Raw genomic sequence first — 60,948 nt, forward strand, 5'->3', positions numbered from 1 at the left:
TCCACACACGCTGGGGCCTCGACCTCGACATTCGTACAGTCCTTTACCAAGAGCGGGAGGCAGCAAGTCGTGGTGGGTCTCTTGTGCTGGGCCCCAGCCGAGAGCTCAGAGCGTGGAGGTGTTGAGCTCAGGACAGCAAGGCCACTTGAGACGGTTGGAAAGAGTGGCAGGGGCCCTTTGACAGCTGTCTCTGACGGCTGTCTGGAAGCTGTCAGTGAAAGACAGAGCTGCTGTGTGTGGCTTTCCAACACTCTCTCTGCTTCCTTTCCCTGGCACCCACTCAGGCCTTCCATTTCAAACCCACTGCCCCCAACCCTTCCCACCCACCTGGCTGGCCGGGGGCTGTGCCTGTCACTCATCCTCCCACCTGAATCCCGGAACAGTAGATGGACACTTCACGTTTCTTTTCTGTTGCCCCCTGTCCTTTTACAAGAGCTGCAGGACTTCAGAACTGGAGAGGCCCTAGCAGTGTAACCGACATCTTGTTTTCCAGGAGCCTGATCCTGGGGAGGAAAGAGTTCTAGAACCTGAGGGCTGAGAAGTCACTGGTCCAACGTCCCACTGCCTTTGTGACCCTGTTGCCTTGCCTGCTAGTGGTGACCCGGTCGTTGGGAGCACTTTGGTGGCAAAGCTGCCCAGTGGTTAAGTCTGGCCGGCCTGGTTTCGCGGGTCTGAGGGCAGAGCCCAAGTTTGTTCCGTAACTTCTTTGAGCTCTTGCCTCCTCATCTGGAAAACGGAGTCATAGCATCTAACTCATAGGATTGTTGTGTCTGGAAACTCTTAGTTTCTTTTACTTTTAGTTGAAATTTAGTTCCTAGAGTTCCCATCTCGTAGGATTTGTCCAGAGTCAACCTGAGAGTTGGTATTAGTGGGGGCCAGAACCCCAACGGCTCCATAGGCCGGGATCTCTCTAAAGTGTTTCTTACGTGAATAAAATGAGAGCAGTGTGCAATAATGAAGTGCCATCACCAGTTTCCCATTTCAGAAGCTGAGACAACAAGGGATCTTCCCAAGGCCTCGGAGCTAGTTAGTGGAAAACCAGGTACAATCTCATATGGCCTCCCCAGCCTGACGCTGTGTCCCTCTGCAGGTCTGAAGTTAATGAGATCCTTTCTGCTGTCTCTGTCTTCGCCACCCAGAGAGGGAACATCTGTCATGAAGGCAGCAGCCTGCTCTGAGACCCCCGATGTCCCCCTATCATCTATTCGTGCTGCAGGGGCAGGGTTCCAGAACAGGGAGCGTGCTGACCCTCAAGGACACTGGAGACAGGAGATTTGTCCTGTGGTTCTTTAAAAGGTTTTACGTTAAAACCACAAGCACATTCCGTTACCAGGAGCCCAAAGCACACAGTATCCCAGTGGGAGCGTCGTGGGGAACTGGGGATGAGACGCGCACCCTGAGCGCCTGCGGGGACTCGGGAAGATGTCTGAAGAGGCGTTCACTAATTCTAGGCAAAAGGGTGAGTCAGTGCCAGCCAAACCTCCCACTGTCAGTCCCCGTCAGATAGGAGAAATAGAACTTAAAAAAAAAAAAAAACTATCCAGGGGCCGGGCTGGGGCTCAGTGGTAGAGCACTTGCCTCGCATGTGTGAGGCCCTGGGTTCCATCCTCAGCACCACGTAAAGGAAAATAGAGATACTGTGTGTTCATCTACAACTAAGGAAAAAACCTATCCATACCTAAAACACCAGAAAGAGAAGTTCTTCACTGACTAGAAATGAACTGTCTCTCTAAATAACTGAGAAAATAAAACCTACTGAGAGAAATCGTCATCACAGGCAAGGATGGCAGCCCTGATCACGGGGGGAAGAATCGCACGGACATCATCAAGGCCACTTTTACCCCTCAGCCAGCAGCAGAGACCAGTGTTCTCCTGGGAGCCCCAGTATTGTCAAGGACCGAACCAGAGTCCCCGAGTCAGCTGATACCTAAAGGGAGAAGTCGGAATCGCTCCCCTCTCCCTCCTGGAATTGCACGCAGAAAGGTGCCAGGGGAAGAAAAGTGATGCTTTTCTCAGTATCACTCTATTTTCTCCGAGCCTGGGTCTCAAACATGAGACCTGTTTTGGTTTTGTGCCGTGAGACTGCAGAACAGCTGTGCAGAGAGGGCGCCGTGGTCCAGGGGTGCACCCAGAGTACAGTGTCAAGGAAGGGGTCATAGAAATCGTGGTGATGACTCGTAAGTGTGTGAGAATTCTAAAAAGTCATTGACTTACACAGTATAAGTGGGTGAATTGAGTGGGATCTGAACTGTATCTCCATAAGACCATAAAAAGTTTGAGAGAAGTCAGTGTCATGAGTCTCCATATCCCACAAATTATAAGAATTACACCTATAAGAAGATAGAAGCCACAGGGTAATCTGAAAAAAGTCTTTAAATATGTATCTAAAAATGCTTAAAGGAATAAAGGATGGAGTAACATCCACAAAAGAAAAAACAGGATTTATGAAGCAAGAACATGTATGTATGAAAAACTACAAATATATCTTCAAATAAAAAAAGTAGTATTAAAAATAAAAATGGTTAAAATTATAGACTGGGCAGGGCTGAAGAGAGAATTGGTGATTCGGGAGATAGAACTGGTTAACTTTTTTAGAATTTCAGCATGATAAATTAAAAGATAGAAAATTCAAAAGGGTTAAGGAATTCCAATCTCGTCCGTGAATTTCAGGAGAGAATAAAGGTAATGGGAAAGACAATGATTGAAGAGAGAACAGGGGAAATATTTCTAGAACTGAATAGGATATTCAGCTTTATAAAGCTCATCAAGTACTAAATATGTTAAATCCCCAAACTTCACATTATAAGTAAATTGTAAAACATAAAAAAAGTTCCTAAAAGATATGTAAGAGACACATTAACTACAAAAGAACCACAACAGATTTCTCATCAGCAACAGAAATTCTTTAGTATAATAAAGATGGCAGAATACAAAAATTTAGGGAGATAGAAATGTTGAAATGTATTGATCATGTGGAACGCCACTCATCCATTTCCTAAGTTTGTTCCCCCCCAAGGGATGGAAGAAACTGTCTCTACCACAATATTGAGAGATGTGTGCCTCTGCATGAAAAGGTGGCCTGGCTCAGAGAACTGATGTAATCTACTGCAGATGCAGAAGGTTGTCTTCTCAGGGGAAACCTATTTAATTAGGATGTTCTCACCTTATGGTTATGGATATAAAATCCTTTTCCAGACAACACTGGCATAGATGCGAAGGTAGGTGTTGATTTACGTGTTCAGAACAAAAGCTTCAAATGTAGCCTCCACTGCTTTGGGTTATGACTAATCTACTGCCCTGATCCAAGACCTATCTTCCACCTAAGTAAATGGGGCCCTAGTAGGGAGCACCCTCCGTTCCTCTCCAAAGCCCTGATGGTGGTTCTAATCCCATGATTCCATCATAACCGAGGGATCTTTTAGGTCTGCCATTTGGGGACATAGTCATAGGTTTCTACTTTCTTCCTTCTACGATACTGTGACTTTACAGGTCAAGGAAAAACATAAAGATTGCTATTTTTTTTAGTATCTTTCTTCTCAATATACACCCAGAAACCATGGAATGTGTTTGTGGACCAACAGGGACTACTGTGATATGGGCTTAGAAAAAATTCTACATATTTTTTCCTTATAGTCTTGGTCAGGCAGGAAGCCTGAGATAAAGCCACCTACGCTGACAACCTTGGAACAACTAAAAAGGTCTCGATACGTGACATCCCTCCCCCACACTCCCACCCTGGGGTGTTAAAGCAGTGTCCTAGATCCTGCATGTAGCTCAGAGACAGTGTTCAATCATCTCTGAAAGGGTCTATGTTTTCTACCCGCCACTGCCTAGTTATTTGGGAAGTGGCTGTGGAAGACCCTCACAAGAAAGGATGGAAAGAAGATTCATCGTACATATTAGTGGCGATATCTCATCATTTTTCTGCACAGTTTTCAGCCTTTCCATCACCCAAGGAGCTCTGGGTCTTTGGGTTAATTCTGGTCTGAATTTTCTGCTACAGGGATCCAAGTCAGGCTGGTACAGGCATGTACAGCCGTACATGTATCCCACAGGTCAAGGAGTTTACTGACCTGCCTCTCCAGGCTGCTCCTAAGGGTGGCCGTCGACCCACCCTTGCAGAGCCCCTGCGGGCCAGCTCGCCGATGCTCCTCTGGCTGTGACCTTTGTAGTGTCAGGGCTACTCTGGCCGCGGTGGCCAAGTTCGCTCCTTGGCCTCCTCCATTCCAGGACCCAGCACCTCCTAGGAAACTGGGGAGCCCATCTCAAGGACAGCCTGCCCCGCCTTCATTCTTGGCCGAAGGGAACCTGGCCGACGGTGGATCTGCCCGGTAAGTAGACTGCTGTTTCAGCTCTGCTGAGGGCGGCCTGCAGACTGGGAGAGGGGAAATCCTCCCATTGTGCAGAGCTTGGAGTGCCACTTTTCATGGTGGACTTTATCTGGAAGAGAAATGACCCGAGATCTGGGTCCAAGCCAACTCACGGACAATGGCCAGTGGTTTCTGACAAATAGGGACTTGGTAGGAATAAAACTGAAGGATCTGTGACCAGAAGTTTTGGGGAAAACATATAGGAGTGGATTCAGATCATGGATCCAGGATATGAAAATACATTTGTTCCACGATAGTGTTCTCCCAAAGGTCTCTGCAGGGCAAGAGGATCCCAAAGAGTGACGCGAGTATCTTGTTCTACGAATGTCAACCAGATTCTTCCCACCAATCCTGATCTTTTCTCCATTAAGGTATGAATATCACCATGGTGGCAGAATTAAAATCAGACGTGGACTTTCCCTCCTGAGCTTGACCTGGCCACACCGCTGCTGAGAATTCAATCCTCGACTAACCTTGAGCCCTTCATGGGGTACCATAGTGCAGGGGGCCCAGTGGAACACTGGCCTGGAAGCCTGATTGTGTCAGACTCTTTATCAGGAAGGGGCAACATTTTTTTTTTTATTATTGGAGTAGGTATTTGTTTGCATATGAATTTTCCATTTCTGCCCACCAAACTTCTGTCGGGATTATCACTTAGGGGCTTAACGAATGCTGGATTTGCTGTGAGGGAATCTCACGTGATTGTTTCTAGCATTGTGGTGCTATTACTTTATGTAACTACAACACAACCCTCAGTGTGGGCTGGGGACACAGCTCCATAGGGAGAGTGCTTGCCTTGCATGCACAAGGCCCTGGGTTCAAATCCCCAGCACCAAAAACATGGATAAGTAAGTAATTGAGTAAGTAAATAAGTAAATAAAAAGCATTCAGTGTTTTAACCCAGTAGAGGTGTATTTCTTGTTCATGTAGCTGCCCAACGTGCACGTACCTGACTGACAGGCTGCGGTATTCTTTTGTGTAGTGTTTGGGGCCAGCCTGTGGTTCTATTACTCCCTAGAAACTCAGAGTTTGAGTCAGATGGTGGACAGGAGAAGATAAGGTAGATAATCCCTGCCAGCTTCTTAAATGTCCCAGCCTGAAAGTGTCAGATGTCGTTTCCATTCACATTCCGTTGGTGACAGCTAGTTATGTGGATACTGAGATGTTGGGAAACATCTGTCCCAAAGGCAGTTCCATAACACCCGGATATTTGGTGGACAGTTAGCCATCTAGTTTCAATGTCATCAGTGGTGAGCGAACATCAGTGCAGACCTCTCCTCCTATACTTACACACTTAGAACACAGAGACACATAGGATTTTTAAAACATCGACCCAGTTATCATATCCATCCCAAAGTTCAGAACCTTGAGAGACGAGCAGTTTTCTCCAGCAAGTTCAGGTGCATCTCCTTATCTCTCCAGGGGCTTCTGAACCCAGAGACAAGTATCTGCGCTGCACTAACCCTCATTTGGAAAGCTTTCTGGTTGGCCCATGTCCAGTCCTCATTGAGTGAATGGCCACTTCTTGCCTAGAAGTAGAACTAGGGGAGTGGGGTCCCAGGAGGGGGTGGGAGGAGGCACAGGCAGCTTGCCTGCTAGGTGGACTTGGCTGGAGCGGCTCCACGGTGGCCAACCTCTAAGGTATTTCCTCTCTAAGGCAAGTCCTGGGCTTCATCTTGCCGCCATCCACAGCTTCTTTAGGGAGTTTCCAAAGGTGAAGGAGAGTCGTGTTGGGTGGGAGCTGAAACTGGCTCAAGATGAGCCCTGAGGCAGACTGTCGGGGGTAGGAGCTTTAGAGAAGCAGAGTTTGACTTCATGGGACCTTTGTGAGGGGAGACTGGCACTGGGTGGCAGACGTGAAGGTTGCTTCCTGTCCCATGTCCCAGCGGGAGGGCTGTCAAACCTTCCAGCCACCTGCACCCCGACACCTCGCAGAGCGGCCCCACCAGGCTCTATCGGGCCGCACCACCTCCTGCTCAGTGTAGATCCACAAGCACCACCTCTGACCCGAGGATCAGAGTCTCTCAGGATAAGCTGCTCTGCACCACCCGTGTGCCCAGGGACAGGCTGGACGGGAGCTCCAAGGCCTTGGACACGCCTCTGGTCCTGGGCCCTACAGGTGCCTGACCTGGAAGCACATGGAGAGAACCAGCCTCTCCTGCTCTGCTCCCTGCTGGGGCTAAAGGAAACTGGTCTAGGTCAGTGCGTCCACAGCCCTCTGTAGCCATGAAATCCTCCAACACAGTCTCCCAACCGAGAAGTCGTGATGGGATTGTCAGGCAGGGGCTGAGCCCCACCCACTGTGTCCGTCGCAGTCTCCCCTTCCTGTAGGTCTGCGTGGCCCTTAAGAACCCCGCACAGCCAGGGCAGAGCCACGTGAGGCCCAGGGAGACCTGGGAAGAGGTGAGAACAGAAGCAGGACTTGGAGGTAGATCCCATGTAGGGCAGGTCTCTCTGCTTCACGCACCACGCCAGGGCCACAGTAAGCCTCGTGTGCGTGCGTGCGTGTGTGCGTGTGTGTGCGTGTGTGTGCTCATGTGTATGAGTACATGTGTGCTTGTGTGTGTATCTGTACATGTGCACGTGTGTTTACGTGTGCTCATGTTTGTACGTGTACATGTGTGTTCGTGTGTGTGCTCATGTGTGTACGTGTGTGTGTGCAGGCGTGTGAGGGGGACAGCAGACGTGCCAGGTTTCCTCAACTGGGGAAGCGGAGAGGCCTTCAGCGCCAGGACCTCAGGCAGGGCCAGGGACAGGAGCAGTCTGGCTTGGCCAAGACAGAAGCACACGCTCACATGGTCACATTTGCAGATGACAGAGGAGAGGAAGCGGAAAGAGTCAGTGAGGGGTCCCTGGGAGTGGTGGGAGGCTTGGATTGGATCCGACAGGCAACAGGGACCACTGAGCTTCCTCAGCGGGGCGCTGTCCCCTGCAGGAGTGCCCAGAGCAGGCCTGTGCTCACAGAGCCACTCTGAAGAGGGGCCTCTGCACCACGAACCCCCAGTGGGCAACCCACGTGCCTCCTGAGCCCCCCTTCCCTCCCTCTCAGCACTGACCCTGCGGCGGCGTCTGCCCAAGCCTTTGCCCGGCTTCTCTCCTGGCACCTCCCTTCTGTCACCCACACGATACCCTCCCCACTCTGGTGCCAGTGAGCCTCCCCAGCCCAGCCTGGCCCACCATGGTACCCTCCTCCAAGTCCTCCGGCGGGTCCTCGTGGAGTCACGTCCAGACTCCCAGGCCTGCCTTTCCCGTCCTCGACGCTGCACCCTGCCCTGCGTCGTCCGCCACATCTGGGCTCCTGTACCTCCTCTGCCCTCTCCTGGCTGACCACGCTCCCCCCTTCAGCTCCCTCACCGGCTCAGAGCCTTCCGTGGAAGACCCTCACTCCTGAAGGCCTGGCTCTGAGCTCGCGCCCTGGAGGGCCCTGGAGGGCACTGGACAGCCCGTCTGTACGCCGTGAGTCCGCCCCAGCCCTTGTCTGTCTGCCCACACCACAGTTATCATCAACGCGTCTCTTCCATTATGCTCATGTTTGCAGAGAGCAAACAGTTAGGATGAATGCTCGGTGAATTTCTTGTATGGCTAGCAGAGCTGAGAAAGCTGTTTTGGAATAGTTCTGTAGATATTCAAAACCTGAGAGCTGCCACCCCCAGCCCAGGCCTTGCTGTCTTTCAGGACCCACACAGTCCCTTCTCCTTGTTGGGCCAGTGAGGTCAGCACCAGATAAGAAATGTCACCCTGCCAGGGCCAAGAGTCCCGCACCCCTCCCATCCCAGGGTGGTCAACAGTGGAGCCAGCTGGCCATCTGAGGAGGGCATGGCGTCCATGTCAAACTCCCATGTTGTCCACCACAACTCTGCCCTTTCACTCCCCTCTGGGTCTGTGCTGGAGGCTCACCTGCTGCGTAGCTGGGAGGCTCTGGAGGAATACAGGCGCTTAGCGACCGAGGCCGCGGGGGACAGGAAAGGCAGCCTCGGCAGAGGAGATGCGCTGAGCGCATGCGCCCACGCAGGCTCTGGGCCAGAGACGGTGGTGACACAAGCCCCCGATGTCGGAGAACGGTCACCTACGAGCAGGACAGTCTGCAGTCTACGGAAGCTTGTGTTCTTGAACCACACTTAATAAAGTTTAAATGTCTCTGAGAAGCTAGGGAAAGGACAGTGAGGCTGTCCCACAAAGTTGACTTACCTCATAAAGTGACCGCTTCACAACTGAGCAGCCCTCCAATTCCCATCCCCACCGTCGAAGGACAGAGTACCATCTCCCCAAAGCACAGTGCCAGGCACAGGCTGGGGCCTCTCTCCTGCATGTGGTGGCCGACGCTCTAAGGTCTTTGTGCTACCATCTGGACCCTGAGGGGCGGGTTACCACTTGGACCATGAGGGGTGGGTTATCACCTGGGCCCTGTGGGGCTGGTTACCATCTGGACCATGAGGGGCGGGTTACCACCTGGGCCCTGTGAGGCGGGTTACCACCTGGGCCCTGAGGGGCGGGTTACCATCTGGACCCTGTGGGGCGGGTTACCACCTGGGCCCTGTGGGGCGGGTTACCACCTGGGCCCTGTGGGGCTGGTTACCATCTGGGCCCTGTGAGGCGGGTTACCACCTGGACCCTGTGGGGTGGGTTACCACCTGGACCCTGTGAGGCGGGTTACCACCTGGACCCTGAGGGGCGGGTTACCACCTGGACCCTGAGGGGCGGGTTACCATTTGGGCCCTGTGGGGTGGGTTACCACCTGGACCCTGTGGGGTGGGTTACCACCTGGACCATGAGGGGCGGGTTACCACCTGGACCCTGTGGGGCAGGTTACCACCTGGACCCTGAGCGGGGGGTTACCACCTGGACCCTGTGGGGCGGGTTACCACCTGGACCCTGAGCGGGGGGTTACCACCTGGACCCTGTGGGGCGGGTTACCACCTGGACCCTGAGGGGCGGGTTACCACCTGGACCCTGAGGGGCGGGTTACCATTTGGGCCCTGTGGGGTGGGTTACCACCTGGACCCTGTGGGGCGGGTTACCACCTGGACCATGAGGGGCGGGTTACCACCTGGACCCTGTGGGGCGGGTTACCACCTGGACCCTGAGCGGGGGGTTACCACCTGGACCCTGTGGGGCGGGTTACCACCTGGACCCTGAGCGGGGGGGTTACCACCTGGACCCTGAGCGGGGGGTTACCACCTGGACCCTGTGGGGCGGGTTACCATCTGCATTTTACAATCGAGGAAACTGAGATTTAGGTCCATTCAGTGACGTGCCCAAGGTCCCACAGCTACTAAGTACAGGAAGTGGGATCTGGTGACGTTCATTTGAGCTGATGATCTTGGGATGTGACAACTGCAATATGATTTTTAAATAAGTGCACATTTATTTGCATAGTTTATGAAAAGTTCTCTCGGATGAATCAAATGTAAAAACATTCTTAACGCTTGTTTCAGGTGAGTGGGAGTTTACTGGGATCTGACATGAGTTCTGGTCCAGAGAGGACTTTGCATGCAGGAGGCCACAGATGACCACTAAATCCTGATGATTGTAGGCTAGTCGAAGGTCCCTCCAGAAGGCACAGCGGACCCCTATTCAGGATGCATCACCCTGAATAGCCACAAGGAATTATGGGAGGGTTCTGAGGGCCGCCGTCCTGCCCTGGTCACCTGGCCTTTTCCCCATGGTGCTTACCCGTGTCCGGGCAGGGGCTGTGCTGCTGTGGGTGTGGCCTGGGGATAAGACTGATGCAACCCCCTCTCCCTTCCTCGCCCTCCCCGTCTCCACCAGCCCCTCCTGAGCCACAGTGGGGGATCAACAAACAGGGAACAGTCGGGAGAGGGGACAGTGGGGGCCGTGGCCGTCTCCTTGTCCCTACAAGGACAGAGAGACTGTGCCCTATCCAGTCACACCGACAGCGGCTGCCGCAGTAACCACACCCTCCACAGTTTCCCAGAGCCAAGTGGCTGTCCCCAGTGGCCCCTGGTGTGTCGACGGGGCTGAAAACCGACTGGGGAATGACTCACTAGAACTGGAGTCCAGCCCGCTCAGCCCCACCACCTGCTTCTGCTGCAGATCAGCCAGCTGCCCTGCCTGCAGGGGAGGGCGCCAGACACGTGGACATTGTCACTGTCCTTTGGACTTTTGGAAGGATCTCCTTCGACCTGTGTCACAAACCCCAGGGGAGCCCAGAAGTCCCAGGTTCAGGTCACACAGATTGCGGGGCCCCAGGGCTTCTGCCAAGCTCTGAGTCTTGTTAAATATTAAGCCACACATGCTCTCGTTTTCTTTTCCTTAACTGAGGACAATATGGTGGACATCTGGAAAGAAGAGTACTGCTATAGACGGATGGAAGCCTTAGGTGTAAAGGGAGAACCGCAGGCTCCCTCCCCGGCAGCCACCCTCCCCGGCAGCCACCCCGGCTGTCTGATGGGGGGGGGAATGCGATTTGTAGAAGGGCTAAGGGCGTCTAAAGCGACTCTCTCTCTAACCTTTGCTCCTCCGCTGAAGACCCTGGTCTCTGACCTTTGATCCTCTAGCAGAAATGACAAGAGGCAGTGGGCCCCAGTTCTGGCCTCCCCGAGGCCTTCCAGCCTGGCCCACTCTGAGGACAAAGGTCTGGAAAGGGACTTCAAAAGACAAACACCACAACGAGGAGCAGGGACACGGGCCAGAGGGGACGGAGACGGGGTGTGGGGAGAAGAGGACTCAACTTCAGAAGGCTGCTGAGTGACCCAGCAGTCCTGGGGCCAGGGGTCACGAGGAGGGTGAGCGCCTCTGTTCACCATCACTGAGGTCCCACGCATCATGGAGAGAGTTTGTCTTCCCCAGTTAGGTTCCGAGGGTGCTCTGGACCGAGGCAGAAGGACAGCTCCTGGTGCCGCGGGAGACCCACCCTTACTTACCCCTGCTCCTGACGCGGTATATCTAAAACTGCACCCCCATGCTCTCACACGTGACACAGAGGAGCAGAGCTCCCGTCCTTATAGAAACGCCGTCATCTTTCTTCTGTCCAAGGCAGAAATGCAATGGCAATGCCAAGAGAGGAAGAAAGAGCCAGCCGTGTGCGCTTGGCGAGTATTCACTGCGTCAGTGCACACCAGGCGATGCACACGTTGTGAGTTACGTGAGCTCGTGCACACGCTCTTCTGCAGGCTTAATACAGAGGTTCGTTGCATTACACTTCATAAGTGCTCGAGGGTCCCTTCGTCTCTTCACTTACGTGACCCACAAAATCGCCTTTCTCTCGTTCTCACCTAAGCTTCTCAGTTGGCATGTGTTTTCACAAAATAATGTCCTAGAGACCCTCATTTCCTGAGCATCTCTGCTCAGTGTATGTCTGTGTTGTTCAACTTCCTCCCTTTTACCCCCCACACCACACACACACACACACCAGACACTGCAACGTGGTCCTATTTATTTAACTTCTCATACACAGCTCATTTGTACCTTTGTATCAGAATTTACAGTTATCCCTAAAACATGTTTTATTTATTCACTGACATTTTTTTAAATACAATCTTATTTAACCATCTACTGACAAGCTCAAAAACAAAAGAACAAAGAAACACCCTTGAGAAACAGTTATTAATATATTAATGAATATGCTTTTAAAGTGTAAGTTATTTCTATAAAATGAAAATATCTGTCATTCATCTATTTGGCATATTGGTTTGTCAAATCAAATCTATTCTTATAACAGATTTAAAACGTTCTGTTTTTTTAAAAATATCTTTATACCCTGCATAAGTAAAAATGGGTGATTTATAGGGATTTTAAGATTATTTTTAGAAAGACAAAGTGAAAGTGTTGTAAACAGGGCCTATCTGGTACCAGGTGTATCTCGGGGAGCAAGCCTGGTTTCCTAGTGGCCGGATGTCCATTCATTGCTCCGGGGAATGAGCACCTCGTTGAGCTGTGGGAAAAGAGCACTTTAAGCCAAGCCGTGCCTTGTCACAGGGTCAGAGTCTTTCCAGCCTGGCCCAAGACTCGCCTCGTCTTCAGATTTTCACCTCTCCCTGCTTCAGGTCCAGCCTGCTTGGACTCCGCTCACACCCCTGTGCACCAGGCCCCCTCTGCCGGACGTCCTCGGTGGTTGGCCAGAGCTTCCTTCGAGGCTCCCTCCTTGGAGAGGTGCCGACGACCCACAGAGTCCCCCACCTCTGCCCCGTGTGCTGTGACCCCGGGCACTGATGCGGGCTGTGAACTGCTCTTCTCTGGCTCCAGACCCCGGGAAGACAAGAACTGCACTCATTTGCCGACATGGTCCCACAGAGGGCCTGGCATGTGACAGGTTGTAACAGTCACTTTTTGAACAGGCTTAATGAATCAATCCTGGCCAGCATTTGGGATTTTTTTAGACCTCTGCCAACTACTGATGTCCAGTAGGTGCAACTGAAGCAGAAGAGGGTCCTCACACCGCCGTTGCGTCTGCTTCCCTTCACCTCCCCCAGGGCTCCTCAGATTTCTGTCTTTTCGGCTCCACCTCCTTCCTGTGTTTCCCAGAAGCGAGGGTGGGACAGAGACCTCCATAATGCACTCTGCAGATGGCCCCTGACTCATGATGGTCCTCTTTACAGTGTGGAGAAAACAGTGCACAGTTCATAGCAACTGGACTTTGAGTTTTGAATTTTGACCCTTTCTCGGGTGAGCGATATTCACTAGGATGCTGTCTCGTGATCCAGGCAGTGACAATGACCGACCGTTAGGCATGGTGCTCAGCTGTGGTGTTTGATGGTCTAAATGTATGACGTGCATTGTCAACATAATGATACTTTTACCTTAGTATGGGTTAATCGGGATTAACAAATCAAGGAGCATTTGTATTTGAAAAGGTCTGTCTACTAAAATGTTTTTATGTAAATGCGATTAGGTTGGTCTTACATAGTCCAGTAGTCCCTCTCCACACCCAGCAATGACCAACAGCTCCTCCCTCAAAAAAGAGTATGATCAATTAATACACGATTTTATCAATGTCACACAAATTCCAGGGGATTTAAGATGCTTAAGATGGTGATAATGATTCATTATTAGCATATCATTTTTTGTGGGGTACATAAGTGGAGTTGGAGGGATTAAGTGCTTGAAAACACCACACGTCCCCCATCTGCACAGCTCCTGGGAGTCCTGGCATGGGCTACAGTGATGAGCAAACTTTACTCATTAACTCAGCCAAGAGACTTCAACGCAAGACAAAGGACCCCAGCTCTGAATAACAGTGTCAAAGCGGAAGAAGTTGGTGCTATGCAGAACTGAGCCAGGCCCGAGTGCCATCTGATCGGACCCCCTACTCCCCCACTTCAACTCACCAACAGCATGAGGAAGGCCCAGACCTAGAACTCTGGTTTTTTTCCGTAGAAGGGACTATAAAGATCATCCAGCCAAACTGTTCAGCCCGGGTGCCTTGGGAGCTCAGGGTTACCCTCAAGGAGTAATGGGAGAGACAGAGCTGTTTTCAATATTTTAAAAAGTCTGGAGGATTAAAAACAAAGTCATAATAACATTATAAGACATAAAAATTCATAATTGTTTGTCATAAGACTTCTACTGTCTCATTTGACTTGCAATATTTTAAGATGATATTTGTTTGAGTGTTGATTTTTCCAGTACAGGGAGTGAACCCAGCGATGCTCTACCTCTGGGCTTCATCTCCAGCCCTTTTAATTTCATTTTTAAGACAGGTTCTTGCTAAGTTGCCCAGGCTGACCTCAAACTTGAGATCCTCCTGTCTCAGCCTCCTGAGTAGCTGGGATTACAGCCACGAATCACCACACCCGGCACAGTGTGTATATTTAAATCAGGAAAAAATAGATATGTATTTATGATTGCTGTACGTGTTCTTCGTTGCTTTACTATACACTTTTCTCTTTGTTTATGTGGAAGAAACCTGATCAATCAGACTTCTGAGTGTTCCAGTGTGGAATTCCCCACCTGGCTGTTAACTTCCATGGCTTCATGAAGCTGTGCCTCTCCAACAGAGGGGACTTGATGGCCAAGCTGGAACTGGTGCACAGGTGGCCTTTCCAACAGAGGGGACTTGATGGCCAAGCTGGAACTGGTGCACAGGTGGCCTTTCCAACAGAGGGGACTTGATGGCCAAGCTGGAACTGGTGCACAGGTGGCCTTTCCAACAGAGGGGACTTGATGGCCAACTGGAACTGGTGCAGAGGTGGCCTTTCCAACAGAGGGGACTTGATGGCCTGGTGTCCGTCTTTCCCCCTGAAGAGAAAGAAGCAGACGTGTGTGTGTGTGTGTGTGTGTGTGTGTGTGTGTGTGTAGGCTTAGAGCCTCCTGGGGACCCTTCAGTGAGAGGACCCTAACGGGTTTGGGAGGCTCACTTCTGAGTTCCGGGAGAGCCAGGCTGCTGGAAGACCTCAGGCAGGTCCTTCATGGCCTTTGAAGCCTCCCTAGCAGAGCTCCAAGTAGAGGCCAGCTGCCCCACCGCCGGGAGTCGTGGTGACCACTGAGTGTGGGCACCATCCCTGTTGGTCATCCCCGTTCATCAGGACCGGAAAGATCTACAAGGCATCCGGCCCCCACCTCCGCCCCCACCCCCTCCATCACTGCCTTGACGGGAATCTCAGAAACCACGCTCAATCACGCCACGTGGTGGCTATTGTCATGCAGATGCCCTCCACAGGGACCAAGAGGGACCCTTCTGTGAGAAGCACTGTGGGGTCCTGGAGTTGTTCTGTCCCTTGGGCTGGGTCTCCTCGGACCGCTGGGATCCCTGACCAAGCTGTGAGCATCAGAGGAGAGTGCTCAAAACTGCTCTGGACTCCTGAGGGGGCTGGAGATGCTCAAATGGTGTGAAGAGCCCTTTTAGATCCATTAAAGTGGGTGGAAGATGGGAACTTGGAGGAGGGAATCACACTCTGATTTGAAGAACTCAGACACTTCTTAGGACAGGAACAAGCTCCACACTAAAATACCCCAAAATGAAATAAGAGCAAAGTGTTTGCAGCCTGGATTTGCTGAGAGGATCAGAAGCATTAACAGCAGGTACGAAGACATAAGACACCCAACAGTTATTTCTTAGGAATTAAAGCAAGAGAGTTGCCATCTCCCTCCACATTATTTTGGTCTACAAAAAGCCATCGGTATATTCCAGGTAGATCTGACATTAAATCCTCAAACCACCCACTCTAATCATGTCACCTCAAGAGATGAAAAAGTGTGAGATTGAGAATGATGATATCAAACTGTTTAATCCCCCAGCCATCTGTTTTTTATGCTATGAGAGATTTGAAGGTAGCAACAGTTTTGGCAAATAGGAGCCACAGGCACAGGTGATAGTCCTTGGGCATGTGTAATGAACCGCTCTCCAGGAAGTTTCACACCACCCTCCAGCAACCCAGACGGCCGACGCAGTGGTCTGCCACAGTAGGGAAGACAGCCCAAACCGGGCGAGCGAGTTTGGTTTGTGGACCGGGAGTTGGCAGAGGCTAAATAGCTGGTCGTAATGGTGTTGTTTCACTAATAAGTTTACAGAAATGCTCATGCTTTCTCTCCATTGAATGTTTCTCAAAATCTCTTCAATAAATATCGCCAAAGACCGATGACGCGCTCCTGGAGGACCATTGCTGGGTGTTTCTGTCACCCATTATTCTAAGTGGCAGAAGTGAGATTCAGATCCAAGTAGTCTTGCTCAGAGTCTAAGCTCTTACCCACCATCAGGTGCAATTAACACCCTGTAGTGACTGTGGACTCCCAAAGGGACTGAGTTTCACTCATGGCTGTGTCCACTCTGCTTAGCTCAGTGCTTAGGACATAGTGTACTCCCCATAAATGTGTGCTAAAATGAACTAAGATGCCTCTTTTAACTCAGCTCCTCCAGTTTCTAGATTCTGCGAGTCCCCTCGGGTGCCACGGGCTCACCTCTCCATCCACTCTAGCTCCTCCTCACCAGCAGGCTTGTTCTTGCGAGCAGGGCCCCATCTCTCTTGAAATCCTGCAGGCCCCTGTATGACAGGGTTCAGCTCAGCATCAGAGACCTAATGTCAACAACTTTGGGGATGCCGCCCTCCTGGTGGGAATTACCAACCAAGGGAAAAAAGAAAACAAAGGAGTCGATTCAGACAAGGCAACAGTTCATCAGCGGGTGGGGAAGAGTAGTTAGAAACAAAGGCAGCTCTCTTCAGCCTGTTACTGAGGGACCAGGAGTGGTCCCCCCTTCAGGAGGTCTGTGACAGAAGACGGCTACCGTCGCCAGCAGGAGTGGTGTTGGAACAGAAAGGCCTTCCCAGACCATTCCGCGGAGGTGGTCACCAACTTGGTCTTCCAAAATGCTGGGTGCCCCCTGCTGGTTTCTGGTGATCTGGGCCAGAGATGGGATCCTCAAAGGTGACGTCTCTGAGGTGACAGCCAGAAGCCGGCTCTCACAGCGGCCTCACTTCCTGCGTACGCGTAGTTCCAGAAGCCAGGGACGTGGGACGTGGTTGAAATGGGCGCCTGCAGGAGAGGTCAGTGGGGGGCCCAAGGGCACAGGGGGCGCTCTCCCTCAGCCCTGCCACAGCGGGGGTTCCCACCACCTCAGCTGCTGCCCGACGCGGCAGCCAGGGGACAGGTGCTGCCTTTGTCCTCAGTAGCTCCCGCATCCTGGTGGCCCGGGAAGTCATCCGGCTGTTACAAACCCCCCTCCCACACCGCGGGACAGGGACAGGTCTCTCACCTGCTCCGGGCTCTTCCTCTGACCCCTTCTACTCAGTCTGCTCCTCCTCAGCAGAAGGCGTCGTGGGCGAGACCCCGTAACTTCTGTATTCACTGGGCGATAAAATGGACCCAGGAAACTTCTCACCCTGTGCCTGTGCCAGGGGAGGTGGTCCGTGAGGAGGAATGGGTTGAGGTCAGATCTCAACCAGGAAGTCCTTGCTCCAGCAAAGGCGCTGGGTCAGAGGACAGAGATGGGCCACTGGCTGCTGGGAGTGCAGAGCTGGCCAGAGCGCAGCTCCTCGCAGTGGATCGTCTCCACCGCCACAGGAAAGGCTCTTGATGAAATCCAGCATCTGAAGGAAGTGAGAAAGCAGGAGAGGCCGTGGGAAGTGAAGGGCGGAGACCAGGCAGAGCGCCAAGCTGACAGACAGAGGCCATCTCTCTACAGAGGGGAGACAGGCCCTGAGGGGTTCGGTCCAGCTCTGGGGGGTGGGGGCTTGGACTTGTAGCTGTGGGGCTGTGGGACAGGCTGGGGCGCCAGAGCTAGGCGGTGGGAGTAGCATGGAGTGGCTTAGGTCGTGGCACTTGGGGCTTTCCAGAGCAAAGGGGTCTGTCCTTCTGGGTTGGCTTAGGGTCAGGGTTCCATGGGGTGGGTCACTATCGGGGCCACGTGGGGGAGCTTGGGTAAGAGGAATATAGGAGAGTGAAGCGCATCTCCTGAGACGGCGGCTAACGTTGAGGATGGCTGCTCCGGTGGTAGATCCACACCCTAGAGCATCCCTTTAGGGTTAAAGTGCTGAGGAAACTCGGTGTAGAAGCCTAGAAAGCAGCCGCGAGCCACTGCGCTGACCCTCCCACGCGCTCTCTTTTCCAAGAAGCAATTCCCTGCAGCCCTGCCTGGTCCCAGTGGACAGGGTACGTCACATTCCCTAGCAAACTACCTGCTAAGTACAGGGGAGACGCAGGCCCAAGATAATGCCCACCCACGGGAGGAGCCCGGGGACTTCATGTGACAAGATCCTGAAACTCTGGGAGATAAGGACAGTTTTCCCTTGCCATAAAACCTCCAAGAATGTACGGTTAAGAATCCAGTTAGAACCAGTCAGCGGGGACCAAGGTGGCTTAGGGTGCATGACAGGGGGGACTTGAAAGTCTGATGTCACCTTGGTCCTGGGCAGGACTCTCTGGAAGCTTCTCTGGGATCCCCAATAAAACTGGAGTTCCGGAGAGGCACATTGTCTCTCTCTCTTCTCCGAGGGGACCCACTCTGTCCCTTGAGAGTGTCCCTTTCCCTTTCGTATCCCTTCGATGAGCTCCCTCCTGCACTCCAAGTGACATGGCTGAAACCTTCCTGACACGGTGGCAGGAGTTGCAGATCTCCATGCTGCCTCAGTGTCTTGGGAGACCCCAGCTCCGGGGCCAGGAGAAAGACAGCTTCAGTTAAAATCACAAAACACGGAAGAAAGAAATCCAAAAAGATCCTGGAAGATGGAAAGACTGCCCGCGTTCACGGTCGGGGAGAAACAGTGTTGTCACAACGGCCATACGACCAAAAGCAATCTGCAGGTTCAGTGCAGTCCCCGACAAGACACCCATGTCATTTCACTGAGCCAGGAGAAATCCTGAGAATTCATGGAATCAGACAGTTCTGGGCAAAAAGAGCAAAGCTAGACCCGACAGTACCCAGTGTGGAAATCTACCACAGCCTAGCCACAAAACAGCATGGTGTCCGCGTGAAACAGGCATGCGGACCCAGGGAACAGGGACAAATAAAGCCATGCATCGCAGCCACTCCCTGACGGAACTCCAGGGCTCAGGAAGTAGAAGCAAGAGTCGCCCAATGGGGGGTTATGGAGTTAAAAAGCTTGTGTCTGACACAGTGAGCAATCCAGAGTCAAGACAACCTCAGAGGGAGGGATCCTTGCTAGCCGTTCCTCTGGCAGGACTCATCAGAGGATTAATACCCAAAATATATAAAGGACTCAAAAACTCAACACCGAAGAACAAGCAATTCAATCAAAAAACTGACAAAGGGTTTGAACCCACGCTTCACAGACAAAGAAGTACAAATGGCTAATGAGTCTGTGAAAAAGACGCGACATCTTTAGCCACCAGAGAAATGCAAATCAGAACAACCTGAGGTCTACCTCACTGCCGTCGGAATGGCTGCTGTCAAAACACAAAGAAGCAAAGTAACAACAACGAACGTGGGTGAGGGTGTGGGATAGAGAAACCCTGATACCCTGTTAGTGGGGATGTGTACTAGGACAGCCACTAGAAAACAGATGGTGATTCTCAAAACTAAACAGAGAACTACCATGTGACCCACCCGATGTGCGTGCCTGAAGGAGATGAAGTCAGTCTACAAAGGAGATACTGGAACACCTATCTTTATTATGGCGCTGTTCACAATGGCCAAGTTAGGGACACAGCCTAGGTGACCTTCAACAGATGAGTGGATAAAGAAAACCTCACACACACACACACACACACACACACACAATGGAATATCACTAAGCCATAAAGAAGAGCGAAATCATGTCATTTGCAGGAGACGGATGGAACTGGAGGTGGCCGTGTTAGGTGAGATAAACCAGACACAGAAAGAGAAGCAGCACGTTTTATCTCATATGTGGAAAATAAAAAATAAATTTTAAATGTGACCTCAAAGTAGAAGAGGAACTATGAGGGAAGAGAAAGGGAACCGGGGCAGGCAGAGAGCGGGAAGAGGGACGTGGACACAGTGAAACAGGACGCAGGCAGGACAGAAGTGTCACGGTGAGACTCACCAACACTCATCACAAATTGTGGAATTAATATGAATCGATGTTGATGGTTTTAAAAGGCGGAAAGGAACGTCAAAAAAGGGGGATCTGGGAGAAAGGAGCTGGACGCAGCAGAGACCAGGGGAGGGCTGAGGTCAGACCTGGAGTAGGAAAACGGGGTGGGATGGGAGAGGCCAAGACCTGGGGGGAGACAGAAGGCCAGCACCGTGCTGTTAGAGGCGAAAGGGCCGTGGACGCGGAACTAGATATGCGGGGAGGCGCTGCAGTCCTGGCCTGATGACGGCTCCCTCACCGGAACCAGTCAAAGGGTCGCTTGCAACACTCATGAAAAAACTCCAGCCAGCACATGGGAAAATCAGAGAATAACGGCTCCAGCTACTCAAGAAGTCTGTGGTTTAGGGAAGAAACGTCGTAGACGAGAATCTACAGAAGTAGAAGGAGAGACTCAGGAGTAGTTCTTCAGCCCGGCCTCGTAGGTCTCACCTTTCCCCAGGTCTACCTTACAACCTGTGTAGCTTGTGTGTGGAGTCAGCCAGACGGAAAAATATAGGAAGTTCTCATCACAGAATCAGTGAATGCTACCGTCATCACCAAGTCCCAAGGGACATCTCTACATGGAATGGAACTCACCTGACTTCTGAAGACAGTTATGCAGTTGTCCAAAATGGGTCAGAACGAGGCAAAGACAGAGGCTCCTCTGAAGTCTTCTCAGGAGGCCCCCATGTCAAACCGAGCCCCTGGGTTGAGTTGGCATCCTTGTCGGTCCCTTCTCTCCAGGAAAACTGTTTCAGCTGGGGACATTACAAGGTCTCCCTCTTGCTAGCTGCAGTTATTAAAATGGGCGGTCACTAGCTCCACCTGCTCCTGGCCCCCTGAGGCTCATTAAGCCCGGATCCCTACAGAACCCTGCCCAGCCGCCCCGAGTACTCGAGTACTCGAGTACTCGATAGGCTAGGCTCCCCAGCAGGCAGCTGACTGAGCTCCTCACCCCGGCCCTCCCGACATCCCTTTGTTCATGAATGAAGGGGAGGGTAATTCCTTTACTAAGACCCACCTAGGAAAAGTGAAATGGCCTGTTGATCTTCCCTAAACACCGAGAGCTATCTTCAAGTCTCCCGAGTTGGCAGGAGGGGGCAGGAGGAGTATCTGACTCATATATAAGATTATTCTACAATAAAGGGATTTTAAAAAAATAGATTTTCTTCTGTAAGAGTTTTATTCATACGCAAAGCTTCTCTTTATTTAAGAAAAAAATCCTTATTGTACTAACAATGTGTGTCACCAAAGCCTTCAAGTTAAATCGCAAGGGAATCGAGGGGCAAGCCTGAAGTCACTTACTGGAGTTGAGTTCAGGAGGGAAAAATAAAGGGACCGCTTTCTCCACCTCCTACCCTCTGCCACACAGTGACAGGGAGAGCTCTAGGGAACCATGAGAGGAGTCACTGGGAACAGGAGCCCTCAGAGGGGCTGTGGGCTTCCTCTGCCATCCTGCCTAGTCCCTCAGAACCACTCAGTCCCTCGCACTGAGTTCCTACTATGTCCACCTGAGGAGAGAGGCTTCAAGAATTCAAAGACAGTTTCCTTAGAGAGAAATAAGTAGAGCACCAGACTTAACAAGTCTAAATCTACGACTCCTCCCCAGGTTGAAGAGGGGAAGGTGGAGAGAGGGAGAGAACTAAGCTTTCTCAGTCCCCTCCTGTTTGCCAGGCACTGTGCTGGGTTAGTAGGAGCTCTCCTGTGCTGGGTTAGTGTAGGAGCTCTCCTGTGCTAGGTTAACGTAGGAGCTCTCCTGTGCTGGGTTAATGTAGGAGCTCTGCTGTGCTGGGTTAGTGTAGGAGCTCTCCTGTGCTGGGTTAATGTAGGAGCTCTCCTGTGCTGGGTTAATGTAGGAGCTCTCCTGTGCTGGGTTAATGTAGGAGCTCTCCTGTGCTGGGTTAACGTAGGAGCTCCCCTGTGCTGGGTTAATGTAGGAGCTCTCCTGTGCTGGGTTAGTGTAGGAGCTCTCCTGTGCTGGGTTAGTGTAGGAGCTCTCCTGTGCTGGGTTAGTAGGAGCTCTCCTGTGCTGGGTTAGTGTAGGAGCTCTCCTGTGCTGGGTTAATGTAGGAGCTCTCCTGTGCTGGGTTAGTAGGAGCTCTCCTGTGCTGGGTTAGTGTAGGAGCTCTCCTGTGCTGGGTTAGTGTAGGAGCTCTCCTGTGCTGGGTTAATGTAGGAGCTCTCCTGTGCTGGGTTAGTAGGAGCTCTCCTGTGCTGGGTTAGTGTAGGAGCTCTCCTGTGCTGGGTTAATGTAGGAGCTCTCCTGTGCTGGGTTAGTAGGAGCTCTCCTGTGCTGGGTTAGTGTAGGAGCTCTCCTGTGCTAGGTTAATGTAGGAGCTCTCCTGTGCTGGGTTAATGTAGGAGCTCTCCTGTGCTGGGTTAGTAGGAGCTCTCCTGTGCTGGGTTAGTGTAGGAGCTCTCCTGTGCTAGGTTAGTGTAGGAGCTCTCCTGTGCTAGGTTAATGTAGGAGCTCTGCTGTGCTGGGTTAGTGTAGGAGCTCTCCTGTGCTGGGTTAGTGTAGGAGCTCTCCTGTGCTAGGTTAGTGTAGGAGCTCTCCTGTGCTGGGTTAATGTAGGAGCTCTCCTGTGCTGGGTTAGTGTAGGAGCTCTCCTGTGCTGGGTTAGTGTAGGAGCTCTCCTGTGCTGGGTTAGTGTAGGAGCTCTCCTGTGCTGGGTTAGTGTAGGAGCTCTCCTGTGCTGGGTTAGTGTAGGAGCTCTCCTGTGCTGGGTTAGTAGGAGCTCTCCTGTGCTGGGTTAGTGTAGGAGCTCTCCTGTGCTGGGTTAGTGTAGGAGCTCTCCTGTGCTGGGTTAATGTAGGAGCTCTCCTGTGCTGGGTTAGTAGGAGCTCTCCTGTGCTGGGTTAGTGTAGGAGCTCTCCTGTGCTGGGTTAGTGTAGGAGCTCTCCTGTGCTAGGTTAATGTAGGAGCTCTCCTGTGCTAGGTTAATGTAGGAGCTCCCCTGTGCTGGGTTAGTAGGAGCTCTCCTGTGCTGGGTTAATGTAGGAGCTCTCCTGTGCTGGGTTAATGTAGGAGCTCTCCTGTGCTGGGTTAACGTAGGAGCTCTCCTGTGCTGGGTTAACGTAGGAGCTCCCCTGTGCTGGGTTAATGTAGGAGCTCTCCTGTGCTGGGTTAGTGTAGGAGCTCTCCTGTGCTGGGTTAGTGTAGGAGCTCTCCTGTGCTGGGTTAGTAGGAGCTCTCCTGTGCTGGGTTAGTGTAGGAGCTCTCCTGTGCTGGGTTAATGTAGGAGCTCTCCTGTGCTGGGTTAGTAGGAGCTCTCCTGTGCTGGGTTAGTGTAGGAGCTCTCCTGTGCTGGGTTAATGTAGGAGCTCTCCTGTGCTGGGTTAGTAGGAGCTCTCCTGTGCTGGGTTAGTGTAGGAGCTCTCCTGTGCTAGGTTAATGTAGGAGCTCTCCTGTGCTGGGTTAATGTAGGAGCTCTCCTGTGCTGGGTTAGTAGGAGCTCTCCTGTGCTGGGTTAGTGTAGGAGCTCTCCTGTGCTAGGTTAGTGTAGGAGCTCTCCTGTGCTAGGTTAATGTAGGAGCTCTCCTGTGCTGGGTTAATGTAGGAGCTCTCCTGTGCTGGGTTAGTAGGAGCTCTCCTGTGCTGGGTTAGTGTAGGAGCTCTCCTGTGCTAGGTTAATGTAGGAGCTCTGCTGTGCTGGGTTAGTGTAGGAGCTCTCCTGTGCTGGGTTAGTGTAGGAGCTCTCCTGTGCTAGGTTAGTGTAGGAGCTCTCCTGTGCTGGGTTAGTGTAGGAGCTCTCCTGTGCTGGGTTAGTGTAGGAGCTCTCCTGTGCTGGGTTAATGTAGGAGCTCTCCTGTGCTGGGTTAGTGTAGGAGCTCTCCTGTGCTGGGTTAGTGTAGGAGCTCTCCTGTGCTGGGTTAGTGTAGGAGCTCTCCTGTGCTGGGTTAGTAGGAGCTCTCCTGTGCTGGGTTAGTGTAGGAGCTCTCCTGTGCTGGGTTAGTGTAGGAGCTCTCCTGTGCTGGGTTAGTAGGAGCTCTCCTGTGCTGGGTTAGTGTAGGAGCTCTCCTGTGCTGGGTTAATGTAGGAGCTCTCCTGTGCTGGGTTAGTAGGAGCTCTCCTGTGCTGGGTTAGTGTAGGAGCTCTCCTGTGCTGGGTTAATGTAGGAGCTCTCCTGTGCTGGGTTAGTAGGAGCTCTCCTGTGCTGGGTTAGTGTAGGAGCTCTCCTGTGCTAGGTTAATGTAGGAGCTCTCCTGTGCTGGGTTAATGTAGGAGCTCTCCTGTGCTGGGTTAGTAGGAGCTCTCCTGTGCTGGGTTAGTGTAGGAGCTCTCCTGTGCTAGGTTAGTGTAGGAGCTCTCCTGTGCTAGGTTAATGTAGGAGCTCTGCTGTGCTGGGTTAGTGTAGGAGCTCTCCTGTGCTGGGTTAGTGTAGGAGCTCTCCTGTGCTAGGTTAGTGTAGGAGCTCTCCTGTGCTGGGTTAGTGTAGGAGCTCTCCTGTGCTGGGTTAGTGTAGGAGCTCTCCTGTGCTGGGTTAATGTAGGAGCTCTCCTGTGCTGGGTTAGTGTAGGAGCTCTCCTGTGCTGGGTTAGTGTAGGAGCTCTCCTGTGCTGGGTTAGTGTAGGAGCTCTCCTGTGCTGGGTTAGTAGGAGCTCTCCTGTGCTGGGTTAGTGTAGGAGCTCTCCTGTGCTGGGTTAATGTAGGAGCTCTCCTGTGCTGGGTTAGTAGGAGCTCTCCTGTGCTGGGTTAGTGTAGGAGCTCTCCTGTGCTAGGTTAATGTAGGAGCTCTCCTGTGCTGGGTTAATGTAGGAGCTCTCCTGTGCTGGGTTAGTAGGAGCTCTCCTGTGCTGGGTTAGTGTAGGAGCTCTCCTGTGCTAGGTTAGTGTAGGAGCTCTCCTGTGCTAGGTTAATGTAGGAGCTCTGCTGTGCTGGGTTAGTGTAGGAGCTCTCCTGTGCTGGGTTAGTGTAGGAGCTCTCCTGTGCTAGGTTAGTGTAGGAGCTCTCCTGTGCTAGGTTAGTGTAGGAGCTCTCCTGTGCTGGGTTAACGTAGGAGCTCTCCTGTGCTGGGTTAACGTAGGAGCTCTCCTGTGCTGGGTTAACGTAGGAGCTCTCCTGTGCTGGGTTAACGTAGGAGCTCTCCTGTGCTGGGTTAACGTAGGAGCTCCCCTGTGCTGGGTTAACGTAGGAGCTCCCCTGTGCTGGGTTAACGTAGGAGCTCCCCTGTGCTGGGTTAACGTAGGAGCTCCCCTGTGCTGGGTTAACGTAGGAGCTCTCCTGTGCTGGGTTAACGTAGGAGCTCTCCTGTGCTGGGTTAATGTAGGAGCTCTCCTGTGCTGGGTTAGTGTAGGAGCTCTCCTGTGCTAGGTTAATGTAGGAGCTCTCCTGTGCTAGGTTAATGTAGGAGCTCTCCTGTGCTGGGTTAATGTAGGAGCTCTCCTGTGCTGGGTTAGTGTAGGAGCTCTCCTGTGCTGGGTTAGTGTAGGAGCTCTCCTGTGCTGGGTTAGTGTAGGAGCTCTCCTGTGCTGGGTTAGTGTAGGAGCTCTCCTGTGCTGGGTTAATGTAGGAGCTCTCCTGTGCTGGGTTAGTGTAGGAGCTCTCCTGTGCTGGGTTAGTGTAGGAGCTCTCCTGTGCTAGGTTAGTGTAGGAGCTCTCCTGTGCTAGGTTAATGTAGGAGCTCTCCTGTGCTGGGTTAATGTAGGAGCTCTCCTGTGCTGGGTTAATGTAGGAGCTCTCCTGTGCTGGGTTAATGTAGGAGCTCTCCTGTGCTAGGTTAATGTAGGAGCTCTCCTGTGCTGGGTTAATGTAGGAGCTCTCCTGTGCTGGGTTAATGTAGGAGCTCTCCTGTGCTGGGTTAGTGTAGGAGCTCTCCTGTGCTGGGTTAGTGTAGGAGCTCTCCTGTGCTGGGTTAGTGTAGGAGCTCTCCTGTGCTGGGTTAGTGTAGGAGCTCTCCTGTGCTAGGTTAGTGTAGGAGCTCTCCTGTGCTGGGTTAATGTACGAGCTCTCCTGTGCTGGGTTAGTGTAGGAGCTCTCCTGTGCTGGGTTAGTGTAGGAGCTCTCCTGTGCTAGGTTAATGTAGGAGCTCTGCTGTGCTGGGTTAGTAGGAGCTCTCCTGTGGTAGGTTAATGTAGGAGCTCTCCTGTGCTGGGTTAATGTAGGAGCTCTCCTGTGCTGGGTTAACGTAGGAGCTCTCCTGTGCTGGGTTAGTGTAGGAGCTCTCCTGTGCTGGGTTAGTGTACAGCTCTCCTGTGCTGGGTTAGTGTAGGAGCTCTCCTGCACTAGGTTGATGTGAGGAGTAAAGGAGAGCTCCTACATTAACCCAGCACAGGAGAGCTCCTATGTTAACCATGGATACAATGGCCTTTCACAGCTGGGGAAAGGAGGCTGGGAAAGGGTGAGGACCTCACCCCAAAGGAAGGAGAAGCCGCTTTCCTTGAGAACAGATAAAAAGTGAGATTTTAAGGACTGACGGGAAGGAGAGGGGGAACAACCCAGGCTGAGCCCAGATCCCTGGAGTCCAGCCCTCGGCCGAGGAAGACTGGGCTGGCAGGGCTCAGGGCACAAAGTCACAAGTCACCCTCCCACAGGCTCACTCTGGGTAGGGTCCTGCACTTACCTGGGACACAGAAAAACTGGGTTCAGACATAGTTAGGGAGGCGTGTTTCAAACTCACCACCGTCCTCTGCCTATTAAAATCTAGACCACAGGTCCTAGGGACCTGGCGCCTGCATTCCACTGAACAGACAGATTCCATCCCTGGGCCCAGCCTGGGGACCGCTGATGAGGGCCTCTTCATTGCAGTACACAGACTTTATTTACGGCATTCTTTGAGAAATTGTTTCTAGTTTTTTTTTTTCTAATTTTTTCCTAGTACGTTCTGCTTGTTTTCACCTCTGTGACACAGGCAGCTGGAGAGCCCCCTCCAGCCAGGTGCCCACTCATGACCCAAACCTGGGTTCTCAGGGGTCTGTTTTTGTATCCCCTTCCCTCACCCCTGTTTTTCCCTTCTTTTGTACACTTACTTTTAATTTAATCTTGGTCAACACATCCCTAGATCCTTTTCTGAAACAAAGAGGAGAAAGAAAAAGAAAGGGGGAAAGAAGTAAGAAAGAAGGTCAAAGACAAGTGCGAGTCGAGGCCTGAGTCAGAAAGACAGCCATTTCTTCATGATCCCAGGTCAGGGATAGAGCAACACGGAAGTCAAGAACAGAAACCAAAGGCAGGCTCCGTGGCCCACGCCTGTCCTCCCAGCAGCTGGGGAGGCTGAGGCAGGAGGATTGTGAGTTCAGAGCCAGCCTCAGCAACAGCAAGGCACTAAGCAACTCAGTGAGACCCTGTCTCTAAATAAAATACAAAATAGGGCTGGGGGTGGGACTCAGTGGTCGAGTGCCCCTGAGTTTAATCCCTGGTGCCCTTTCCCCCACAAAAAAGATTAGAAACTGAATCAGAGCAGAGCATCAAAGCTAGTCAACCACAGGAGACATGGAGCAAGGTGTGCTGTAGGAGACCCCCAGAGAGCAGAGTCCTGAGGGTACCCTGGACCAGGATGCTCCACCCACTCAGGGTCCCAATAGCAAAAGAAAAGTGGGGGCCATCGATAGAATGGGGGACAGAAAATATCACTTCTGTGTTGCTGCTCATTATGAAGAATGATCTGGAAGGCTAGGTCGTTGATATCATCCTAGGACTGAGCATCTATTTCTGATAAGATCAATGATTTTGTCCTCTCTATGGCACTAAAATCTGTGTGCTTAGGTAGCCCAGAAATGCTCAAAGTCTCTGGCCTTTTAATGTTCAAATAGCAACAGCTGCCTTTTATCGGGTTCCCCTTTCAGTGCTTCTAGTGGTGAAACTCGCCTGTTCCATAAATCCTGCTTGTCCCATGTCATTTGGGTCGGAACCCTCACTTCAGAACGTCAAGGTGCCAAGATCCTGCTTTTATCTCTGCCACCTTGTAACTCAGTTCTTCAGGCAGCTCACTCCACCCTGTGCCTTGAATATGCACATGGCCACATTCCTTCACCTCCCCACGTGGCTGCCCCCAGTCTCTCCTCCCCCACGTGGCTGCCCCCAGTCTCACCTCCCCCACGTGGCTATCCCCAGTCTCACCTCCCCCACGTGGCTACCCCCAATCTCACCTCCCCCACTTGGCTACCCAGTCTCACCTCCCCAACGTGGCTACCCCCAATCTCACCTCCCCCACGTGGCTACCCCAGTCTCACCTCCCCAACGTGGCTACCCCCAATCTCACCTCCCCAACGTGGCTACCCCCAGTCTCACCTCCCCACGTGGCTGCCCCCAGTCTCACCTCCCCCACGTGGCTATCCCCAGTCTCACCTCCCCCACGTGGCTGCCCCCAATCTCACCTCCCAAGTAGCTACCCCCAATCTCACCTCCCCCACGTGGCTGCCCCCAGTCTCACCTCCCCCACGTGGCTGCCCCCAGTCTCACCTCCCCCACATGGCTGCCCCCAATCTCACGTCCCCAACGTGGCTGCCCCCAGTCTCACCTCCCCCACGTGGCTACCCCCAATCTCACCTCCCCCACGTGGCTGCCCCCAATCTCACCTCCCAAGTAGCTACCCCCAATCTCACCTCCCCCACGTGGCTATCCCCAGTCTCACCTCCCCCACGTGGCTATCCCCAGTCTCACCTCCCCAACGTGGCTATCCCCAGTCTCACCTCCCCCACGTGGCTATCCCCAGTCTCACCTCCCCAACGTGGCTGCCCCCAATCTCACCTCCCCCACGTGGCTGCCCCCAATCTCACCTCCCAAGTGGCTACCCCCAGTCTCACCTCCCCCACGTGGCTACCCCCAATCTCACCTCCCCCACGTGGCTATCCCCAATCTCACCTCCCCCACGTGGCTATCCCCAGTCTCACCTCCCCAACGTGGCTACCCCCAGTCTCACCTCCCCCAAGTGGCTATCCCCAGTCTCACCTCCCCCACGTGGCTACCCCCAGTCTCACCTCCCCCACGTGGCTACCCCCAGTCTCACCTCCCCAATGTGGCTGCCCCCAAGCTCACCTCCCCGACATGGCTGCCCCCAATCTCACCTCCCCGATGTGGCTGCCCCCAATCTCACCTCCCTGACGTGGCTGCCCCCAATCTGGAAGTGCAGTAAATGGCATCTTGAAACAGGGCACACAGTGGACAGCAGCGGACAACTGCCATTGTACCTCCATGCTCAGAGTCTAGGCCCCACTTCAGCACACACACGTCCCCTTCTCCAGGCCCGAGGCCACTGAATTTCTCTGCTTGCACAGGTGGCAGCAGCTCCCATCTCCCGTTCTCTCACAGGGAGCACTGTAGCCCTTGCTTGGTGATAAAATGGCCTGCTCTGTGCTACCTAAAACCCTGTGGCACACCAACCACCCAGTCCGTGTCCTCTCCGATCTGTTTGCTGGTGTGTGGGAAAGAGAATCAGGCCCAGGTGTCACGGCTGCTGTCGCCTGGTCTCCTGCTCTGCGTGTGCTAATGCGTAGGCAACCATCCTGCGTCTCTCTTGCAGACACAGATTTCAGAACTGAAACCACAGCTCAAATCCAAATATAGGAAAAATATCCTAATTCTGCAGTATTTGGTCACACTCCATCCAGATTATCTAAATAGAACACTTAACGTATCTGGAGCAGGCTTCCCCAAGGACAGCGAGTGGTCACTTGCCTTCCGTTTGCCTGGCCCAAGAGACCACTGAGAAGACCCTTTCGGAACACGTCTCAAACAGTGCCCATTTCCCTCCCAGAGGGCAGGACCTGCTCACGGGGTCCCGTGGGCAGTTTCCCGGTTTCACATGTTAGGGTTTACCCTCTACTCGGACCTCTTGATCACCACCCCATGACCCCATCGGTCTGTTCCTGATTCTAGCCTCAATCTTCCCAAGGCAGCAAAAAGTCTCACACATAAAACCTGAATATGTGAAAATGTCAAAACCGGTGAGTTACACAGTCACTGTCATCGGTGTGGTGGCGGAGCCTGTGATATTTTATCATTTACGCGTTTTCAATAGAAACTTGGTCATTTTAGCTTACGGCTGAGTCTCCATATAAGGATGTATTGAACACAAGAATGAGTAATCATCTTTTATCTTCACGACAGGCAGTGGCTAAAGATCAATTCCTGAAACAGTGAGTCATCCAGTTATCCTAAGGACCAAGGGGACCGTGTGTCGGCCTCCTAAAGCTTGGGCACGCACGGGGGCTCACAGAATGGACCCTAGGAAGCTGAAGACCAGGCCTCAGGCACACAGTGGTCTCCCAAGTGCAGCTAGTGAGTGAGGACCTCCCTGGCGGCTCCCTCTTTGACTTCTCTTTGGCCTAGCGAGTACCAGTCAAGGACCCTCTCACTAAGTAACAGGGCCTTTTCCCCTACTGTAGTTTGGCTGAGTAGATCTCTTACCTAGAGGACACGCTGACACTTATTCTCAGTTTCTGATCACCTGCAGCTGCGGTTGTTGATCATCATCTATTGAGTCATCTCTAAGTATTACCCTTGGGGTGTACTCATTTCTATTTGTGTCTGTTATCCCTGATCTTTGAGAAAATCCCCTGGGGTGAGCACTAGTTTTCTGTTTTACAGACGATAACATGCAAGTTCAGAAAGGTTAAGTACTTTGTCTAAGGCCACAAAGAAGGGGCAAGACTGGCACCCAAATGCACATGTGTCTAGCTCCAAAGCCTTTTCTTTTCCTAATTTCTATTCTGGGTACATCCTCCCAACTTTTCAGAGAATGAACATTAGTAGCCACCTATACAAGTCAAAATCAAATAAAGAGTGATACCTTATGGCAATCTGAACAGGGGAAGTTTAAGTTTAAGGAATCATTAACTCTGATACTGGAATAAAGAGGAATCGTCTAGTCAAACGTAAAGAAGAACTCTGACTGATAAGATAAGCAATGCATTTTTTCATAAATGGGCAAAGGATTTGAGTCGATATCTCACTAGAGAAGATTTAGGAATGGCTAGGCAACACATGGAAAGGTAACCTCATCCGTGCCTCATTGGAAGGCGACAGTTACTAGCCACTCTAGTCATTGCAATGTGGAAATGTAGTCTTAGAGTTGCCAAATCTTCCATTTTTTTTTCAAAACCCTAGATATTCAGATTTTTATATAAAAATCTCCCTTCTTCAATATTGGAAATTGCTCAAAATAGGTCCAATAGCGCAGGACTGGCGTAGCTTGTTTGTGACTCCACCATAGGAGAGTCTCTGTCTGGGGAGGGCATAGCAAAACCAGGGTTTCAGGGAATCCGTGGCAGCAGCGTGTGCAGTCCAGACCTGAAGGAGACGGGGAGAAGGTGGGATACCCAGCAGCGAGACCAGCTATGGAGAGGAAGGGCCTCGGGTGACGCAGGGAGCAGCACGTGCCTCACACGCTCCTCGCACCGCAGGCCAACTGCTGCAGTTGATGGCATCTCTGTCGCCTCAGAGGTGCCCAGGACAGGCTGAGCTGCTCCATGTCCGAGTCCCTCCTCCAGGGACTTTTGCCGTCCTCCCCAGCCCTGATCCCCCTCTCGAGGTGCCTGAAGCATCAGCACGTTACTTTAGGCCCAGGAAAGGCACTGGAGCTCGGGGGTCCACTGGGAGATCTGGACAGCTGGCTCTTCCTCCTGGAGGAACAGGGAGGGAACGTTCGCAAAGCGCCCTCCAACCCGCCTTCGCAGAGGGCGGAAGAGCCCTGAGCCCGGGAGTCCTGGAAACCCTCTGGGATGCTGGGGCGTGGTTGGTTGGATACTCTGCTTGCTCGGCTTCTCCTTTCTTGCATAGTCTTTCTCCTCCTAAGCTGTACATCTCAGTGTTCTACTCTTTCCTCCCGTGTGCTCTGAGTTCTCACAGCTCCTCCATGATTAACCCACTCCTTCAGGTACCCAGGTCTGGAGTGCACCGTCCACAGCTGTTGCTCAGGAAGGCAGGTGGCAGCCCTCTGCCTCCGCCCTCTGGACCAGGCCGGGAAGGGAGAGGTGGGTGTGGAGCACAGTGAGGTGGCAGGGGACCCTCCCCCTCCTCTCTCTCCTTTCCCAGCTTCCGAGGAGACTCTACCATTTTTCTTGAACCAACCCACCAAGCCCAGGAGCTCCGGGTCAATCTGGTACTGGGCGAGTCACAGAAGCAGGACTTCCTGTGCCCCCGACCAGCAGCAAGCACCCTCTGAGTCAGAGGCACCTTTGCTGGTAGGCAGATTTTCATGTCCTCCCTGAATTGGGCACTCAGAGGGACTTCACAAACGATACCATTTTTTTTTTTTAAGGTGTTTTCATCACAAAAACCCAGAGGGAAAGGTGAAAGGCTTCCTTTGGTACCAAGAAGAATCTAACATATGAACAAACGTGGACCACTTTAACTAAGCCACCTTGCCTGGCCCCGGTGCACAGGGAAGGGGCCGTCCAGATCTCTGAGGGCCGCGTGAGCGTGTGACCCTGTGACCAGCTCTGCGGGCTCACCTGGGCATCTGCTCCCAGCACAGAGTGCAGGCCTTACTCTGCTCTCCCCTCTGCCCGTCTCTGAGACGTGTTGAAGCAGATTCAGCGGCTTACACTGGCAGCGCTGGTGATCTTTGTGCTCCTGTTGCCCAAGGTTTAGGCGGTGGAGCCGCCTTGGGATTGCATGAGCTTGTGACTTCAACCCTCTGCTTTGCCACAGGTGCCTTGCTCCCCAGAGCTTCTGCCAGACATCCAAAAAGGAAGGCTGGTGCTGGATTTAATTTGTTTTTATGTCCTGAGGGTCAACAGAGTATGATGGGCGAATCGTGGTGCTAAAGTCAGACCCAACTGGGTTGAAATATGAGTCTCTCCCCTTCCTGGTTTTGGGAATTTGTAGAAGTATTTTTTAAAAATCTGTGTATCGGTTTCCTCATCTTTAAGGATGAGGAAATATTAGTACCTATCTCAACCTATTTTGTTTAACAAATTGTACACTATTAAGATCTTTAATAGCATGGAGAATTTATGAAATATTAAGTAAAAAAAGAAGCAGGCCACGGAAGAGCGTTATAGACTGTTACACTGTGTGAGATGAAGTAACGTGTCCTGTGGATCCATTTCTACCACACACACACACACACACACACACACACGACACCACGCTGGAGACAGGTGGCCCAACTGGCCCATGGACCCCCTCCTCTTCTGCTGGTGCTCTTCAGGGCCACCCGGGATCTCCGTGGCTCCTTGGGGAGGGTGCTCTGCACTCCCCTGCGTGCTCGCCCTCTCCGGCCCTTGTTTTCTGAGAGCTCGCATCCCAACCAGACAGCACTGACGGGAAGGTTTGCTTTACCCTTCCCGGTTTTAGACACATTCAGCCAAAGGCAATGCAAGACACAAGAGTGCCCTGTCACCAATGAGTATCTAACCAGTAATTATTTCTTCTCTAAAATGAGAGGGTAAAAGCACTGAAGTGGTCACCCTGTTGCCCTTGTGAATTCTATTGATGGTGAAAACTGGTTCAACCTCTTGGGAGAACTGTCTGTCGAGAGCTGGTGAAACAATATGCCATTTAACCCAGTAATCTAGCCTCAGAAAATAATTTAGAATACATAAAAACATGCAGGCCAAAGATATTTGCTGTGATATTTATGCTAGTGAGAAATGAGGCGCAGAGCCAGGAAACATGACAGTTACCCAAGCATCAGTAAGTGCTGATGTGGTCCAGGTTGTGACCATCATTTAAGATCATGGCAATGTTTCCAAAGATGGCTGCCAACACTGTGACTTCTTTTCTTTCTACTTAAATATACACTTCATTTTATATGCAGGGAGAATACTTTTGAATTTGGGGAAAAAAACAAGCTTTATTATTTTGAAAAGAGTTTGGATTAGGCGATTTCTAAGTTCCCGGCCACAGGCTGGTTCTTTGAAAGTAGCACTGAGTTGGAGTTTGGTGCTCCATGTTTATCTGGGATCTCGACCTCCAGAAGGAGCAGGATGGGGTTAGCAGAGGCAGAGGCTAAACCGCAGTGCAGACCTGAGGGAGCCCCAGCCAAGCATGGCCTTCAAGCGTGTCCCACACTGGGCCAGAGTGGCCTGGCCACACCTCACTCAGCTGTAAGCAAAAGAAATGACCCAGGTGAGGGGACACTCTGTGCGGGCACTGTCCTCACAGCTGAGGCAAGGCCCCCCTGGCCAGGAGCTGGTGATGCCTTTCCACATCCATCGTCCCTCCTAGGTCCACGTTCTTGGGCTCCAATTTGGCCTGTTCACGCGGGTTCGCTGCCCGGCCCAGACCTGCCCACGCGGGTTCCCGCCCCGCCCCGCCCTGCCCACGCGGGTTCCCGCCCCGCCCCGCCCTGCCCACGCGGGTTCCCGCCCCGCCCAGACCTGCCCACGCGGGTTCCCGCCCCGCCCCGCCCTGCCCACGCGGGTTCCCGCCCTGCCCCCGAGCCCAGACCTGCCCACGCGGGTTCCCGCCCCGCCCCCGAGCCCAGACCTGCCCACGCGGGTTCCCGCCCCGCCCCCGAGCCCAGACCTGCCCGCGGGTTCCCGCCCCGCCCAGACCTGCCCACGCGGGTTCCCGCCCCGCCCCCGAGCCCAGACCTGCCCACGCGGGTTCCCGCCCCGCCCAGACCTGCCCACGCGGGTTCCCGCCCCGCCCAGACCTGCCCACGCGGGTTCCCGCCCCGCCCCGCCCAGACCTGCCCACGCGGGTTCCCGCCCCGCCCAGACCTGCCCACGCGGGTTCCCGCCCCGCCCCGCCCCGCCCACGCGGGTTCCCGCCCTGCCCCCGAGCCCAGACCTGCCCACGCGGGTTCCCGCCCCGCCCCCGAGCCCAGACCTGCCCGCGGGTTCCCGCCCCGCCCAGACCTGCCCACGCGGGTTCCCGCCCCGGCCCCGAGCCCAGACCTGCCCACGCGGGTTCCCGCCCCGCCCAGGCCTGCCCACGCGGGTTCCCGCCCCGCCCCCGAGCCCAGACCTGCCCACGCGGGTTCCCGCCCCGCCCCCGAGCCCAGACCTGCCCACGCGGGTTCCCGCCCCGCCCCCGAGCCCAGACCTGCCCACGCGGGTTCCCGCCCCGCCCAGACCTGCCCACGCGGGTTCCCGCCCCGCCCAGGCCACGCGGGTTCCCGCCCCGCCCCGCCCAGACCTGCCCACGCGGGTTCCCGCCCCGCCCCGCCCAGACCTGCCCACGCGGGTTCCCGCCCCGCCCGGCGGAGTCCCGGCGCGCGGCCTTGTGGGAGTTGTAGTTCCCGCGGGCGGAGGGCGCCCGCCGAGCGCCGCCTGGGGACTCCACTTCCCGCGCTCCTCCGCGGGGCCCGGCAGAGACGGCCCCGGACGGGGGAGGGCTGGGAGCTGTGGCCGGTGGAACCGGCCATCTGTGGGGAGTCCGCCGCCGTCTGTGGGGCGTCCGCCGTTCGTGCCGGGGCCTGTCCTTCAGGAGGGCAGGGACCCGACTGGAAAGCGGGCTTGAGGACTCGAGGGCGAGGCGCGGCCCGTCGGGTGGGCCGGAGTGTTCACCGCGGTCCCCGCGCTCTCGGGGCGGCCCCATGGCGGCCCGCGCCCTAGGCGCGCGGCTGTGGGCCCCGGCGGGCGCGCTGGCCGCGCTGGCCTGCTGTCTGCGCGCGCGGCGGGCGGCCCCGAGCGAGCTGCGCCCCGAGGCGCGCGGCCACCTGGAGCTGAAGCAGGTGCAGGTGGTGTTCCGGCACGGCGCGCGGAGCCCGCTGCGGCCGCTGCCCTGCGCGGGCCAGGTGAGCGGCCCCCGGCTCCCGGCTCCCCGCCCCCGGCCCCCGGCTCCCGGCCCCCGGCTCCCGGCCCGCGCTCCCGGCTCCCGGCTCCCCGCCCCCGGCCCCCGGCTCCCGGCTCCCGGCTCCCGCCCCGCGCTCCCGGCTCCCGGCTCCCGGCCCCCCGCCCCCGGCTCCCCGCCCCGGGCTCCCGGCCCCCCGCCCCCCGCCGTGCGCGCCCCAGACTCCAGGGTCGCCCCCAGCTGCGGCGCCGCTGCTCCTCCGGAGGAGCCCGGGACTCTCCTGGGGGCCCTTTGGCCAGCGGTCAGCGGCGCGCCAGGGCCGCAAAGTGGCCTGTCTCGAGCCGGGACGGCCGCGTCGGTGCTGTCGGGGACCGTCGCGCTGTGTCAGGGACCTTCCTAACGGGACCTCAGGGGCTGCCTTGGGACAGGTTCCAGGACCCCTCTTCAGGGTTAGCTGGAGGCTGTTGGAGGTCGCAGGAAGACGTGGTGACAGTCGCTGTGTCCCGGCTCTCTGGTTTCAGGCTTCTAGACCTACAGTTAGTGGAAGGGCTTGTGGTCGGTTTGGGGATATGATGCTTTGAACTCTGCAGGGTTAACGATGACTAATTAGCCTCAGAGCACACACAGTTCCATGTTTTTTATGGTTAGCCTTTCTGTACGCAGGTCCCCAAGTCCCACTGGAATGCCTAGTGTGCGATGCTTAAGTTGAAGTTGGAGCAGATCAAACAGGTTGTCCATCTTCATGGTCATAGTTGCTTTCTAGAGAAAACCGAGAGAGCTGAACTCTCCACACTGTACACTAAAACCCAGTTTTCAAAGCAGGCCTCACTTAAAGCAAACCTCTAAGGTACTTCTCAAATATATTTTAGCAGGCGCTTAACATATGTGGGTTTCTAGTTAGCCTTTCTGTGGCTACACTACTTTCTGTCTGGTACTGGAATTTCTTATTTTTTGATGCTTTGGTCTTTATTCAGTCCCTTACCTGCTTTTTTTCCATCAGATCATCAAAGTTCCTTATCATTTTGTAAACACATGACCCATCTCTTGGGCAACCTCTACCCCCACTTTTCCCCATTTATTCTTGTTACAGAGGGCTGGGAAGTAATTGATAGGAATACACACACACACACACACACTTTCTTTTTTTTTTTTTTCATGTTAAAGACAGGTTATCAGTGGTAGCAAAGAATAAAGCTTGACTGTCTAGACCTGGGCCTCGTATGTACAGTGCATGCATTCCCCAAAGCCCTGTAGAAAGATTTAGTTTCTTTTAGAGATTTCTCCTGAGCCAGTGTGTGATGGGTGTCATGCCTTTCTGGAAGAGGGGGTCCTTATGGCTTAGCACACCAGCTTCATCCATCATCTCTCTCTAACTACAAAATGTGGAACATCATAGTCCGTGGTCTCATTTTGCAATAAGAGAAGACACAGTACCTCTCCTACCAGATCATACCTGCAGACTGTAGGTAGATGCTTTAAAACTGTTTGGTTATCTAGAATAAAATATGTGCATAAAAGCCAGGGGTGGAAACAACCCTCTTTCAAATTAGTCCACAAGTGAATGTCATCAGCCCTCTATAACTTGTTTCTGGAAGACCTTGCTCAGGTTTTCTTTTCAATATCCCATTTAATAGACAGGTTATTGGGATTTTCTATCTTTCTGGTTCTGATATTAATTATATTCGGGTGGGACATGTAGCAGCCATTCAAAAACTAAAATTTCTTTTGGTACATGTTTACTGATTTCTGATTGGTTTATAGATAAACACACATGACAAGTCATTTCAGTCATTTTACAAATCCTTAGAAAGTAGTCTTGTTTAAAATATGAGTGGTTTTTTTATGGCTTAAATAACTTTGTTTAGCTTATCTTGATAAAAGTATGTGCCTTGGAAATAAAATTATGGACCGTAATTAGCTGTTTTCCTGATCATTACAGTAGATCCAAGTAGACTTTCAAAAGAATAGATTTGACTCTCATTCTAGGTTTCCCTAGGTCCCCTGCAGACAGTGGCAGGATGATCACCAGGCAGGTTCTTCTGATTTCATAAAAGACAGTTCACCCTACCCTAGCTTCATTGTTAAGGTATTTGGGGTTTTATTTGACAAGATAGATCAGCTGGGAAGCATAATGTCTTGTTACTTAATACTTAGCCAGAGCTCAGCTGAGAAAGGTGGCGTTGAGGACGCAGCACCTGAAGAATGTGCCAGGCCAGTACCTCCATCTTTCTATAGTGATGCTTCTTTACCTTAGTAGGATATCGAACTCAAGTGGGGATATTTTAAAAATACTGATGCCTGGGTCTTCCTCCCAGAATCCTGGTTTAATTGGCCCACGTGTCCAGACGTTGTAAGATCTTCTCTGGTGAGACTTTAGAATTCTCTGGACTCTACGTCATTGACCCAGGGAGGTTCAGAATAGGGCTCAGGCATCAGTGACTTCTTAGAAAATGTCCTGCTGATGCCAGTGTATGACCCAGGTTTAAAACTATTGTTTTATCTAAAAAAATCTGCACCTGGAAGTTTTTTGTTTGCAAATTTTTTTTCTCTTATTTGGAATCTAGCATATCCCTCCCAGTATAGAATCGCCTTCACTGAAATGTGCTTTGGTGAGATGTTATCACTCTGTGTTGAGGGAATTGGGAGAAACCATCCCACAGAACTCATTGCTGTGACTACTGAAAAGGTGTTCATTGTATTACTCTCTCCTCTTTATGAGGACCCTTGGGAGGAATTTGTCTGTTAGCATTAGATATGGTGTACTTCTCCTGAACAGTTTGCTTGCTTTTATCTTTAAACTTGTCTAGCTGATCAAATTTCTCTTTTTATATAAAAGCCAGAAAGCTTAGTGCCAAACTTGCGGTCCACCTATGAGAGCTGTATGGATTTTTGATAGATGCATTTTTAGTAACCTATTACTGCATCTGTTTTTGCCCCTATGCTTATTTGGTTCTGTCTCTTACCTACTTTGACTTGGTTGTCTTACTAGATTTTAGGTGTTGCTGTCATCTGTTTCTTTTTGGAAATGGGGTATAATGGAGTATAAATATAAGGAGGATCATCAAGTCAGTTTCTATCATTAAGTTAAGAAGAGGAAAGAGGATGAGAGTGGGCTCTAGACTTGATGTGACCTGCACTGCAGGACTTGTCTCTTGGGAACCACAAAGGCAGCTAGGCAGAGAGCTCTCTCAGTGAAGCTGAATGGCCCTGTGGACTTAGGTCTCTGACCTGGGGAAGGGTGACTCATGTCAGTTTTCAGTGTAGTGATGGAGAGAGACGGAACACTTCAATGACGGGGATGTGCCAGGAGCACTGGGAGCACAGAGGACTTCACTCAAACTTAAGTGAGCGCAGGTTCCCCACTTTCTTCTGCCCTAGTGGTAGTCAGGGAGCACCTCCTCTACCCTTTCCACATTAGGTACACAGGCTCAGAATCAAAGTAGTACTTTTCCTTTCTTTTTCCTTAGTCACTGCCAACCCAGCCACAAAATAAAACTTTTACCTACTAATTCAGATGTCTCACATTTACCTCCTCTGTTCTTGCTGCCTTAGGTGAGATCTTGGATCCCTTTATTGTTTGGACTGAGGTATCTCCTGAAATCTCATGGGTGAGACAAGGCAGGAATATTCAGAGGTAAAATGATTGTATTATGAGCATGGTGACATGATCAGTGGATCAGTCCGTTGCATGGATTGGCGATTCGGGGTGGGGGGCTGCTGTGCTGGGTGCTGACCGGCAAGTGAGGCAGTAGGTCACTAGCAGCATGCTTTGGGGTTTGCATTCTGTCTCTGGTGCCTTGTCTTCTCTGCTTCTTGGCTGCCAGCACTGAGCAGCTTTGCTCCACCACACCCTTCCACCCCCCTGGTCTGCCTCACGTTGGGCCAGAGGAATGGAGCCAACCGATCATGGACTGAACCTCTGCACCTGTGAGTCCCAAATAAACCTTTCCTTCTCTAAATCGTTCTTTTTAGGCCTTTTGGTCATAGCAGTGAAGAGGTGACCAACAGTACTCATGGAGACTATGGCACACATCATAAACTTGACTTTCCTGCATCTGGTCTTCCCAGTCCAATAGTGGTTATACCCGTGACTTTTGAACTACTCTGGAGCTGTGGGCCGGGGCCTGGCTGCCTGGGGCTCCGGGTTCTTATTCCTCCTGCAGCTGGAGAAACTCCAGTTTTTGCATTTACATGTACAAATTGAATATTCAGCTTTACTTGGCATTTGCTAATTAAAAGGCTTGAAAACCATTCCCAGTTTGAGACAAACTAGACTACTTCTTTGTATATACATTCTTTAATATCTCTACTTTGCTCCAATTTTCTAGCTATTTTGGGGATTCTGAATGCCACCATTTCTTCTTACCTGCTTCCTACTCCCAAGTCCCAGTTGTTGCTTGTCTGAATTCTGTTCATTTCACATATGATCCGTTCTGTGAAATATTCCCTGAATCCTCAACCACAAGAGAATGTCTGTTTTACCTTGAACTACAATGGACTTCATCTGGTTTCTTATAGCACACATTCCCTTTTAGTATGTCATGTAGATTCAGAGTTTGCTTCCTCTATTAATCTGAAAATCAGGGAAAGACAGGGCCAAATTATCTCAAGCTTGATATCTTCCACAGGATCTGGCAGATGGTCAGAGTTATTAATTGCATGTATGGTGTGCTCCGCCCTTCTTAGGATTTCAGAGTATAAAGGTCAATAAATGACCGAGTCTCTGTTCTCAGGAAGCTAAATCTACTAAACAGGACAGACCAGTAAAGGAACTCTCCTAGAACAGTAGGAGCCACCAGTATTGCTATAGAAGTTCAGAGCCATGGTCAGGCTTGTTGAGTCTTTCGGAACGAAGGAGTCTTCTCAGATGACAGGAAAGAAAATTCTAGGAACGTCACGTTGAAAAACTAGGAGGTATGAAGATGGCGCTGAAGGAAACAGTTGTGGGACTGGAGAGGTAGTGTGTAGGGCAGGGAAGAAGTCCTGGGGGGGTGCTGAGAAGAGGTTGGGCCATGCTAACCGCAAGCCAGGCTCAGAACTGAGGAGAAGGGGCCATGATTAACTGTGAAAAAAGGAAGGAGGAGGTAGTAAGGTTTACTCTGGTCACAGCAGGAGCATTCAGAGCGACTTTGTTCTGGCCAGCAGGGCTGCAGGGATGGTGTGTGGCAGGGAGTCACAAGTTGGAGTCCTGGGCCTGGGAGGGTGTGGTAGCGCTGGAAAGGACAGCTGAGGTTGCCAGGGTGTGTGGAGGTGCCCTCCTGGCTGCGAGAGTCACCGACAGCTGGAGCTGGGGATTGTGGCCACTTGGGATGTCTGGGAGCCATTGCAGGACAGCGGGAGCAAGCGCCAGACTGCAGGGAATAAAGGGAGGTGGGGAGCAGCCAAGGCTTCCTGGTGGCAGCTGTTTATTTCAGAAATTAGATAGCAGGAACTAATAACAGGGGACACTAGCAAGTGTGGTGTGCTACGTGGGGGTCCAGGCGTGGAAACTACAGAGAGGTTCCCAGGAGATCTCCCAGGCATGGTCACTAAGGCCATGCTCATCGTGCACTCGCCAAGCACCTGCCGCCAGGCACTGGCCATCTCTCCCCTTCGGCCTGGGCTCAGGGCCAGAGTAGCCGCTGACAGTATTAGTGCAGCACTCAGGACCTGGGCCGAGAACACCTGGAATCCTGAGTCGGTCGGTCGTTTCTCCCTTTTCCTCCCACAGGAAGGTCTGTAGCCTAATGTCGGAGTGATTCTGCCTAATGTTCCATGGGACCACCAGATGTTAATGCTGAGTTTCAAGAAACTTTTAAAAAAACATATCTTGTTTTTTATGATCACAACAGGTAGAGTGGAACCCCCAGCTATTAGAGGTCCCACCCCAAACTCAGTTTGATTACACAGTCACCGATCTAGCTGGTGGCCCGAAACCACATTCTCCTTATGACTCTCAGTACAGCAGGACGACCTTGAAGGTGAGCACTGCATCCTGCTCCGGGCCACTGCGAGTTTCAGTGGGTCTCTCTGGGCTGAGATCAGCCTGGCAGGTGTCTGATTCTCTTTTTTCCCCACTTCAGGGGGGCATGTTGGCTGGGCAGCTGACCAAGGTGGGCATGCAGCAGATGTTTGCCCTGGGAGAGAGGCTGAGGAAGAACTATGTCGAAGACGTCCCCTTCCTTTCGCCAACTTTCAACCCGCAGGAGGTCTTGTGAGTCATCAGAAGAGGATATGTTGCACTGAGTGAGGTCTTGAGTGTGAGGGGTCCGACACCCCAGGGCCTCCTGTTTTCTCCCAGAGAGGTTTGGGGGAGAGTTGTCTGATGCAGTAGTCCTGAGAGCAGTCGTGACTGGAGGTCGCGTTCATTGGCCTGTGAGTCCTCTGGGGACAGCCATCCCACAGAGCGGCGAATCCTCTTCCTGACCTCAGGGCCCTGGGTGTCCGGAGACTGCAGCTGCTCGTGGTGCAGTGTATGACTCAGCCTTCCTCCCGGGGGCGTCTCTGCCTTTCTGTTTTTTCCAGTGTTCGCTCCACCAACATGCATCGGAATCTGGAGTCCGCTCGCTGTTTGCTGGCTGGGCTTTTCCAACGTCAGAAAGAAGGTCTGTCTGTGGGGTCTACAAGCCAGCCCCTGGCCCTTGAGGAGCGGCCTCCCAAAGTCCCTCTCTGTGTCCGTTTCCCAATCTCTCTTCTGCACATGTGGCCTCGGGTGTGCCTGTCCTCAGGGTCGCTGCTGCCTGGCCGTGTGCTGTCCGCTCCAGCCTGACCTGTCAGGAGTGGCCGTGCATCAGTGGCTCTACTCTAGTGTGCCTCCTGCTCTGGCCTCTCCTCCCAGGCATCTGCACAGGCTGCCCAGGGCCGTGCTGTCTGCATCCCGGGGACAGTAGTGACCTGCTAAGAGAGAGGAGGGCAGAAGAGTGCTGATCTGGGCCCTCACCTCAGTGCTGATTCACAGTAGGACCCGAGCATCAGCTGCGTTTCTTAGTTTTGACGATAAACCTCTGTATGGCTGTGGTCAGAAATTCCCCAACTTTTTACTGCCAAGGACTGCATTTTTTTCCCTCATGGATCCCATATATCTAGGGTCTTTGGCCATCAAAGGAGGCTGCATTTTTGGCTGGGCCCGGTGGCACAGTCCTGTAATCCCAGTGTCTGGGGGAGGGGCTGAGGCAGGAGGATCACAAGTTCAAAGCCAGCCTCAGCAATTTAGCAAAGCCCTAAGCAACCCAGTGAGACCTGTCTCTAAACGAAATACAGAGTAGGGCTGGGTGGTGGCTCAGTGGTCGAGTACCCCTGAGTTCAATCCCTGTGGTTCCAAGGTGCCCCCCCCCCCCCAGAAAAGGTGGCTGCGTTTTATCATTTGTTATTGATTCAGACTTACTTGAATCCCTGGTCTGCATTTCAGATCGTCATTACCTCATCAGAATTAAAATAGTAAAGGGTGCCATAAGGCAAAGGTTATTGTTCTTTTCTTTAGCTTCTTCAGCAGTATCTCAAATAGAAACAAAACAGTCATCAAACTTTTAAAAATATGTAACGTAATAGGAACTTCAGGCCGGAGGCGCCTGCCTGATCCCTGGCTGGGTTGGGTGCTGCGGCTGGTTTCTTGCTGCAGTTGGCTGCTGAGCACAGACGCGTGTAGCCCACAGAAAGCAGACAGAACGGCTCTGCCTCCCTCCTGGAGAGCCCGTGAGCTCAAGAATCACCCACAGGGCCTGATGTGAAGCTCCCCACTTGCTCAGCTTCACAAGGCAAATGCCCTCTTCCTGGAAACAGCAGAAGTGTGACAGAGGAGGAAAGATGCCTTCAGGTCACAAACTGGGGATGTCCCAGGTTCCAGCAGGGAACTCAGTGGGTCCCTACATGTCTCTTTGTGGCTTCCTGGGTAGTGGCTGTATGCGTGGGACTCACAGACATGGGGACTTCAGTTTGACTCCTGTTAGAGCTGCTTCTGTGCTCTCCCCAGCATCAAGGGAGTCGAATGAGCCAAAGAACCTAGAAGGTGCCACCATGAAGGGAAGTGGTGCCACACTGGGTTTTGCTTTAGGAAGGAAATCTTCGAGAAGCCCCAGGGAGCTCCGTGAGAACTGTGGAGACGCGGGCTGGGAGGAAGCTAGAGACTGCTGGCCGGCCCCATTTGGCCAGTCCTTGGCTCCGTTCATATCTGAGTGTCTATTTAGAGTGTCTTTTTCCTGTAAACTGTGGTTCCAAGGTGCCAATACAGCAGCAGACTCCAGATGGAGTACCCTGCAGTGTCACCCACGTTATACTAGATTATTAGCAGTTTTTAAAATCCCAGCACTAAAGACTTGGTATATACCAAACAGTATTCTAAGGACGTCGCATATGTTGTTTAAGTCTTTCTATAACCCTGTGAGGAAGGTACCATTTCCCATTTTACAAATAAGAGAACTAAGAGGGGCTAAATGACCTGCCCAGGCACACTAAACGGTGAATGGTATTGGTGGAATTCAAACAGTCTGGTATCGAAATCCATGCTGTCACCTTTAGGTTCAGCTACTTATCCAAGGATATGTGCATGTAGATCATTTTTTGTGTTTTTGTACATGCAGAAGCCCAGGATTCTTCAAAGAGGTCATAGGGACTACAGGAAAGGAGGGGGCATGGGACGTGCAGATAGACTCTGCTTTGAACCACCACCTTGCATATATCAGCACTGTTACTGTTGGACATAGTGGTGGGCGAGGTTCCCGAGATCACTGACAGGGTTCCACCCCTGGGATTGCAGATGAGCCCTAGAGAAAGAAAGTGGCTTCCCAAGGCAGCCCTGTGGGTTGGTTACGGATTCAAGACCTAACCGACAGACCTTCAGTGTGTTTTCCTTCTGTCGAGACCAACGAAGTGTGTTTGGATCCTCATATTCTAGTACAGTTACCATGGCTGCTTTTAGAAACCTGGGGTTCTGATCATCGGTGATTTGAGAATAAAGAGCTCCTTGGGACTCAGGCTCACCTACGTGCTGAGTGGACTGACCGCAGTGGATTCCAGATTGCTGCTGATGGGGGATGTTCCTTTTGCCATTGGGCCTGGGCTGTGGGAAAAGAGAAGTGCCACAGGACTCTGCCGCCTCTGGCAGGGTGTCGGGATGCCCCAGGCACTGCCACAGGGGACAAGAGCTAGTGATCTCTGAGCAGCAGCTATGTACGGGAACACTGTCTGATCCTTGGTTCCTAGCCACTCTTCTAGAAGGCTGGCTTTTATTTTGGGCAGGACTCCAGCCTGAGGAGATTTATGGCTTTGTGGCCACCTTTCTCAGACTGTTATGTGATAAGTCGCCATATTGGCCTATGAGATTGAACTTTGGGAAGAAAATACCTAGTTCTGATCAAATGAGGGATAGCATATTCTTCATTAGGAACTTAGTTGCTGGCAGGCCTTGAAGGCAGGGAGTGTTGGGGATGAGACTGGGGAGTGTGGGATAAGAAAATCAAGGAGAATGCTTCACTCAGGAACAGACACTCAACTCTAGACCTTGAAGGGTGTTCCTCAGAACGCCTGAGGTGGGGCGGGCGGGTCCAGGCCCCTCTGGTCTGTTCGTGGCCCGTAGGAGGGCAGGTGCTGGACAGAACAAGGCTGCTGCCTGCTTTCTGCGATGCTCGGGCCGTGGGAACGCTCTGCAGGGCTGGTGTGCGCTGGGGCCTTTGCTCTCCTTGAGGAGACCTTGTGCCCCAGCTCTCTGGTGGACAAAGGGGGGGAGGAGGAAGTGGGGCTTGGGGAAGAGCCCCGTGAAGCCTCCTCCTGCCTGTGCACCCCATTCCTCCTAGGACCTGTCGTCATCCACACTGTGCAGGCAGACTCGGAAGTGTTGTACCCCAACTACCAAAGCTGCCAGAACCTGAGGACGAGGGTCAGGTAACTGCCCAGTGGAGGGCGCCCCTCCCCACCTTGCTGGCAGACCCTGCCTGCCCTGAGGCTTTGCCCAGACCCACCCTCGTGGCTGCCTCCTGCTGCCACTGCCGAGGGAGTGCAGGAGCTCTTGCTCACAGCCGCAGGCTCGCAGAGGGGCAGGGAGTCTGGAGGTGCTGTGCAGTCGTGAACGGGCCTTTTCCCCATTCGGACCTTACACTCGGTCCCTGGAGTAGGTGGATAAGGTAGTGAGTGAGCCAGTCATCAGCCTGCGAATCCAGGTGTGCTGGCCCAAGAAGACAGACTGCCCCCCCCATCCCTGCTGGTGTGCTGCCACGCAGGTCCCTTGGTTAGGGCGGATGACCCTTTTAGTCCTCAGCCATTCTGAGCTGCACCAAGGCGATATGAGATGTGTTCATAGAAGAGAGAGTGCTGTCTCCAGACAGACCTGGGCTGTGCATGGTGGTGGGCACGACAGGAATCTAGAGTAGGACTTGGAAAGTTTGACCTGAATTTTACTCCTGATCCTTGCTAACGTTTATAAATCACTTGACTTCGTGGAATCTTAATTTCCTCATCTGTAAAATGGGAATAATGCAGCTAGCTCCACTGGGTATTTGTGAGGATTGAAGGAGACCTCAAAAGGTTGAGCAACGCATTTAGTAAACTGTTGATTGCTGTACAACATAAAGATGATTTAAAAAATATTTTAAAAATTGCTTTGGCAGAGGCCGGAAGGAGGCTGCTACTTCGCAGCCACAGATCTCAGAGGATTTGAAAGAGGTGAAGGAAGGGATGGGCCTCGACAGTAGCATCGAAGTGGACTTCTTCATTCTCTTAGACAATATGGCTGCTGAACAGGTGGGATGACACTTTTCCCTGAACCTTGGGGTTTGGTGACCATGGGGCAGGCACTTGGATGAACAGGCTCCTGACTTGTAACTAGGTGGGGAGAAGTGGATGGAGGCCCTCTGGTGTGCAGGCCGCTATGATGAGGCTTACGGGTGGAGTGGATGTGGGGGCTGAGGGAGAGGGAGCAATGAGGAGGGGACGGGAAATAGTCATGGACTCCTCACCCAGGTAGGAGTGCAGACATCCAGCTCTAGATCAGTCAGGGGTACAGACATCCTGCTCTAGATCAGCCAGGAGTGCAGACATCCTGCTCTAGATCAGTCAGGAATATAGACATCCAACCCTAGATCAGTCCGAGATATAGACATCCAACCCTAGATCAGCCAGGAGTGCAGACATCCTGCTCTAGATCAGCCAGGAATATAGACATCCCGCTCTAGATCAGCCAGGAGTACAGACATCCAACCCTAGATCAGTTAGGAGTACTGACATCCAGCTGTAGATCAGTTAGGAGTACAGACATCCCGCTCTAGATCAGCCAGGAGTACAGACATCCAACCCTAGATCAGTTAGGAGTACTGACATCCAACCCTAGATCAGTCCGAGATATAGACATCCAACCCTAGATCAGCCAGGAGTGCAGACATCCAGCTGTAGATGAATTAGGAGTATAGACATCCAGCTCTAGATCAGTTAGGAGTATAGACATCCAGCTCTAGATCAGTTAGGAGTGCAGACATCCAGCTCTAGATCAGCCAGGAGTGCAGACATCCAGCTCTAGATCAGCCAGGAGTACAGACATCCCGCTCTAGATCAGCCAGGAATATAGACATCCTGCTCTAGATCAGCCAGGAGTGCAGACATCCTGCTCTAGATCAGTCAGGGGTACAGACATCCTGCTCTAGATCAGTCAGGAATATAGACATCCCGCTCTAGATCAGCCAGGAGTGCAGACATCCTGCTCTAGATCAGTCAGGAATATAGACATCCCGCTCTAGATCAGCCAGGAGTGCAGACATCCTGCTCTAGATCAGTCAGGAATATAGACATCCCGCTCTAGATCAGCCAGGAGTGCAGACATCCTGCTCTAGATCAGCCAGGAGTATAGACATCCAGCTCTAGATCAGTCAGGAGTGCAGACATCCTGCTCTAGATCAGCCAGGAGTGCAGACATCCTGCTCTAGGTCAGCCAGGAGTGCAGACATCCTGTTCTAGATCAGCCAGGAGTGTAGACATCCAGCTCTAGATCAGTCAGGAGTGCAGACATCCAGCTCTAGATCAGCCAGAAATATAGACATCCTGCTCTAGATCAGCCAGGAGTGTAGACATCCAGCTCTAGATCAGTCAGGAGTGCAGACATCCTGCTCTAGATCAGCCAGGAGTGTAGACATCCTGCTCTAGATCAGCCAGGAGTGTAGACATCCTGCTCTAGATCAGTCGGGAATATAGACATCCAGCTCTAGATCAGCCAGGAGTGCAGACATCCAGCTCTAGATCAGTCGGGAATATAGACATCCAGCTCTAGATCAGCCAGGAGTGCAGACATCCCGCTCTAGATCAGTCAGGAGTACAGACATCCAACCCTAGATCAGTTAGGAGTATAGACATCCAGCTCTAGATCAGTTAGGAGTATAGACATCCAGCTCTAGATCAGTTAGGAGTATAGACATCCAGCTCTAGATCAGTTAGGAGTGCAGACATCCAGCTCTAGATCAGCCAGGAGTGCAGACATCCCGCTCTAGATCAGCCAGGAATATAGACATCCTGCTCTAGATCAGCCAGGAGTGCAGACATCCTGCTCTAGATCAGTCAGGGGTACAGACATCCTGCTCTAGATCAGTCAGGAATATAGACATCCTGCTCTAGATCAGTCAGGAATATAGACATCCTGCTCTAGATCAGCCAGGAGTGCAGACATCCCGCTCTAGATCAGTCAGGAATATAGACATCCCGCTCTAGATCAGCCAGGAGTGCAGACATCCTGCTCTAGCTCAGTCAAGAATATAGACATCCAGCTCTAGATCAGTCAGGAGTGCAGACATCCTGCTCTAGATCAGCCAGGAGTGTAGACATCCAGCTCTAGATCAGTCAGGAGTCTAGACATCCTGCTCTAGATCAGCCAGGAGTGTAGACATCCTGCTCTAGATCAGCCAGGAGTGTAGACATCCAGCTCTAGATCAGTCAGGAGTGCAGACATCCTGCTCTAGATCAGCCAGAAATATAGACATCCAGCTCTAGATCAGCCAGGAGTGTAGACATCCAGCTCTAGATCAGTCAGGAGTGCAGACATCCTGTTCTAGATCAGCCAGGAGTGTAGGCATCCAGCTCTAGATCAGTCAGGAGTGTAGACATCCTGCTCTAGATCAGCCAGGAGTGCAGACATCCTGCTCTAGGTCAGCCAGGAGTGCAGACATCCAGCTCTAGATCAGTCGGGAATATAGACATCCAGCTCTAGATCAGCCAGGAGTGCAGACATCCAGCTCTAGATCAGTCAGGAATATAGACATCCAGCTCTAGATCAGTCAGGAGTACAGACATCCAACCCTAGATCAGTTAGGAGTATAGACATCCAGCTCTGGATCAGTTAGGAGTACAGACATCCAGCTCTAGATCAGTTAGGAGTACTGACATCCAGCTCTAGATCAGTCAGGAGTACAGACATCCAACCCTAGATCAGCCAGGAGTACGACATCCAGCTCTAGAGCAGTCAGGAATATGGACATCCTGCTCTAGATCTTCAGGAATGTAGACATACAGCTTTAGATCAGTTTTTTGAAACTTGTTTAGAATACCTGGGGTGTGTGTGTGTGTGTGTGTGTGTGTGTGTGTTTGGGAGAGTAGGGGTCGAGTGGGTGATGAGTAGGGGGGATTCTGGGTAGGGAGGGTTGCTCAATTTTTTTTAATAACACATCTATTTTATTTATTTATTTTTATGTGGGGTTGAAGATTGAACCCACAGCCCTGCGCATGCTAGATGCGCACTCCACCGCTGAGCCACAACCCCAGCCCAGGGTGCTCATTTTTTACATGTGAATTTTACATTCAGTCAGTATCTTCTAGGATCTAAAACTTTTGGGTCCTTATTTGTTCTACCTTTTTTGAAGAGTATATGCATATCATCATATTAAAAGTCTGAGAAGCCCGTAGTAAAGAACTCGGGGCTGGAGCTAGAGCCCCTTTGGTAGAGTGCTTGCCTCTCATGCACAAGGCCCTGCTGCCCTGGGTTCAGTCCCCAGCACCACACACACACACACACACACACACACACACACACACAAGAACTCTGGTTGATCTTTTGTTTTTCAGGATGGGGGGGATTACTGGGGATTGAACTGAGGGACACTTGAATTCTGAGCCACATCCCCAGCCCTATTTTCTATAGTTTATTTAGAAACACGGTCTCACTGAGTTGCTTAGTGCCTCCCATTGCTGAGGCTGGCTTTGAACTCACGATCCTCCTGTCTCAGCCTCCTGAGCCGCTGGGATTGTGCCACTGCGGCCCAGCCTCCAGTTAATCTTTTATTCCCCCACCCCCAGTTAATCTTTAAGTCTGTTTTCCTCAAACTAATCTAGCTATAGGATCTCTTTTGTGTAATGAATACATAAAGAAGATCACACATGGGAAATATCTCTATAGATTCAGAAGTTGGACACTGTGGCAGCGTCGGAGCCTCCTTCCTTCTCTTGTGAAAATGACCTCATGCCGCAGAGGCACAAACGCACCTGTGCTTAGGTGCAGTGGTCTGAGGTCATAGGCGAGAGCTCACGTAGAGCATTTGTATGGCAAATCTTTAGAAAGCATTTTAGGGAAAATGAAAGTCAAGTGGAAATTTGTGAATCCCTTGCCTTGGTGTTTTATTCTTTTTTTAATTTAAATAAAATTAAAAAAAAAATGTGGAGTGGATGGGAGCCATCAGAAATGGAGGAAAACGTTTTCGATTCTGGCTCTTCAGCCCTCCAGGAGTGCATGGCTTTGGAAGGACCTGGGGGCATGGCTTTTTGAGCTATTTAGCCCCTTCCCAGAAGACAGGTCCTTGCAGCCTCGGCGGGAGCCGAGCAGCTGCCAGGTTGGGGGCAGAAGCTGTGATCTGAAATCCTGCCTGTGGTCCTTTCAGGCACACAGCCTCTCGAGCTGCCCCACACTGCAGAGATTCGCCCAGGTGGTTGAGCGGAGGGCCGTGGACACGGCCTTGTACGTCCTACAGCGGGAAGACAGGTGAGTGGCCTCTGCAGCTGCTGGCGCAGAGTCACGCTTGGTCAGACCTCCGAGTGTGTGGGAAGGAGGCCCTTCAGGCCTGCTCACACCGTCTGCTGGCATCACCGTGGCCTGAGAGACAGCCCCTGCTCTGCGGCCTTCCCAGGTCTTTACGCTTCTGATCCGGGCTGGTGACCTGGTGCCTCCACCCTGTGTTACAAAGAATATAGAGCACCACAGGCTGAGTGTCTCAGCCACTCCCTTTTCCCTTGTGTTCTAAGGTTCAAAAGATTTAGTGGGAGGTGTGGAAGCTGATGGAAGAATGTATTTCTCACTTTCTTCATCATGTTACAGTTTACACATGAGTGTCATCTTCTCACCGTCAGGTGGGTGAGAAGCTGGGGCTGAGAGTCAGCAGTCCTGCCTGAGCTGAGCTAGTGCGTGCCACAGCCAGGACTCGGACCGGCCCTCTGACGGACAGGCCTGTGTTTGCTCTTTCTCTTCCTGCTAGTGGGGATGCTGTTGGTGGAAGGCCTGCTTCTTGACCACCAAAAGGAAAGGCTTCCCTCTTACAAATGTCAGAAGCCTCTTTTTTCTGTTGGAATAAGAGCATTCGGCTTATCCTCAGAATAAGTGGCTTAACGGAGGAGTGGGCAGTAGAGGAGGGTCCTGAGGACGATGGGGCAGCTGACATTCCAAGGGTTTGCCCAGTGTGCGGCCTCAGAGGCCCTGACTGCACTGACTTTTTAAAAAACAAAAATCTTATTTGCTATTTCTTGTTTTACATGACTCTAGAGTACATTTTGATATATTTATACAAACATGGAGTGTAACTCATTCTAATTAAGATTGCATTCTTGTGGGATATATCTACAACACAATATCACTCACCATAGAGCAGAAGGACTTTATGACGTTTGCCAGTGGATAGATCTTGAGACTGTCACGCTAAGTGAAACAAGCCAACCCTCAAAACCCAAAGGTCGAGTGTTCTCTATGATGTGAAGATGCTGCCTGCGTTGACCCTGAGTCACACGTCCACTTGTGCGCCAGCCAAGCCACTCACTGTGCCGCCCCTCCCTGGAACTTGCCAGCTTCCTCTTTGTTCATGAAATGATGCTGCTACCTCAAACTGTCACTCACTGTCCTCCCTGTCCCCAGTTCACACATCTGCATGTTTAATAAATGTGCTGTTTCGCAGCCCAGCCGTTTCTGTTACAATGCCCATCTCCACCCTTACAGCGGGAAGCAGCTGTGGTAACATGTAACAGAAGGGGCACAGTTAGGTTCCAGTAGACTTTTTTTTAATATTGTTTCTAGTAGATGGACACACTGCTTTTATTTTATTTTTATGTGGTGCTGAGGTTGGAACCCAGTGCCTCACATGTGCCAGGCAAGCGCTCTACCACTGAGCCCCAGCCCGGCCCCCAGTAGACTTTATTAACAAAACAGCAGGCAGGTCTGATCGGGCTGAACCATAGTTGGTTTCTCCTTGTCCATTGTCTTTTCCGTTCCCTTAGCCCTGGTTTCAAAACTGATGTCTCTTCAAGGACAGAGGGTCACAACTTCCAATCCAGCTTGGCTTGGCCGGCACACGTTCTCCTGGAGGGTGCATGTCACACACAGTGCTGGTCACCTCTCTTCGTCCGTCGCTCCGTCGTCTCTTGAGTTGTGCAGTTGGCAGTTCACCCAGTCTCCATGAGCAGGGATCGGTCCTGGGCCTCCCTGGTCCCTTCCGTCAGGGACTGGGTTCTGGGAGTTGGAGGGAGGAGGTGGTGTTGAGAGGCACACAGCGCTTGCCAGGCCCTCCTCCTGCTGTGCTCACAGCTGGGAGAGGATGTGGTGTGCCTGTCAGTAGCTGCCTGAGGACTGTGAGGTAGTAAGCCAGAGAATGAAGACGGTGGAGCTGCAGAGCCCGCCCTGGGACTAAGTCAATTACATCGACATGAATAAGAAGTGTCCCTATGGCCTAAAGCACAACAGGAGAGAGCTGACAACAGGGACACACTTGGGAGGTTGCTCCCTCGCACCAACTCCTCCAGGCCCTTTGGAATGCCTGGAAGTGGTCACCCTGTCCTTCTCCGCGTTGCTCTTCTGCTCTTCACGGCCTCCTTCTGCATGATGGACCCCGTCACCACTGCCCCTCCCCAGCCCTGCCGTCTCAGCTGTGTTCCTAGCCACTCTGCACCCGAGCTTTAGTTGTGGGAGTCTGTCCACAAGGACCCCCAGCTGCATGTGGCACCATTTGTCCTTGCTGCCCTGGCTGTCCCTCCTGCTCTGCTTGTCTTTTTCTTGGCCCATCCAGTTGGGCTCCTGAGGCCCTACAGGGCAGGACCAGCCTGCGTCCCCTGAGTGCTGATTGGGTGCCGGGTGTCTGACTTGCTTTTGCTCTTCCTAGGGAAAGCCTTCAGATGGCAGTGGGCCCATTCCTGCACATCCTGGAGAGCAGCCTGCTGACCGCTGTGGACCCTGCCACTCCGCCCAGCGAGAGGAGGTACTAGCACAGCAGCTCCACTCTGCCGAGAGCGGCCAGAGGCAATTCCCCAGAGCGGCAAGCCCCAGGCTGTCCGCAGCTGTGATATGTTTATATCACACTGATTTGGAATTTTATTTTATTTGTTTGTTTTTAGTTACAGATGGACACAACACCTTTATTTAATTTATTTATTTCTATGTGGTGCTGAGGATCAGACCCAGGGCCTCACACACCCTAGGCAAGCGCTCTTCCACCTAGCTACAACCCTGGCCCCAATGTGGTATTTTAATAGTTTAAAATATAATTGTGTAATAGATGTAGTTTGAATGGCTAAGAAGGAGTGATATCCACAGGCATTTTAGAAAGTTGGAAATGACCCATGAGCTTCCACTTTTGCAGGGCCTGGCACCCAGGTCAGAACCACAGGTCTGGGGTGCTGTGTGTCCTAGGCGTCTGCCGATCAAAGTGTGATCTGCAGACAGAGCTTCCTCATCACCCAGGAGCTTGTCAGGTATTCAGGCCCGACCTGCTGAGCAGAATCTACATTTCAACAAGATCCCTAACTCTGTGCACCTTGGCTCTGGAGGAGCCTGTGGCAGGCTCCTCTTGAACGTGATCCCTAACTCTGTGCACCTTGGCTCTGGAGGAGCATGTGGCAGGCTCCTCTTGAACGTGATCCCTAACTCTGTGCACCTTGGCTCTGGAGGAGCATGTGGCAGGCTCCTCTTGAACGTGATCCCTAACTCTGTGCACCTTGGCTCTGGAGGAGCATGTGGCAGGCTCCTCTTGAACGTGATCCCTAACTCTGTGCACCTTGGCTCTGGAGGAGCATGTGGCAGGCTCCTCTTGAACATGATCCCTAACTCTGTGCACCTTGGCTCTGGAGGAGCATGCAACAGGCTCCTCTTGAACGTGATCCCTAACTCTGTGCACCTTGGCTCTGGAGGAGCATGTGACAGGCTCCCTTGAACGTGATCCCTAACTCTGTGCACCTTGGCTCTGGAGGAGCATGTGACAGGCTCCTCTTGAACGTGATCCCTAACTCTGTGTGCACCTTGGCTCTGGAGGAGCATGTGACAGGCTCCTCTTGAACGTGATCCCTAACTCTGTGTGCACCTTGGCTCTGGAGGAGCACTGTGACAGGCTCCCTTGAACGTGATCCCTAACTCTGTGCACCTTGGCTCTGGAGGAGCACTGTGACAGGCTCCCTTGAACGTGATCCCTAACTCTGTGCACCTTGGCTCTGGAGGAGCACTGTGACAGGCTCCCTTGAACAAGATGTCCTAACTCTGTGCACCTTGGCTCTGGAGGAGCATGTGGCAGGCTCCTCTTGAACGTGATCCCTAACTCTGTGCACCTTGGCTCTGGAGGAGCATGTGACAGGCTCCTCTTGAACATGATCCCTAACTCTGTGCACCTTGGCTCTGGAGGAGCATGCAACAGGCTCCTCTTGAACGTGATCCCTAACTCTGTGTGCACCTTGGCTCTGGAGGAGCATGTGGCAGGCTCCTCTTGAACGTGATCCCTAACTCTGTGCACCTTGGCTCTGGAGGAGCACTGTGACAGGCTCCCTTGAACAAGATGTCCTAACTCTGTGCACCTTGGCTCTGGAGGAGCATGTAACAGGCTCCTCTTGAACGTGATCCCTAACTCTGTGCACCTTGGCTCTGGAGGAGCATGTGACAGGCTCCCTTGAACAAGATGTCCTAACTCTGAGCTGCTTGATGCTCTCTCCTTGTGTCTATAGAACACTACAGGATCTAGTGCTAGGCTTCTGCGTTGGGGTCAATAAACAAGATCCCCAACCCACCCCAAGAGATGACACTGGCACCAGTCAGAAGCAGGTGAAATGGCCATTGGGAGACTACGATGAGATGCACTCGGTTCCCTAAGCCTGCAGGCTTTCCCAACAAGGAGCAGAGGCTGTCACTGACTCGTCGTGTGGCGAGAGCCGGAAGACCCTCCTCCAGGCCTGGCAGGATCCCAGGAGGGGTCTAGACCACAGCAGCTCAATGTCTGCCTTAAGACTCACCAGGAGAACTGGTGAATGGGTGGAGGAGGCCAGGAGAGTGATCCCAGTGGGACCTCCCTGGTGACAAGGGGAGTGGACTGTGGGTTCTCCTCTCCTGTTTCAGTTCAGCTGAGCTAGATGTCACCTGGTTTCTGAGGCCAGTGTGTTCCTTACTCCAGGGAGACGGGCAGCAGTTAAAGTCCTTGGTATTTCCGTAGTCCAAACCAGAGGTATTGGCCTGCTAGATTGTTTGAATAGCTTCACTCCACGAACAGAGATGTGATGTCCATAAGGTCTTTAAAATGTTGGGAATGGCTCACGAGCTTCTGTAGCCACTTTTATAGAACCTGGACCCCTAGGCCTCCCGAGTTCTGCAGTAGACCATTACAGGGAACTGTTTCCTTCTTTCAGAAAGCTATACCTCTATGCAACTCATGATGTGACCCTCATCCCTCTCTTAATGACCCTGGGGATTTTTGACCACAAGTGGCCCCCATTTGCTGTCGACCTGACCGTGGAACTCTACCAGCATCAGCAATCCAAGGAGTGGTTTGTGCAGCTCTATTACAACGGGGAGGTAAGACCTCGCAGCTGGGACTGAGTGGTGGCCGGGCTCTCCCCAGTGCCCCCGGCTGGGTCAGCACCAGGCCCCGTGGAGTCTCCATGGGTGCCCTCAGCTCTCTGCACCCCGTGGGCGACTCACAGCTGTGCCCAGGGCTGGAGCAAGTCTTGGCCTGTGGTGGCTGAGTGGGACGTGGTCCTGATCCTGGTCTGCAGACTGCTCCAGGAACAGAACCCCTCCTGCTCTTCTCCCGAGAGACTGTCGGGATGTAGCCTCCTGACGGGGGCCTCCTGAACATGCACAGCTGGGTCTTGGGAGGTAGCGGGCACTGCCAGCACCCTTGCCTTGCTGACGGCCTGTCACATCGATGCTGAGAAAAGGGACCAGAGCTCTCCCAGGGATGAGACCTTTAGCTTCTCCAGCTCAGTGATGTCACTTGACTGTGTCCCCTCAGTCAGCTCAACGACCTTTCTTGAGTGGCCTTTGTAAGCGGGCTGTAGTGGTGTGTTCTGCCTGTGACTGGTATGGGGCCTTCTTGGTGTCATGTGTGTGCGTGCCGCTTGGGCCAGAGCCTCTCAGACTGCGGGGCTCCCCGAAGGCAGAGACGGGCCTGGCCCTGTGGGCTGCTGAGCCACGTCTCTTCAACAGGAGCAGGTGCCGAGAGGTTGCCCCGACAGACTCTGCCCGCTGGACCAGTTCTTGAACGCCATGTCAGCCTACACCTTAAGCCCAGAAAAATATCACGCCCTCTGCTCCCAAGCACAGGCCGTGGGAAGTGAGGAGTGACCGACCTACCCAGACCAGTTGATGTCTCAATAAAATGTCTTCATACCTCGCCTGCACTTTGTTTCCTCCCCCAGCTCTGGTAAGGCCTTTCTGAAAGAGAAAAGGGCATGATGTGGAGACCAAAGGGTTTCTCGGATTTGTGGCTTCCTTTCTAAGCATGTGCTTGTGACCCAGGCCAGACATAATGAGCTGCAGAAATGGGCTGATTTGGGACCTTGGTTCTGTTCTTCTCCTTGTCCTGCTCCCCCTTCAAACTCCTGTCCTCCCACACCTCTCCTCTTCGCCACCCAGGGGCCGGCCAGGAGCGCGTCCCCGCTTCCTGTCCCCCGTGTCCCTGAGTCTGTCAGGTCGGTCAGGACTACCTTCACCTCAGGGCCTCGCACAGCTCCTCCCCCTCCACCTGCAGGACACCCCCCCCCCCCGCCGGTGGGTGGTGTCTCTGTTTCCCTGGGACAGCCCCACAGTCAGGAAGACTGCCCACCCAGGCCACCTCCACGTCACGCCTGCCTGGGCCCTCCGCAGGGTCGGCCCCGGCACCCCTCCTGTGACCACCACCCTTCTCATTGTCGTTTTCTCTCCTTACCCCTTGTTCCCAGTAGCTACAGGTATGCTGTGGAAACCCCGACTGGTTTTTCTCCACATCTTTGGACTCTCCGTTTTTCCTTGAACTAGCTATGATCAGACCCTTTCCCTCAGCTCTGCATGGAAACAGGCGTGTCCACCAGCATGGACCTCGGTGGATAATCCCGCAGCCCATTTTCAGTTTTCTTCTCATCGGCATTCTTGGAATGTCTTCTTCACTTGGCTTTGGTGGGAAATACCAAACTGGTTTTCCTCCAGTTTCTCAACTTCTCTATTTTTGGTGAATCTATACTTGTCTAATACCCTGAGTGTTGGGGGGTTCCTGGATTTCAGGACTTTTTTCTACCTTTTCTCCTATACTGACCCTCTGGGTGATCTCAAGTGCCTCCATAGTTTTTAAATATTGTGCTTAGGGCCTCACGAAGTTGCTGGGGCTGGCTTTGAACTGGTGGTCCTCCTGCCTCAGCCTCCCTCGCTGCCGGGATCACAGGTGTGCGCCGCCATGCCTGTGTTTCTAGGCCCTTCCCCTGAATTCCAGTCTCATTTCTGATTGTCTACTCAGCATCTGTGTTTCGATATTTAAGATATTAATATGCACCAAACTTCCCATTGCCCACAGTAAGCTCTCGGTTCTCAGCCCTTTGCAAACCTCCTGCCCCCACAGTTTCCCTCCTTGGGATGAAGTATACACTGTTCACACAGTTGCTTAGGCCGAGAGCTTTGGGGTTACCATTGAGACCTCATCATCTAGTGTCTCAGTGAGCCCTGTTACAGTTTGGACCTAGAATGTCCCACAAAGGCTCCTGTGGTGAAGGCTTAGTCTCTAGCTGGTGATGCTGTTAGAAGGTTCTGGAAACTCTAGGAGTTGGAGACTAGTTGGAGGAAGTAGGCCACTGGACGTGTGTTCTTGTAGGGTGTATCTTGTCCCTGCCTCGCTCTGGCCTTCCTGAGGTGGACAGCTCTGTTGTGCCGTGTGCTGCCTGCCGTGATGTTCTGCCTCACCACAGGCTCACAGTGATGGGACCAAGGGACCATGAAGTGAAAACTCTGAAATCATGAGCCAAAATCAGTCTTTCCTCTAAGTAGTTTTCTTGGGTATTTTGTCACAGCAGCAGAAAGCTGACAAAAAGCCTCTTGTCATTTCTCTTCAAACTAGATCCAAAATTGACTACTTCTTAAGATCTCCATTGCGGTGTCTTCGTCCCACTTCCTAAGAGGTCCCCTTGTTTCTGCCCTCGTTCCCTCCCCAGCGTATTCTCCACAGGGTATTGCTTTAGAACAAAGCCCGCCGTGCCATCTTGTCACCATTCTCACTGGCCTCCCGTGGCAAAGTGAGGCCAGCCGTCACAGGGCGCCCCCGCCTGGGATCGCCTTTGCACTCCAGCCATCCCAACCTTCTTACTGATTCTTCTGAGAAACTCTTCTTAATGGAAACTTTTAATTTACTATTGATTATATATATTTCATAGTTAATGTCTCTGTCTGCATTATGGAATGATTAGGTAAAGGTAATTGGCATATCCATTACGTCATCCACTCTTGATTTTTGTGGTAAGAACTCTACTCCTTTGGAGGTGTAGTTTCCATGGTTTGATTTCCTTTCCAAACCTAGTCCCCAGCGTAGCAGCACTGGCGAGTAAGCCTGGTGACAGGGGCTCAGGCTCAGTGCACTGTAAGAAGGCTGCACAGGAGCCCTCTCCTACTCCTCTGCTCCTTCTCTGGGGGTGGCACAGCAGGGCACAGCGTGGAGGCAGAGAGCCTGGCCCTGACCTGCTGCCGCCGTCTTGGACTGTCCATCCTCTAGAACTATGGCAGAATACATTGGTTTTCTATGTAAATGACCCACAGCGTTCTGTTCTAAGAGACGGAGTCAGCAGTACATCGCTGTCACCCCATGCCATATAACAGGTCACTGAACCTGGTTCTCCTAACGGCACGTCTGTGCATTTGGCCAGCATCTGCCCTGACCCCACCCTCCTGTCCCATCCCTTCTCACCACTCCTGAGCTGGGGTGTACCAGATGGCCCCTGAGCCCAGTGAGCCATTCCCTCTTCCCACAGGCGGTTCGCCCCTCCCAGGACGCCCCTAGACACCTGGGGCCAACTCCCACTCCTCTCTGGGCTCTCAGCTGCCCGCGGTCTCAGACGCCCCACACTGTCCCCTGTAGCGGATCTCCGTCCCTCCCCTCCCCTCCCTCTAGCCTTAGTTAGGAAGACTCCGACCCTCCCAGCTAAGTGGGTTTCTCTGCAGATCACATCCTTGCTGGAGGTTTTGAAATGTTTGCTTTCTCATATCGTCGGAGAGCCCAGCCAGGGACGTGGTTGTCAGTTTTATCACCTTGTGTGTGAGCCATATTGTGTCCTCCAAAGAGGACATTACCACCTTTAGAGGCATAGTTTTTACCTTGATGCAGAATTTCACCACCTTGTGTTATGGGCTGCATTGTGTCCTCCAAAATTTTGTGGTGATATCCTAACCCTTAATACTTCAGATGTTTTAAAGAAGTAATCGGGGTAATCGAGGCCACAGGGGTGGGCCCGACTCCAACAAGAGCCTTGTCCCTGTAAGAAGAGGAGATTAGGGCACAGGCCCAGGGAAGACCCTGGGAAGACCCTGGAAGGACGAGACCTCTACAGGCCGAGGCCACCTGCCCACACCTGATCTTGGACTTCCAGCGCCACCAGGAGGAAGTAAGCTTTGTTGTTCTAGCTTCCGCCCTGTCCTGCTCTGCCGTGCCCTTGGAAACTGGGCCTCACCCTGACTTTTTCCCTCAGGACATCTGGGCACTTACTGGTGTAGTTCCCTGCCCAGGGTAACTTCCAAGAAGGCAGACTGTCTCATTCCTCGCCGGTCCCCAGCACTAGAAGAGAGCCTAACATAGGGTAGTGCCCAACCTGTGAGCACTCGAGGGGCATGCCTGTCACTCCTCTCTCGTGCCCACCTCGTTTACTGTGGTGGCTTCCTGATGGCCATGCCCTCTCGCCTTCCACCGCCCTCCGTCTCTGGGCCTGCTCACCTCTCGGGTCTGACCGTGGAGACACGTCATCTTTGCCTTGTTCAGCCCTGCTCAACCCCAGGCCTCCTGTGTTTCCGACTGTCAATGTGAGTCTGCAGCCTGTTACGGGATGGTCAAAGTAGACCTCGGCCCAGCTGCCCCCAGCACCAGGAAGACTCCGTTCGCCTGCACACTTCCCCGTCCACCACCAGGGGGAGGCCTGGGGCAGAGGGTCACCAAGGCTTCTCGGGGTCCAGTTCTGATCTGAGTCTGTTTTTCTCTGTGACCCTGTTTCCTGTCATGTAAAATGGGGGCAGTTATACGTGATGACTAGGTGCTTGTGAGGGTTCACTTTAAACACTCGGGGCCTTCAGGTGTTCTTTCTTTCCCTTTTTCTACTCCTCTCTCTTCTGATTGGTCTTCACTGTGCGTCTTCCTCAATGGAAGGAAGCCTTTAGGGTGCCCTCTTCAGGTGGCCTTCTTTCTGCTGCCCTCCTGGGCAGAGTGCCTGTGTGTCCAGGGACTGCAGTCGGAACGCGACTCCCTCACCAGCTGTGTGGCTGGGGGCCAGTCACGTACACTGTGAGCCTGCTTTCCCAGTCACAGAGCAGGAGCTCGGGTTTGCGCTGAGGAAGGAAGGGGAAACACGGGAGTGAACGCCTGACCAGCCCCGGGTCTTGACCCCTTCTCCATGGAGTCTGCAGAGTGCTGCTGAGGTTAAGAGAATTTCTAGGAAGGGCCTCCTTGCACAGAGGAGAGTGGTCACCCCGTTCCCCTCATAGCTGGGCTGGCTTGGGTAGGAGCGATCGATTGAGATTCATCTCACAGATCTTTCTGAGGGTCTCACGGCTTAATTTACAGACTTCTGGCTCCAGCAGTCAGTGGAATGAAATGGCGGTCACTAGACAAGATCAGCCACTGCCATGAGTGATTCCCCGTTAACACTTTCTCCTGGACAGTTAAAAAGGGACCCACCTGGAGAGCATGGAGGAGAGAGTTCCCATTGCATCCCGCCCCATCCCCAGTCCCCAGGGCAGGGGACCAGGCAGCTGACCTGCTTGTGTTCATGGTAAGAAGCTCAGGTGTTTGTAAGTTATCTGGCCCCCTCTTCTCCTCAGCTGGAAGCTTCCAGAACAGGGCCCTCTGCCTGCAGAAGAGGCTCGGTTTGCTCCGGGCTAGGGAAGTACCATTTTCGGCCT

At 52.6% G+C, this 60,948-nt stretch overlaps 1 protein-coding gene across 2 annotated transcripts; it reads left to right on the forward strand.

The window, feature by feature from the left end:
• The first annotated feature begins 35,038 nt into the window (after positions 1-35,038).
• On the forward strand, positions 35,039-56,222 carry Acp6 (acid phosphatase 6, lysophosphatidic). Of its 2 annotated transcripts, XM_071618507.1 has the most exons (11): positions 35,402-35,445; positions 38,994-39,075; positions 41,273-41,401; positions 41,504-41,634; positions 41,946-42,025; positions 45,209-45,296; positions 46,019-46,151; positions 50,258-50,358; positions 52,736-52,831; positions 55,236-55,401; positions 56,035-56,222. In XM_071618507.1, exons 2-11 carry the CDS (start codon positions 39,046-39,048, stop codon positions 56,170-56,172), a joined length of 1,092 nt encoding a protein of 363 aa, XP_071474608.1. In that variant the 5' UTR covers positions 35,402-35,445; positions 38,994-39,045; the 3' UTR covers positions 56,173-56,222. The 2 variants fall into 2 exon arrangements, with proteins under 2 accessions (XP_027811987.1, XP_071474608.1); XM_027956186.2 differs by lacking the exon at positions 38,994-39,075 and having other exon boundaries at positions 35,039-35,445.
• Positions 56,223-60,948: the final 4,726 nt, after the last annotated feature.

Source organism: Marmota flaviventris, chromosome 10 (genome assembly GCF_047511675.1).
Source record: "Marmota flaviventris isolate mMarFla1 chromosome 10, mMarFla1.hap1, whole genome shotgun sequence".
Taxonomy (NCBI): domain Eukaryota; kingdom Metazoa; phylum Chordata; class Mammalia; order Rodentia; family Sciuridae; genus Marmota; species Marmota flaviventris.

Coding starts and splice junctions, on each gene's coding strand:
- Acp6 (XM_027956186.2), top strand. CDS start 35,245: ATGGCGGCCCGCGCCCTAGGCGCGCGGCTGTGGGCCCCGGCGGGCGCG. Junction 41,402..41,503: donor ACAGCAGGACGACCTTGAAG/GTGAGCACTGCA, acceptor TCCCCACTTCAG/GGGGGCATGTTGGCTGGGCA. Junction 45,297..46,018: donor AACCTGAGGACGAGGGTCAG/GTAACTGCCCAG, acceptor TTGCTTTGGCAG/AGGCCGGAAGGAGGCTGCTA.